The following is a 59,211-nucleotide window of genomic DNA, read 5'->3' as shown; positions in this document are numbered from 1 at the left end:
GAAAGCTCGACCGAGATGTTTTGGTCGAGAATGTAAGGGTCTCTGAAGAATATGTCCGCTCCCGCGCCTCGCACCGGGATCCAGTTCTGCGGGTACTCGAACGAGTACCCGTCAAAGCTGTCTATGTACTCTCTGAACCCCACAGAAAGCTCGCCCGCCGATGATGACGTGTCGCGAGAGCCGAGTCGCGATACGAAACAGCCCGACAAGATCAAAGCCATCGCGTTCCTCCTGGGAACTGCAAACTCTTTAGTCTGGTTGCGTATTAGAGGGTTGCGATTAATTGATTGGAGTTATGATGAGATTGCTATGAACTCTGGGAAGGAATCGTGGTTTCGTTTTTGTACCTGATTCTCATTTGAAGCTGTGACGTGTAATGCTTCTTTTCGCTTCCATGCTTTTCTCTTGCACTGAAACCATTTAAAATTTCGTTCAACCAACATCAATTCCCTCACAAGCAAAGACATGTTCTTTACATTCCTTTTTCACATCCCCAATCATGTACTCTATAATTCAATCTAAATCTCCACTGAGTAAAACAAAAAAATTAGTTCTGATAGAATCGTCATCTATATGAGGTTAATTTAAGCATCACAGCAAAACAATTCCAAAGAGATAATGTACGAGAGAGAGAGAGAGAGAGAGAGAGAACCTGTGGCCGAGAGTGAAACTTGGTAACATTGAAGTTTGAGAGGAAATAAGGAATAGGAGAGAGGGATGGATGTTTTTGTAGAACGCCCAAGTCCAACTTTGACATTTTCAGAATTCAGAGCCTTATTTGCACTTGGTCCAATTGTAATCCAAGCTTGTCGGAAAGTGAACCCCACGCGCCGTTCCTGGTTCGGTGAAGAGTTTGAGTAGAGAGTTGAGAAAAGTGAAGGACGGAGAGCCAAGGGAGGAGTTGGTGATGTTTTCGAAAGGATAAGGAATCGAATGAGATTCTCTCATCTCGTCCAAATTATGAAACTAGACCTTTAATTGTAATTGTTTACATCCAGACCCTTTAAATTTCATCAATGTCCCATTTATGGTAAAATCTCTCTCTCTCTCTCTCTCTCTCTCTCTCTCTCTCTCTCTCTCTCTCTCTTATAGGGTCTATTATGTATATAGCCATATTTAAGGTTTTATATTGCTATATAACCAACGCTTTATAAATCTTAGATAAATGTCCAAGTTCATGTATTTACATGCGTAAAATTAATTGAAATATCCAATTAAAATTCTCGCTAAAAAATTCCGCATATTTAAAATTAAATAAAATTTAATCTGAATATAAATTAGTAATTGTGATAAACATGGAAACAAAATCCACCACACACGTTATCAGTAGAATTTTTTTTTCATAACTTAAAGAATCAATTGAAATTTCAGTTATTAGATTTATTTAGGATTATTTTCTTATTCATATAATTATCTAAAACGATTTTATAACATTCTGAGATAATTTGACGTTGAATATTAACTACTATTTACAATTATTGATTTTTATTATTGTATATTAATGATTATTTAAAATTATTAACTTGTATTTTACGAATATTTTTGCTGTTGATATTTGAATATGTTGATTATTTACGATATACTGATTTTTTATTGCAAAATGAACAATATTTACATAATTACATACAACTATTTACGACTTCTTGCAACTATTTGCAAAATTTACAAATATTTACAACTGATTTGAACGAAGCGAAAACTCTCTAGAGAGACTATTTTGGTAGTTAACTCAAAAAAATTTTGTTTTCTATTTTCTAATTTTTGTAGTTGTACTGAAAAATTATTTTGCAGTTGTTTTCAAAAAGCTGTTTGGTACAGTTTTTATTTTTGTTTTTGAGAAAGTGAAAAAACTGAAAAAAAAAAAAAAAAAAAAAAAAAAAGTGTTTGGTATAGTTTTCATTTTTGTTTTTGAAAGTATGAAAAGAGAAGATGAGGAGAAGGAGAAGAGAAGAGAAGAAAAAATTTCCAAAAACACATTTTATTTGTTTTCAGTTTTCTTTACTTTTTTAAAAAACAACTTCAAAATTTTTTGAAAATTTTTTCCGAAAAATTATAACAAACATATTTTCACTTTTTGTTTTCAATTTTTTCAACTCAAAAAGTGAAAAACAGTTTTTGGAATGAAAACCAAACACTATAATCCTCAAATTCATAGCCTTTTCAACTTCCTCAATAGTGCTCATCGTCACAAACTCAAATCCTCTACTCCGGTCAGTAACCTATTGTTGATAATCTAGCAAACACCGACACAAACACACACAAAGATACAAAATCGAAATCTAAATCAAATATCGTAAATTCAATTGTGAAAATCAGGAAACCTAGAAATGGAAGAACAAAAATATTGTGTACCTCATCCATTTTTTCGAATCCCGCAGTCCTCGCCCTCCACCTTGGCCTCATCAGAACCCGCAGTCCTCCGCCTCAGCCCTCAGCCTCGTCGGATCATGCAGTCCTTGCCTCAGTCATATATGCCAGGAAGACCGCAATCGACATCATCGGATCCCGCAGTCCTCGTCTTCTGCCTCAGCCACAATTATACTGAAACAAGAAAATCTACTCATGGTAATGGAAAAATCAATAAATAATAGAACAGATGCAAGACGAAGAAGAAAGAACAAAAAGAACACACCCGATTTTATAAGAGAAAATCCAGCTTTTGTGAACCTACAACAACGAAATGTTAGAGATATACTAAAAAACAATGAAATTCAACAATGGCGCTTAAAAAAAACAAAACAAATGTACATCAACAACGTGCTTAAAATTTGAATATGGATACAGAAAATATCCGACCGATACAAATAAGAACGCCTAATATGGATACAGAATAATATCCCACATAATCCCCAAATTTATTGCAAAATAATAGGGATGTATTTGAAAAATTAGTAACCGAATATCATGTTTAAAGTTTGAAATTAAACGAAAAAATTCAAATTTTAAATGAAATTCTACATTTAAAACAAGGGGAAAATTACCAGGAATGCATAAAAATATCCTGATAAGGTCACATCATATTTATGGTCATTTATTTATATTTACAAAACGTTGATTATATAACAATTTCAAACATTTTAATTAGTTAGTTATCTAATTTTTTGTTTCTTATATCCTATAGTTTTACTCAAGTTTGGCCATCATATCATACGACTTTCAAATGTATCACAATCCTATAGTTATTTGTTTATCATTAAACTGTCAATTATATTTAATTAATCTTATATATTTATCTTAACATATATTTTTATTGATTTTTTTTTTACTTATTTTAATCAAAATCGACATAATAACAATAATTTGTTTCAGAGGAAACTGGAAAACATTTTTAAAAAGAGAGGGGAAAAAGAGAAATCTTCAACTAGTTTGAAGCAAAATACAACCTCAACAAACAATAGGAATGAACGTCTGAAATAAGAGAAAGAAATCCAAATCTCAAATATACCTAAAAGTTTTATCCCAAAGAATGTCTGAAAAGAGATGTTCACCATCAAAACTACGTACACGTATAATTAATAACAATAAATGTTGTTGCAACTGTATATAAAAATTATCTATTAATTTTTGCTAACGTTTACTTGTTAATTTATCAAAATGAGTATGATAAAACAGATATTATTATCTTAATATAATATATTTTTGATCACTTTGACTTCTTGTTCCTGCACATGGTAATATCACATTATATATTTTTACTTTGCACATTTTAATTAATTAACACACACAAAATTCAATTAAATATTAATAAGAGATAAATTTTCAACATAAATAAAATACAGGGGATAATTTAATAAGACAAAGATAACTTGGGTGCTAAGCGAAAAAAAAATAAAACACGTAGTATGGGAACAACACGACTAACTCTCACGTGATATGAATGATCTTTATATTTTTTTTTAATCAACCATAATTTTTTTTTAGAAACTGCATTAGGTTTTTGAGCCAAACTCTCTTCTTGTAATTAGTCAAGATCAAGGAGGGTAGAATTCCAAAATATATCATCATTAAAAAAAGAAAAAAAGACTCTTCAATAAGTTTATGAGCCAACATATTTTAAAGTCTTAGTATAAATAAAATATCACACTACACAATAATGCTAGTAATATCCGCGATAATAAGGTTCACATCGATCGCCAAAATTGTCTCCGTTTTGACGAGGTTAACTATCACTTTTCAAATTCGATTGCACCACCATTTTCTTAAAGCCACCGACAAGGGCTTTTGTCAACACCAATATATATATATATATATATATATATATATATATATATATATATATATATATATATATATATATATATATATATATATATATCAGAGGCACATACCACCTCCTCCTTTTTACACCACATCACTGAGTCTCTATAGTGTCTAAGCCTTAATTATACTTATTTTATTTTTAATTCAACCCCTTGTATAATATCATTGACATCTTTCTTGTGTGAAACTGTCAATGATAAACATAAATAATAATTATCACAAACCATCGCCAATTTTTTTGAAAAAATAATATCACAAACCATCACAAATGACTGAAAATCAATCAAGAAATAAAAAAAGGCTAGTGAATTCTTTGGTAGTCCAAATTAGTCATAGAAAATATGATAATTCTCTAAAAATACAAAATACACTATTACTAAGAAAATGAACAAAAATATTAGTTTAACTCTAAGTCTTGAATTTTAAAAACATTGATTGAAAATGACATTGGCAATGGTCGACGAAAGCGATGAGGTACGGCTGAGTTGCAATAGTTTTATGCTAATGGTGGACGATGTCACAACTTTTTGGTGAGAGAAGAAGAGGTTTTGTACAAAATAAAATTTGTGTAAAATTTTCTAATTTGTATATAAAAAAAATTATAATGTAAGTATTTAGTGTAACCAAAAAAATTCCCATCCGATTCTTGGAAACTCACAATTCCATAAAGACGAAATTGTACAGCTGCATGTACTTATCTAAAATGCAGTAGCTATCTTGTACTTCAAAAATGTAGTTAATTTACATAATACAAAGAGTATTTTATCTCCAATTTAATATTCAATTTAATAATAAAAAAAATGTGTACCTCGTTCATCTATTATTGTAATAATTGTAACTACTTTCTAGTTAGTATATTTTAGTCTGCATGCATTTAACTTGTATCTTATCATATTTTTCCATACATTCACATAAATTTGAAATGATTATGTAGATTTTTAATATAAATGAACTCTTAAATATTATATTTTAAATTTATGTATTGTATGATTATTTTTATCACATGATAAAAATTAATTTTCATATTGCGAATTCTAATAAGAATAATATAAAATAATTTTAAATATTTTATTTTGTGATAGATAAAAGAGATTTGTAAACAACTAGTCACTTGAGGAGAGAAGTTTTAAAATAATAGCCAAACTATTAGTTTATTAGGGAAATAGCCCAAGTTATTTTGAGTTTCCAAAATTGTCCTTTACCCCCAATTTCGTACGTTTTATTCCTCCAGACTCACCTCTTCTTCTTCTTCTTCGTCTCTGTGGTTCTTCTTCTTCTTCGTCTTCTGTGGAGCGAGTTCTACAAGCCTAGCACACCATTCCCGGACCGTGAAGCTCGAAAATATAATCTCTGCCATGAAGAATCACACTCCGACCAGCGATTTCCTTTTGGACTCTCTCCCCGCCGCCGAGCCTCCGGCGATCAAAGATCCAACGGCGAGTCGACGGGATCGCCCACGCGCCGCTGCTTCGGAGAAGGGGAAATGGCTTCTCCAGGCGTTTGCCGTCGTTCCCGGTGCCGGAGTCGAGCTCCGCGACGGCGATTGCGTCAAGATCGGCGAGGCGACCTCGATCTTGGCCAAATCTGAGACAGGTATGTTGTTTTTCAAATGGTAAATATTATTTACTATCGAACGGCGATTTGTAAATATTATTTACTATCAAGGTTATGATTTGGACAAATTGGAACAAGCCGACGAGTATGTATAACATTACTGCAGTTATTTTTCATTTTGCACGTTTTACTATGAAAGATGAAGAGAAGAGATCACACTATAAACGACATTGACTTTCTCGCTTCAAGATGTTGGTTTTTTCAAATGGTAAATATTATTTACTATCGAACGGCGATTTGTAAATATTATTTACTATCGAACGGCGATTTGTAAATATTATTTACTATCGAACGGCGATTTGTAAATAATATTTACTTATCATTTTTATGAATAATCTAACCCAAAATCGTTCGGAGATGACGTCTAGGGTTCAGTTAATAATATTTACTTACAATATAATGGTTAATCTAACACAAAATTGAGCGGGGATGAGGTCTAGGGTTTCAGTTTGGGTGTTTTATGAGATCGCAAAGAATTGTTAATAATATTAACTAACCAATTTACTTCGTCGGCGCCGGAAGTGGAGAGATTGAAGGATTTGAAATTACCAGAGATTGAAGGTTGAGATACTCACCATTTTTTCTTCGTCGGCTTCGGAAGTGGAGAGATCGTCGGTTTCGTGTTCGCGAATGAGGGTAAAAGAAATTCGTTTGGCGGAGAGGTTTGTTTCGAATGAGGGAATTGTGTTTTGCGCTCTATTATTTGAACTAAGGGTAATATAGGAATATTAAATTATTTGGTAGTGGATTGAGCTACTTACTTAAATTTTGTGATAGTTGGGCTATAATTTTAATAGAGGGGGTCAATTTGGGCTAGATACCTACCCGCCCCATAAATAAAGCTATAGATAAAAGATAGAAAATGAAATAAGTTTTAGGGTTGTTTAGAAGTTATACAGACTAATTAAATATTATAAATATTTATTTAGTTATAGAATTTAATGAATAATAAAATTATATGTCTAGAATTTTACTACATACATTCTATAAACTCTATAATATTTTGAGAAAAATAAACTCTGTAATGTAGTAGTGAGATATACAACTCCAATCCCTCAAAAAAAAAAAAAAATAGAACTTCCAAGAACAACTCTTTTTTTTTTCTTCTTAACATTGAACGAGTCAATTCAAATTTCTATATATAATCCCATCTACTTATATGGAATGAGGATTTCGCAAAATGATAGTTATTCCTAATTTCTTCTGCACGGCATTGCATGAATAAATAAGCAAAGCAAAATTACGTGGCAAAAAGCTCTGTGGAATGCCTATATCCGGTCAAATACTTTAAACGACAAATAAAGAGACTACTTCCTGATCGACTCTTTCAACCGAAGTAACTTGTCACGAATCTCAACAAAAAGGAGTTTCTTTTTTTTTTTTGACAAAACAAAAAGGAGTTTCTTTCAAGTATTTGTCTATTTAGGCATATCTATATATTATAGTTTATTGTCTATACTTATATCTCCAATTATGGAAATGCGTGCCATATCATCGTATATAAATTTATGTTCGGGTACCCATCGATGCAACTTCCTGGAAAGACAGTTCTGAAGTGGCTCTCATTGAAAAGATCGATAACATACACACACAGCTGGAAAAACAATATTATTAGGCAACCCAACAAACAATTAAATTCTCTCTTCCTCAGGAAGCAATGCGAGTTTCCTTATTATGATATGTTCTCATAACTTTTGTTCTCATCCCTCTTCAAAGTTCAAACACCTCTTTCCACGAAATTAATAAACAAGCTTCCTCTGAGACACATCCATTCAATAATGAATGATACGATGCGTAGACTTATAGCATGTGTGCGTATATATATATATATTAGAGCCTCATGAAGTTCTCTCTCCACAGCACAGAACACAATTATATAATGGCGTGCAACAATATCAATAACAATGGCGTGGTGTTCGAGGACTACTTTCCGGCGATGGTGGAGCGATTAGGTGCGGAGGGGTTCATGAAGGAGCTGTGCAACGGGTTCCGATTGTTGATGGACAAAGAGAAAGGTGTGATCACTTTCGAGAGCTTGAAAAGAAGCTCGTATTTGTTGGGTCTCAGAGGCTCGAGCGACGAGGAAATCGCGTGCATGCTCAGAGAGGGCGATTTGGACGGCAACGGAAACTTGAATCAGATGGAATTCTGTACCCTCATGTTTAGGCTGAGCCCGGATTTGATGCGAAGCTCTAGTCAACTCTTGGAAGAAGCTTTAGACGTCGCGGATTGTTGATTACTTTTATATATATAATATATACACCGTGTTATGAGTTTTTTTTTTTTAATACCTTTCGTATGATTTATTTTCTTTCCTTTCCCTATAGTTTTTGTGGCTAGATGCTTCGTGTTGTGACACTGCATTGTTATGTATTTATTTTTTCTTCATGAGTTTCTGACCATTCTAGCTTCTTTATTATGTATATTTTTGAAATTATTGTTGCGTGCCTTACTTTCCCCTACTTTATCATTTAATTATAGCCGTATTAAAATGATTTGGGTTTATAATATTTATTATGCCACGAAATAAAAGTATCGAATCGTCAAAGCGGCATTAATTGAGGAAGAATATATTCCTAACTACTGATTCGTGCCAGCTAATACTTACATTTATGTGCTTTTTTCTTTATTGAGAAATAGTCGAAATAACCGTTTTTGTAATTTTTTTTTAATACTAGCCGCTAACTTTCTAATTTTGATAAATAATTGTTTTCAATAACAATTAATAAGATTTCAATGGTTGTTAACCATATTTCAATAATAGTTAATCAGATTTATTCAATAGTTGGTGATCATATTTTAATAACTATATCGACCAAATTTCAATAATTTTTAATCAGATTTCAATAACAATTAACCAGATTTCAATAACATTTAACTAGATTTCAATAGTTGTTGACCAGATTTCAATAATTGGTGATCAAATTTTAATAATTGTTGACTAAATTTATGAAACATGAGCGTTAGTCCAAAAAAAAGAGAAACGGTTATTGATGAAATGTTTTGAAAATATGAATAAAATATAAATAGTGATACATATTTTATGTTAGTTATGAAATTTGTCCTTCTTTTTTTGAAGGGATTTATGGATAATATTGCTCGAGGGCTCTATTTACTTATACGAATAATATTCTATTTTGGTATACATTTGTAATTTAATTTATCAATCATAGCCGAATTTTTATTTATTTTAGATTGGTGGCCAAATGAGATTAAATTTTGGGTTAGCTGATTGAAATATAAAAGATTTGACTAAAATTTTATAAAATAATTCAAGTAATAAGTGTCAATAATTTTTTTTTATCATGTACATTATTTTTTTTTTTGCTCAAAATTAAATTTATATATGAGTGAATATCTTATATGCATATGTCAAAAATTTATTGAAATTATTGAATTAACCTCGAGTTCTTTGTTATTATAAAGTTTTATACGATTTTTGTGTTCAATATAATATATACATATGCTATTTATTATATTTAAAAAAACTATATTCATCAACTCTCACCATCTATACACAGAACCTAAGATAAATAATATAACATAAATAACTAGTTTCAAGATATCGAAAGAAGGGAAATTATACAAAAACCATGAATCAAAGAATAACTGATTGTCATTTTCATAGGATTGGGAAACTTTCCTAATCTTCTATTCATTTAATTTATGTAGTCATCTTTTAGGGGAATACAATGTCATATTGCAACTAGGGTGATGTAATAAATTTTGGGACGACAACCAATTATCCGGTTTTGTTAAGCCGTTTTTTGGACTTAACGTTCATGGATACGCGGCGTGCTTGGATTAGTTGCGCGCCTAGTATCGGATAGGCCCAAATCGCTTGTCAAGAGTCCAAAAGGCTCAAGGAAGTTCGGGACAAGGCCTAAAGCATCCGAAAGTTTTAGAGTATCTTAGAATCGCAAAGAGAGAAATAATGTTTCGCCTTGTTCTTCGTCGGGAATGCGTTCTTCGTCCTTGATTTCTAAGAAAATAAGAAAAAACGTGAACTAAAGAGACGCGGAGAGTTTCCCATCGACGTGTGCTCTAACGCTCAACATTAGTCTTAGTGATGTTTGTGTGAGTAAAGATGACCTTGATTCTCTTGATTTAGTTTCAAATGTGTATAAGTGAGAGAATTTTGTTAAGTAAAATTTTTGCCGTAGTTTGGCTAGTGAGAGAAACTTATAGGGGTTTGGAGGTTGTGTTGGTGTTGATTAAATGTTTACTCGTGGGTCCCACTTGGATTTGGCCCAAAAGTCCTTCAAATTTGTGTCTTGGACGGATAGAAAAGCATACCAAAGGAGAGAGACTTGGTCAAAGCAAGCAAATGAGATCTCTCATTGGCGGATGACGTGGCAAGCTAAAGACTGGCAAATAACCTTTTTTTTTCTTCTATGTGGAATGGATTTATCATTGGTATAGGCTTTGGATTTTTTTTATTTTTGGGGTCCATTTGACTACTCCAAATTCTATATCCCCATTAACAGGTTTCGTTTGCAATACTTTCCGTATCGAGGTCTACCTAGGGAGGTCTGTTAGGTTGCTAGCAATAACAAATTGGATATCTAATAGATTCATATGAATTCATATTCTAAACTCTATTTATTTGAAAAAAAAATTCCTCGAATATCACTTTGTATTTCCACTTATAAGCGTGGTATAACTGTCGATATCAATATTTTGTATCTCTCTGAAATATTCATGATCCGTAAACAATAAAATAATTAAATTGGTAATACCAATATGTATCGGTATTTCAATTATAGGTAGGTTCTGGTTCAAGTTCAACTATGTTTTCAAGTGTAGGCCCATGCATATATTTAGTTTGTTATTTGAAGAAAATCATAGAACTTTCCATCAGAATAATTCATGTAAAAATATTCAAGGATATACATATTTTGAACATCTTATAACACTACATTTATTCGTCCATTGTGTTCAAACATGCGATGTGTGGAAGACTTCACACTTGGAATTAGCCTTATTTGACCTTAATTAAAAATATTCTTCAAAGAGTTAATTGTAGATATAAATCCACGTTCTCCGTCAGCCGTCAAGAAGATCGTTGTTCTTCGACATGCGAGGACAAATTAAAATCCACATGTTTCTATCTATCTATCTATCTATTCTATTATTATTATACTTATACTAAAAGAAGGAAGGCTTATAAAATTTGAAACGTTTCGTCATATTTTCTAGCTGACACGTGGCACCGCTTTACATCATATATATGCCTCGTTCCTTATTACCAGTCTTCGATCGCGCCGGAAAAAACACCGGCAGGAAAAAGCAGAGCAAAAGCGTAAATAGAGGACCAAACAGAGAGCGTCCATTTCCAGCGCCGTACGAGGTCTCTGTGCCACGGAAGCTTCGATGCAACGACCACCGCGGCCTCGTAGATCTGCGGCAGAAAAGCCGTCCGGAGCAAGGAATCACCGCCACTCTCACCGCCTCAGTCCTCTGATGCCCTTCTTTGTCCCGTCAACTCTGATCTTCTGGGTTTCTCCGGCCAGCCCTAGAACCGGACCGGACCGGACCGGCCAACTTCTGAAGCGTAACATGCACGGCAAGCTTGACTTTCCCATCACGTAGCCGTTTTTAAATTGGGACTATTATACTAATTAATTTCACGCAAACTTGGACAATTTTACAAAAAATTAGTTTCAAGTTAAACTATCAATGAAGTACTATATAGCGCCTTAAAATTAACTACATTCTGAAACACTCCGACGTGTGTATTGAAATCAGATTCGGGCACCAAAAGCTCAACGGACACAGCAAAAGTGTGACCAGTCGGGATTTTCTTGTGACCGAACCAGAACATAGCTCTCGGATTAGCCTCAGGGTCGCCAAAGTTCAGATTTTGCTTCACCAACACCGGCTCGTCGACAAACATCCTCACAAACCCTACTCCCAAAACGACAATCAACATCGTGCAGGCGTAGGCGGCGCCGAACACCCCGAGAGCCAACCGCTTCGCTATCGCCGCCGTGGCCTACGGAGCTCAGATTATTTCCGACTGTTCGGACTCTGCGGTAGGACTGGGAAAGAAGGATGGCTGGGGAGAAGAGAAGAGAAACGACAACGGGTCGCAGACGAGGTTTGTAAACCAGTCTGCTTTGGGTCTTTGAAAACGAGGCTCGTTTTCATAGTAATAGCTGTACGGATAATATTGTTTTTCTTGCTCTTTTTCTTCTGCTTCTTCGATGTGGTCCATTTTACTTCTTGTTCTTGTGTTGTGGTTGTGGAAACGATGGTCTATGACTTTTTATGTGAGAGAGAGAGAGAGAGAGAGAAAGAGAGACTGTGTGTGTACACGTGTGTGCATTGCATGTAAAGGGATGTGAGACGTGGACAAGTAGCGTGGAACTCAGATGATTGTCGTTTTCTTCGTATGTATCATTTAAGAGTAAAATATTTTAAGACTTCGTGAACTGAAAATCATTAAATGATTTAAAATTATTTAGCCTAAGCCTAATGTTTAAATTTGGAATTTATAATAAGTAAATATATGCGTCTTTATCAATTCTAAATTAGTTATTAAGAAATAAGAACAAATATTATATATATTATTCATTGATTATAGATATATATATATATATATATATATATATATATATATATATATATATATATAAAGTTGTCTGATCATTTGTACACTTAACTAAAATTGAAATGATATCATATTTTTTAATGTTTAACTGAAAACCGTTAAAATAGAATTACAAGCTAATTCTTATGTATGGCTAAAAGAAAACTGTTAATTATGTAACGACCAAAAAACTAAATACTATGGAAAGAATTTTGTTAAAAACTGTGAGAATATTCAAAGTTTATAATTAATTTTTAGTTTTAAAATTATTATATTGATTAAATGTAAATTTACATATATACCCTTAATATTGAGTCAACGTGATATATACACATGTTTATAAGGTTTTGATGTAACTTGATATATTTTAAAAGTTGATGACTTTATTAATCATATAAAAGTATAAGGAAAATTTATATAATTAATCTTAATTTTAAAACAAATAGAGTGAAAAGAAAAGCAAAGAATAGTCTACTTTAAGCATAGGTTCAATAGTTAACTACCCTATTTGAAATTTGAGTTTTCAAAAATAGTCATTGTTAATTTTTTATTCTAGCTATTAAGCACGAATTAATAATGATGAAATGACAAAAATAACCTTACTTCATATTACGAATTTAATAATTGACTGAATAAAAAATTTAAAAAGGAGTATTTTGTGTGTTGATCAAATCCAATGTAATTGTGTGAAATAAACAATGAAACTTAATACAAAATATACTAGGTAAGCGTGGTATAACAAGTGACACACATGAAGAATACCTCATACAGATCTTCGACGTGAAGAATACCATTGACGAGCCGAACCAGAAATTTGGTAGTGCAGTTAATGTTCGTAAAATTCAATAAATAATAGTTAATTTCAGTAGATACAAAATACTATGTGTCAAATTAACCAAAATAAACAAATGATAAGTTATGAGAGATCTCGGATTCAACAATAATTAACCGTTATTCACAAAAATTAACGAAAATTTACAGTAAATAACCGTATCGTAAGTGTACATAACAAAATAAGAACAAATGAAACTCAGATTTAATCTAAAAGATATTGAGAAAAAATCAAACAATTAAAAATCGAGCATATCATTGCAATCACCACCACAAACCCTGAACGAATCTAATTTAAATGATATTGAACAAAGTAAAACAAATAAAAAATATAACTGATTCGTAAGAGGAGCTAAAGTCGGAGCGATAGAGGTCATCAGGGCAGCATCGGGTTTGGATACTAAAAGAGAATCGATGGGAGTCTTCTCCGGAGCAGGAGTAGTCGCTAGAGGGGGAGACGACACGGGCGGTGATCCGGCGCGTGATTGGAGCTTGAGCTAAGGCTGAAGCAGTGACCACAACGAAAAGAGCGAAGATCATGAGAAAGAAAGCTTCAAAGAACACAACTCTCCGTTTTCGTGGATAGAGGAAATCGGCGACCTCAGCAAAGAAGTAGACGCTCGCCTTCTGGCGATCAAAGGCTCATTCAGCGCGTCGTCAGCGGAGGTCACCGCCGACGGGATAGACCGCTATCCTTAAACCTAACCCTCACCATTACCACCCGAGAGAGAGAGAGAGTAATTTATTTGGATGTCAAATAATTAATCACCTTAAATGAGGGATTCAAATAACAAAACACACGCACGAGCAAAAGAAAGAAAAAGTCAACTCAAGAGACAATTTTATTGGTTTTTATAAATAACCGAATTTCTTATTTGATTCTCAAAGGATAATTTAAGAAAAGAAAAATAAAAAACTGCTTATGTGGACAAAATTTGGCTAATTTTTGCTAATTTTTAAAAACCTCGACTACTTTACAATATTGGAGTTTCAAGTGCCTTACCAATTACCTCATCTAATTTTTCTTAATACCAGTACGCTCTAAATAAAGGTTGAGTGAGTTCTTTATTCTTCTTCATATGTCGTGCATACATGAATAAATATCTCTCTCTCGTAAATATTTTGACTTATGAACGGATCGTTCTTTAACTTTTGATAGTCATCAGGCCTATTTGACTCGAACTACTTAGTATTGAATTCTTTTTGTTCTCGGACCATCCGAGTAGCTTCTCATAGTGTGTAAATTATACGAGTAACACCAACTGTCTCAATAAATCCGACACATTGCCAAATCATGCATCATATATATTGATAAAAAGTATGGTTAAGCATACATGATAATTGGAGGACTATGACTAGGCAAAACGAACTAATTAAAATTATTAGTGGCATTACTACTAGTGAAATGAGTGGAACTAGGGGGCGGGATATTCTTGCAATATTCGATACACGTGTCACGGTAATGAACGCAAGCGTTGTCGACGATGCACACCCATCCGTAATAGTTGGAGCACGGACCAGGTCTGCATATAATTCTTATGTCGCTCCCACGGGTATCGTCGTTTGACTCCGTGCCGTTAATATCCTTGCTTATTTCTCTGCCTGTAACCCCTTGTGTTAGAATTAAATTGTAAAAATGAAATTAAAATGTTTATACATATGCGGATTGTACTTACATTCGGAGATAACAAAAAGGGTCAAGACGACGAAGCAAGAGAGAGTCGTCAAATTAACAAGATTTTGTTTTGAAGCCGCCATGGTATTTCTGGTTAGGTGGTTCAAATGCTTTGCTGGAAGAATAATCCCGTAAACATTTTGTAAGAGAACTAGTTTACATCAATACAGTAGTTATATCCACGGAAAAAATTAAATGAAAACATTTTCAAATTTAATTAGGGCTCCGATCGAAGTGTAAAAGCTCAGGGGAAAAAAACGTTTTGAGAGCTGAGTTAAAAAAAATGTAGGACGAACAATCTAATCATCAATCCGTTGTAATGACCGCCCAATCACTATACTTCCAACTTCTTAATTTTAACGGTAAAAGCCATGGTTTGACTATCCGCTACAAAGGATTTAAAGAAGATGACCCAGAGTTAAAGAAGAAAAAAAAAACAATATATATATATATATATATATATATATATATATATCCATCGTTACTTTTATAGTATTATACAGCTTAATGGTATATATATATATGTATATATATATATACAATATATTTCTTGTATATAAATTTATAACTCTCAACTACATGTACGGTGGATCTAGTTTTATGATATGGTGGATTGAAAGTTTAGAGGAAAGTTCAATGCATGTTTATATTTGGAATTTATGCAAGTTAATTCCCGTATTTGATATCATCAAGACAAGTGCTAAGATTCAAACTCGAAGAGAAAGACACAGAAAACGGAAGAAGAAGGAAAATGAACTGAGCGGAAAAATCAATCATCTCAGACATTTTATTGAACACGTTATGAACCGTAACGATACAAGCAAAAGTCTTAAGTGGCTCGTTCGGAAGCATTTTCGAACAAGAGAAAGATAGGGAAAAAGAGACACATACTTGGCGTGGAGAGGGAAGCGGCGAATGGCGGCGACTGAGGAGGCTTGAGCAACCTTTGTTTTTTTTTTTTTTTTTTTTTTTGTGGCGGTACAGATTTTTTTTTTTGTTCACCTCTCCACACTCGGTTCTTATATAGCCAGTGTAATATCTGACTGTCAAAATAGCTATGATGTGTGTTTGATACTTTCTTCGAACTTTCTGGTAGTTGCAACTAATAAAATCTATACATAGACTTATTATTGCGACAGCCACAGTATATGTATTGATCAGTAGGATATGTAGTTTTTATAAACTAAATGATAGTATGTACGTCCTTATAGATTCAAAAAGATTCTCCTGTAATTGTGTAACTATCTACTACGCCGTATAATAACCTAGATATATATTTTTTTTTTTTGAGGAAATAACCTAGATATTAAAGCAAAATAATTTTTGTTATTTTTTTTTCTTTTTAAGAAATATTAAATCAAATTCGGAACACAAATATCTCTGTTATGCCGTATTTTCGTGAGGTAAAAACGACACCCCAAGAGCAAAAGATGATACATCGAGTCCATACACAAGGCCCAAGCCCACATGCAAATTCACACGCCAAGCTCCGAGTCAACACTAAAATGTCTTTCAAAAGAGACTCTCAAAGAATGATTTCAAGCGAGACTTCTTGACAAATCTTCACTCGGCCAGGACCACCCGGTCATTTTCACTCGGCCAGGACCACCCGGTCATTTTTACTCGGCCAGGACCACCCGGTCATTTTCATTCGGCCAAGACCACCCGGTCATTTTCACTCGGTCAGGACCACCCGGTCATTTTCACTCGGTCAGGACCACCCGGTTATCTTCGCTCGGCCAAGACCACCCGGTCATTTTCACTCGGCCAAAGACCACCCGGCCATTTTCACTCGGCCAAAGACCACCCGGTCATTTTCACTCGGCCAAAGACCACCCGGTCATTTTCACTCGGCCAAAGACCACCCGGTCATTTTCACTCGGCCAAGACCACCCGGTCATTTTTCACTCGGCCAGGACCACCCGGTTATCTCCACCACTCAACCAAGCACTCTCCACCAAACTTCTTGGTCCCTATAAATACCCCATTCATTCACAACACAAGGTAAGTTTCTCTCAACTTGTCAAAACTCTACAAAAATCACACCACCACTTTCTCTCTCTAGAAAACATAGAGACAAGTACAAATCGTTTACCAAAAACGCAATACAACACGACTAATGTTGAGCGTCGGAGAGCGCGCCGAGGGAAAACCCTCCGCGTCCCTCTAGATTCACGTTTCATTTGTGGTTAGGTGAAGGTGCAAGGATTCAAAGACCCGGCGAAGAGCACGGAAAACATAGACGATCCAAAGACCCGGAGACTCGAAGATCCGAAGACCCGGCCACTCGAAGACCCGAAGATCCGAATAGCATGAATACGACAAGAAGAGAAGAACTTCACCAAACCCAACCTACGTGCGGTCATAGGGTCCGGCCCTAGATCGAACCACGGACGGTTCTTAGTGTAAACCCAAAAACGCGGTTAACATTTTGGCGCTAGAAGGAGGGGTTCCCGAGAACAACCACGGGCTCTCCACCAGTAAACTCTTTTCCTCCGCGGAAAACTTTCAATACGACGAAGATTTACTCCAAAGCTTTCTCCATGGAAGCTTTCCACCACGACCTCCGGTCTTACCTCAAAAGTCTTTGCCTTGGTGACCGGAGACTTTTTCGTAAACAAAATTCAATGGCCCCAGAACGGATGCGACCGAGACGATCCGATCGGGCAAAAAAAAAAAAAAAAAAAAAAAAAACTCCAAGTTGGCGACGACCGAGACGTCCCAGTGAGATATGAAATCAAGACCCGAAAATGGATACGACCGAGACGATCCGATCGGACACGAAAAAAAAAAAAAAAAAAAGAGACTCCAAGTCGGCCACGACTGAGACGTCCCGGTGAGATATGATATCAAGACTCCGGAATGGATCCGACCGGGTACAAACAAAGAAACATTTGGCAAAGTCATCAGCTTGACTCCTTAATCAAGCCCCGAAAGCAAGGTCCACGACATCGACCACTGTAGCTAAACACCTCATTGGCTTCACGACCATTTTCGCTCAAAGCCACCTTGGCTCCGACCCTTGTCGCTCAAATGCCTATCTGGCTCGTAGCCCTAGTCGCTCAATGCCTCACTGGCAATTCGGACATTTTTACCCCAGGTAGTTAAGGTGGGATCGGATCCGAGTGGCATGATGACTCCGACCCGATATGGCTCGGGTAGTCCCAAGGGCGAAGCCCCGACCTCAAGGGGTACGAGCGTGCCTAGCCCAAAGAGGCACCGACCCCGGCCGTAAATGGTTGAGTCGTCATGCTACTCGGAGTTCGTTTCACTTAAACTCTTGGCGGTTCGGAAAAGAGTCAATCCTAAGAGAGACCCTCATAAAATCTACATTGAGGAGTACAATGCCCCACACCACTAGTGACTCGAGTCGGTCCCAAGCAAAGCTCGCCTTACGAGGCATGGTTTCCCGAGACCATGATCTTCCGAGATCGAGCACAGCCACGAAAGGGACTTACTCAGCCACAAGAAGTTTGGGTCGTTGCACTACTCAACATAGATTTTGTTTGGGTCCCTCAGTTTTCCAAAGCGCAATCTTAGCCCCCGTGGCTCCGAAAATCCCGACCCCCGTGGTTTAGGGTCGCTCGATTCCCGTGATCGAGTCGCTTACGGCCCCCGTGGCTCCGAAAATTCCGACCTCCGTGGTTATGTGTTATAAATACCTCACTCATTCACAACACAAAGTAAGTTTCTCTCCACTTGTCAAAACTCTACAAAAATCACACCACCACTTTCTCTCTCTAGAAAACATAGAGACAAGTACAAATCGTTTACCAAAAACGCAATACAACACGACTAATGTTGAGCGTCGGAGAACGCGCCGAGGGAAAACCCTCCGCGTCCCTCTAGATTCACGTTTCATTTGTGGTTAGGTGAAGGTGCAAGGATTCAAAGACCCGGCGAAGAACACGGAAAACATAGACGATCCAAAGACCCGGAGACTCGAAGATCCGAAGACCCGGAGACTCGAAGACCCGAAGACCCGGATAGCATGAATACGACAAGAAGAGAAGAACTTCACCAAACCCAACCTACGTGCGGTCATAGGGTCCGGCCCTAGATCGAACCACGGACGGTTCTTAGTGTAAATCCAAAAACGCGGTTAACAATCTCTATATTAAACAGCTATACATTAAATGATAGTTTGTACGTGCTTATCGATTATGAAACGGATTCTCCTAAAATTGTGCAACTATCGATTATAGATTTAAAGCAAATTAGCTACACAGACTCTTTATTAATATAAATAGTTATTACGTTTATAAATAGTAAATTAATTGATTCTTAAACGTATACACACTAGTTTAAAAAGTGAATAACTATTGCACTTCTATAAAATTTACTCTCGGTATACACAGCGAAATGTATTTAATAATTATACTCTGTTATTCAAATTATCCGTACAAGTTTGAAACACTAGAGCATTATTGCCACTTGACAAATTGTATTTTTATTTATTCATTTATTACTTTACTAGAAGTATTTAGCAAAATAGTAACGACATAAATAAACGAGGTATATGTTATGCCGTCGTTTTAACAATGTAAAAACGACACCCCGAGAGCAAAAACAACAAGAATTGACAAAGTTCAAGACCTAACTATCGACGTGTTGAAACCATCGTCATGCAAACCATCGGCAACCTTGCAAAGCAAGACTATCGGCGAAAGGAAGAATCATTGAATTATCGGCGGCCATACTATCGGCGAAGTTCAAGACCAAACTATCGGCGTCCTAAAATCTTCGGCAAAGTAAGACTATCGGCAAAGACAAGAATCTTTGAACTATCGGCGGAAAAGACTATCGAAACAAAACAATCAGCGTTAGACCATCGGCGAACTTCATGGCCGAGACTTTCGGCATAAAACTATCGGCGACCTTCATGGCCGATACTATCGGCATGAAACTATTGGCGAGCTTCATGGCCGAGACTATCGTCATGAAACTATCGGCGTGGAACTATCGGCATCCAAGGAACACCACGGCCAAAAACGACCTCCAAGGCTCAATTGCCTCCAAAACCAACTCAAACTCCAACATGAAAAACTATAAATACCCCATCTTCATCCACTCTCAAGGTAAGTCTTTCTCGACTTAGAAATCTCTGTTTCACTCCCGACTCACTATATTTTTCTCTCTCGACACTCGAGACGAGAGATAAGCCCCCTACCTCGACTAATGTTGAGCGTCGGAGCGCGCGCCAGGGGAAAACCCTCCGCGTCCCTCTAGTTCACGTTTCTTGTCTTTTCAGGCGAAGAACACGACGAACACAAAAAACGTGTAGAACCAGAAGATCGTGAAGAACCTGAAGTACACGACGGACTAGAAGGACTCGTTGAACCCGAAGAACGCGAAGAACCCGAAGATCGTGAAGAACCCGAAGAACACGACGGACTCGAAGGACTCGTCGAACACGAAGAATGCGAAGAACTCGACGAATCCGAAGATCGCGAAGAACCCGACGAGCTCGACGAACACGAAGGTGAACTAATCACGGAGTAACGGGAAACCGGAAACCTCTTTCCGGCGAGGCAAAGACTACGAGACGAGAAGATTTCACCACACCCAACCTACGTGCGGTCATAGTGTCCGGCCCTAGACCGAACCACAGACGGTTCTAAGTGTTGACCAAAAAACGGCGTTAACAGTATATATTTTTTTTTGTTCGAATAATTATCAGGGCTAAACTTCTTTTGGCTCAATAGCGAGGTCGCGTCGGAATTCGATGACTCGATGCTTAGGGTTAGACATTCGATGTTTTATTTGAATTGTTTGTTGATAAATTGTTAGAGCATCTCCAATGCAAACAATTACAATTAAAGTTATTTTACACATCATAAAAAACAATATTGTTTATTTATTTTTATCCACATCAACATTCGTGTTATCTTACATAAAAATACTCCAACGGTGATAGCATCAAAAGTTGCTAAAAGTGAGTCACACTCTATTCAAGACATTGATGTGTTTAGTATTTTATTATTTTTTTATATTAAAAAATAGTTGGCATTGGTGCTAGAATTGACTACTTTGACATAATTATTACAACTCATAATATTAATATGCAAAAATGAAAATGACATGGTATTGCCAAATAAGCAATAAAACAACTTTAGTTGTTTGCATGAGAGATCTTAATGTGCTTTTGGGTGTTTTGATTCCAATATGTTCGTAGTTGATATCACTTTTTTACATTGTTTTTCTGTTAATTTTTACATTGGAGAAGAGTATAAGCGCTTCTATTGGTATTCCGTAAAGACATTCCTTGAAGTAAGGGCAGTCATGTAGAAATTATATGTATTTTTGGAAGAAAGTAGAGAGCATATTTGGGCATCATCACGCACTAAGCCAGTTTGTTCCGAGGTGGGCTATAACCCCCCTTAAAAAATTGTTCCAGGGTGGGCTATAAAACCAATTTTCAATTTTTTTTTTTTTATTTTACCCTAAAAAATTATAAACCAGTCTTCTTGAACTCGTTTTCTTTTTCATATTAACACCCCTAATTTAAATTTATGACTCTGACATAGATATACAATAAGAGAACAGTTAATTGGAAAATTTTACCAAACTTTCTTGACACAACAAAAACAATTTAGAAATAGTACTTTCAAGTTGCAATATATATATACACACAAATCCATCCATTTTCTCAAATAAATGTCAATTATGTCCACACTTTTCTTGCATCATCTCCAATGACACATACTATTGTCAACATTTGAATATATAAAATTCCAACATTATACAGACCACCAATATTCTTTACTATTAATAAATACTAACTAATTAGCAGAGACCAATATATTATCATAATTTCCGCGTGATATGAGTGTGGTTTGTCCTTTATATAAACCCCGCGAAACACACGCGACAACGGCAAAAGGCCGAGAGAGAGATGGGAGAGAGAAAGAAGTGCGAGCTGTGCTCAGCGGAGGCGAGGACGTACTGCGAGTCGGACGGCGCGAGGCTGTGCTGGGATTGCGACGAGCGAGTCCACAGCGCCAACTTCCTCGTCGCCAAACACCGCCGATCGCTCCTCTGCCGCCTCTGCCTCTCTCCGACACCCTGGTCCTCCTCCGGCCCCTCCCTCACCCCCTCCCTCTCCCTTTGTGCCCCTTGTTCTCAACTTAATTACAACCACTGCCACCGCCACCACCATTCTGACGTGGAAAACGAAGACGAGTCATCCGATGAAGAACAAGAAGAAGAAGAAGAAGAAGAGATCCAGGTCGTTCCGTGGTCCAAGCCGTCTCATTCCGTCTCCTCTTCTCTTAGAACCTAAGCTAATTAATTGACCATCGATCACAGCTTCGCAATTCAACGCCACTTCTACTGGATTAGCACTGACAAATTACAGATTTCTTAGCTTTGTTTATTTATATCTCCTCTCTGTTTTTCTTCTTTATATTGTATTTGTAAATTGTAACTGAGGTTTCTTATTGTGAAATGACGATTTGCTTGATTAATTATGAATTGTTGCTGAGTCAGTGAAGATTAGACATAAAAGAATCTGCAACACATAAAACAAAGATTGCCTCCAAGCTCCATCTACATTTTCCTTTTTCGTCTTTTTTTTGTCAATTTGTTTTTAAAATTATTGTACCAACTTCGTCCCTCTTATGGGGAGGTGGGACCCGTGAGAGAAAGAAGAAGGAAACTATAGAGGGAGACTCCAAACAAAAAGCAATATCGGGAATTTAAAAAATAATAATAATAATAAATAAAAGCAATATCCAAGTACCAACTCCAAGTAGCACAACTTGTTTTGAGCAAAAAAAAAAAAAAAAAGTAGCACAACTTGTAAAGAAAAAAAATACAAATTGGACACAAAGTTGCCAAGTAGCACAAGGCGAGAGGTGATTGAAAGATATTTAGTACGTTGTATTTAGACTAAATTTTTGAGAGAGCAAACTCATAGAAGATTTACACAATAAAAGTTGTAAGAAATTGAAATATGGCGCACACATGCACCAGGGACGAAGCTAGGAATTTAAGTTAGGAGAGGCTAATATGCAAAAAAAAAAAAATTGAGGGAAACTAATTTGTAAATTTTTAAAGTATAAAAATATAAAAAAAAAATTCAAAAATAGACAAAAAATGCAAAAGAAAATAAGAAGTTGAAGGGGGCTATAGCCCCGGCACTTTACTGACTTCGTGCTTGCACACATTTAATAGTTTCTTTTAAAAACTAGATGTGTTTTTTGTTTTTATGAAGAAGAATACATTTTTTTAATATACTCGCTTAGATTTTATCTACATAGACTTTAGGTATTTTCATGAGCTCTCTCAATTTGCGATTCATTGGATTTGTCCATCCATAATAAAAGTTACTGTAAAAAAATTCATTAAGACACTAAATTTCTTAAAAAAAAATTGGGCAATTAAAAAATTATACAAATAAATTTTTAACCTATTTTCGAACAAAAAAATGAGTCCAAATTTATTCATGTAACCTTTGAAATACCCGATCTTTATAAGTAATTATGCCTTTTAATAGGTCTAATTACTGATAATTTTCTTTTGCTACAAGAGTGACAAGCCTGAAAATCAATTATGTCCTTATTCAAAGGATTTCAAACTAGTGGTTGTATTTCTTCCTATAAGATTATTTTTTTTATTATTATCTTAAACTCAAAACTTAAAATAATGAAGAAAATGAAACAATACTAAATTAAAGAGAGCCTCGTGGGACCTCTGCTTAAATAGACCTCTACAATGTGGGTAGTGTTCTTTTGTTTAAATATTGGTTACATACCTTGCACAAATTGACCAAATCTAAAACCATGCACGGTTTTAAAGGCGGTTTTGTAAATACATTGTCTGAATATACTCCACAAGCTCGACATGTATGCAAAAAATCTCACATTCTTTCGTTATCTAAGCAATTTGCTCCTTGTTGTTTAACAATTCTCTAACGCTATTTAAGCAATCTGCTCCTAGTTCCTACACCTAAAAATGTCGTCTTTTTGAATAATAATTTAGTATGAGAATTGTTATTAATTTAATTTGAGATTTGTTATTGCATCATTATTTTATTGAGACGACACCCTTACTCAAAACACGACACATAAGTTGTGGGTCAACCCACAAGTCAAATATTCAAAGCCTAAGTCCAAAAATCAATCCATGACTTAGCCGAAAATCCAATTCAAGCCTTTGGTTTAAAACAAGCCCGTGACAACACAAGAAGAAAGAGAAGGCCCGGCCCCACAAGGCGCTTTGCCATGTCTTGACGTCTCGCATCTGGCGCATCTACCCCTGCCTTGCGCCTTGTGTCTCGGCCCCGTCTCACGCGTCGCACCTCAACAACAGATTCACGCCTCGTCCCAAACTCGCACCTTGGCCTCGACTTTGCACCTTGTGCGTTGGCTCTACCTTCTCGCCTCGTCCCTCGCCTGAGCAACCCTCACCTCACCAAGTGGCCTCTCGCCGAGCTTTCGCCTTTTCCAAAGGCCCTCGTCCACCCGAAGGCCTCCTCGTCTCGTCAAACCCAACCTCTAAGGTCCATCTCGGGTCTCAATCTCACCGGCCTCTAGAAATACCTCCATCAACCAAGCTTGAGGTAAGTCATTATGACTAAAGTAAACTATGCCAAAATTATCTCCCTCTTTCTACTCACTATCTCTCTCTAAAGAAATGACAAAACATTCCCCGAACTAATGTTGAACATCTAGGCAGGCGTCAGAACAAATTTCTTTGCGCCTCTTATCTCATTTTCTTGTCTTATTTTAAGTGACGATGACCGGAAATCAATTTTCTACAATGAAAATACCAAGACCTACAACCAACCCTCTTGCTTTGTTGACTTTCCCATGAATCTTTAGATGTCGTAACATACCAGGTCCTTCTTTTCATAGTTTTGGTCCTCTCGAGTACGGCGGAGAAGCGACAAAAATAAAAATTTTAGTGCAAAAATGAGTGAAACTTTGAGGATCGATGATCGTGTAATGACTATGTTAATGAAAACTGAATCATTGGGTAAACTATAATCTAATAACATCAAGAGTGCGATTCCAGATTTATAGTGGAATAAAAATATAATTATTAAAGCATTTAAAAGTAGAAAGAGCTTTGGTCTTTTATTCTTGTTTATTGGAGCTTTAGTAATTAGGTTCATAGTCCCCAAGTCGCCTCTAACTCGATGAATTAGAATACTCTATAATAATGTTGATCTATTAGTATTGTATAAGCCAAAATATAGTATTGTGTCAAAACGGTATACGGTCTCGTAAAGCTCACAGAGCCTAAAAGAAGAGATAAAATGCCAAGATAAGTTTAGAGTAGACACAACTGAAACAAGTTAATTAGTGTCACTTATGGGTAAAGAAAGAATTTATTCAAATTTATCTTCTTAAGTGATTATTTATGCAAAAAACTTGCCTAGCAAGGTACGTACTCACTTACAAATCTAGCTTAAGTACACGTTTCGTATTAGTATAAGTGTAAAGAAGCTAATTAATTACTACGTAAATTAATTAAATATCCTTTTATAGTATTGCTTAGAGCTTATCTCAAAGAGGTTCAGGAAGTTGAAAACCCATATATGGGTGAGTAAGGAGATGTGCAACTTTGTCGCTAGTCAAGGTTTTTGAGAAAATATTTATACTAATGAATAAGATTAGGCCGTTGAAAACTTTCTCTAACCAAATGAGGAAACATCTTAACCATATGGATAAGATTTGTGGTTGAGAGAATCTCTTTAACCGAATGAGAAATTTCTTTCTTAATGAGAAAAATTTGGTGGGTACGAGAATTTATCAACCAAATGAGAGATTATCTCTCAAAAAGAGGGCATCACAAGGAAAACCCAACCGACAATGAACACTAGATGGGAAAAAAGGATCGAGATCTATCGTTGGATATTGAGCGATATTGAGTGGTCCAGTAGTGAAAGTATAGAGAGGGGGATGGAAATTACCCTCTTCCCTATGTTGGAGTTCAAATTCACCACTATTTCGAATCGAGATCGATGTGTGTCACAAGCTGGTGAGCAGATGACCAACACAAATATGATATGTCCCCTGCACATTTAGGAGCTCGCCGATAATTCTTATAGCGTAAATACTCCTATGTTACGTCAAAATTGACATTCAAATGATTCCTATTCGCGCATACACTTTTCACTTATATTTCTACTAATATGAAATTTTCATAAATAAAATATAATCGATCATTCGTTCTTGCAATCTTTATATATTACTTGATTTTGTATATTATTCCCATTATATATCTCAGTCGGGTTGAATCTCTTCGATGAGAATTTAAGGCCCATTAATTATAAATTTAAATCAGACTATTGGTAGTTAAAAGTTCGTGACTGTTTGACAAGTGAATTTTCACGCCAACCTTCGTCAATTTGTTTTTACTGAATTTAATGATAATAACAATAATGTTGAGTAATGTACATATTACTAATTTTAATTTATTTATTTTAATATTAAGTAATATATATATTAAGAGCATCCTTTTTTTTTTTTTTTTTTTTTTTTTTTTTTAATATCTTGCGGTTTATTCTTTATTTTACTTTTTACACCTATAATAACAAATATGTGTACTTTATGCGGTTTATTAGCAACATAAGTTTTAAAAGGCTACTTTGCAACGGTGTTTCAACTTGAGGTAATTCGCTTAAAATATCCGTGCGAAAACGAACCATAATCGATTCAGCCAAAAGAGAAAATCCCAAATTGATTGCAATCGATCTCGACTCGACCTACCCTTCTTCTTCTTCGCAATCTAGATTGAACTAGGGTTTATCCCAGTGCTGGTCAAAGATGCCTCAGAGGCACTCAAAGAACAACAACGACCTCGCGTTTTTCACTTACGACGAGAAACGGAAGCTCGGGTTCGGGACTCAGAAGGAGAGACTTGGCAAGGACTCGATCAAGCCATTCGACGCTTGTTGTCTCTGCTTGAAGCCCCTAATCGATCCCCTGGCTTGTCAGAAAGGTCATGTCTTTTGCAAGGAATGTATTTACGAGTGCTTGCTCTCACAGAAGAAAGACATTCAGAGGTCAATCCCTCTTTCTCTTTCTCTTTCTCTTTCTCGCTCTCTTCTTATAAACTGGTTAATTTGAATCAAGTTTTTTTTTTCTTTTCCCAATTTACGATTTGATATACTTACGATTATCTAGTTTCTATATGATTTTCATTGTATTTCAATAGTTTTTAGGAAGAATGATAGCTTGGTCGACTTGCAGAACTAGCATGAACTGATATAAGCTATCAATTTACAGAGCAGTTCGACATGGGTTCTTTGTTTGGAACTAAATTCATGAACTATGTGTGCAATTACGTACAAGTTTTCAGGGACGAGTTTGCATTGAGACACTATGTGTTGAATTTGTTTAGGATAATACTTAAGGAAATTTCTCTATCAAACTCCAGATAGAATTATAGGATGATAAAACTGTGGAACTTATAGGATGTAGTTGAGTAAAGAAAATATACCCATGCTTACATTACATACCTGTGAAATCTAACTAGAGGTCATAAGCTTGCTTCTGGGGATTTTAAACACGCCACAATTTCACCTGAGCTTGATATATATATACGCTGATGCTTGTTTATATACTCTTCCAGGAAGCTAGCAGCGCATGCTGCGCAGAAAAAGCAAGACAGAGACGATGAAGAAGAGAATTTAAGGCTACAGAAAGCTCGAGAGCTCGATGCATTTGACCAGCAAAACCACGGAGCGGTACCGCAGTACAGCGACCGAAATCACAGCCACGACAAAACCGGATTCCACGGGGCAAACAGCGTGAAAGTCACTTCCTATGAAGAAGAAGCGCTTCGGACTATGAAAGCCTTTTGGCTTCCTTCGGCTACTCCCGAAGCTCCGGTCAAAGTTGACCTGCCCTCGACATGCACCGTCTGCCCCGAAGGCAGTGAAAAACTCAAGCTCAAAACTCTGTTTCCTATTATTTTCAAGGAGGACAATAGTGAGACGAAGAAATCTACATCGCTCGATAAGTCTTACATTTGTCCTAGCTGCAAAGTCACTTTGACCAACACGTCATCGCTCGTGGCCCTTAGCTCTTGCGGACATGTCTTCTGCAAGAAGTGTGCTGATAAGTTCATGGCTGTGGACAAGGTTTGTCTTTTTTGTAGTAAGGCGTGTAAAGAGAGGAATTTGGTGAACTTGGCGAAAGGTGGGACCGGTTTCGCGGGCCATGGAGACCATCTTGAGGCAACTGACTTTAAGCATCTGGGTAGTGGTAGCGGTCTGGGCTTGGTTCGACCTCCTATGAAGACATGAAGTTCTATTGCTGTCCTGGTTGGTTTCTCTTTTACATATATCCTTAGAACCCGAAATATTATCTAACCTGAATTTCGTTTGTAAGATCGCTATCGTGTTGTTTTTTTTGGTGGAAAGTAAGATGTTGTTTGTGTCTGCTCTGAATCAGACCTGTAATGGATATTGGTTAGAAAAGTGGTTCTCTAATTCATCTGGTTTTTATGAGAATATTGTACCAAAATTTTAATTAGTTCAAAGTTCCTCTTTCCTACTCATTTAAGTCATTTTAGGTCAAGTATAACATTCTATTTGGCATTGTTAACAAAATACAAAAAAATTGTAAACTGACTTGGAAAAAGGTACACTCTTGACTCTTTAAATAAATAAATAAAAAATAGTAAAAACGTCCTGATGTATTCCATGTCCGCCTTCAAGTTTCCGAAGCCCGTTGGATTCCTAGACATTTTTCTGGTGGACATCTGACACTTTTTGACAGTTACACCTTCATGGATATTACGGGATTATGTTGCTAATAAAGTACACATATTGATTCTGATGTGTGTGGAAGAATTCATTGAGTGAAGGGATACAAGTGATATTTTTCAGGTGCACAGGTATGAATCCACTTGCACCATCGTAAGAACTCTGTTTTAAAATTTTCAAATTTGATGGACTAATGACGTACATATGGGATGGAGAGAGAGCCACTAGTTTCTTCAACAATGAAGTTACTAGAAGCATCTTACAGCTTTGGCTGAGCCTGTTTATTTATGTGGAAGGTTGAAAAATAGTTGCTTGGTCGCCCTAGTCGGTTTGAGCTTCACAATAGACATATTAGAAGTGATTAAAAACGTCTGCGTTGTTCTGATGAAGCGAAAATGACTTACGATCACATGTTTGGGTGCTTTTCACGAGAGTCGTTTGGTTTGGTTTCAGCCAGGGACTTCCGAATTAGAACTATTCAGCCTTTGCGTGTATAATTCATTGTTGTTTTGTTGGAACTTCGTTGACATTCACGTCAATGAGTAAAATGTGTCTAGGACTGTAAAGTCAAACTATTCTAGCATTGATGGTTCAGAGATTCCACGCAGATTAATAATGATGCTCGGTTTAGAGATGGGAACCTCTATTATTATCGTAAGAGATTCAAGACGTGTGTTTTTGCTGAATATTCAAGACGTGTGTTGGTTCACCTTTGGAATTTTCACATTTGGAACTCCATAACTATCTCGGGCTAGACACAGTTTTTTTAATTTTTCACATTTGGAATCATTTCCTAGAATACCTCACAAACTTAGTTTTGTTTTGCGCGAATTTTATTTTTTCTCTTCGGGCAAATATGTTAGGCTCAGCCCAAGAAGTTGTAGCCTTCGTAAAGTCCAACTGCCAAATTCTCTCTATCATGAACGTTATTAGAGGAATTTGAAAAGGAAAAAAAATTGGCAACTTTATGCACGTGGGACGGTTGGGAATGAGTCATTGAGATAACCCATTGCGTCAAAATTAGAAAGCTTATCACAAACACAAACACAAACACAAACACAAACACCAACTGAGCCCACCATACATTATTGTCCATAAGTTAGGTCAACCTCATTAGAAAATTGCTGATTAAATAAAGAGAAAAAGAAACATGCAAATTGAATGGTATATTAGTTAGTACACTGTACAACACACAACTCATAATGGGTTGGCTTTTCGGACGCTACGCAAGCAGTTCTTAGCCTAATATTCCATCCTCTTCTCCAAATCTATATAAGGTCCCACGCAATCAATATATCCTTTTTTTTCTTCTTCTTCTGAGAAACCAATATATCCTTTTTTTTTTTTTTTTTTTTTTTTTTTTTTTTTTTGTACAAAGCAGAGGAAGAAATGTTCTTGATAACTCTAGTTAATGTCTCGCTTTCATAACGGCCAGTAATGAGACTCCACAATCCCTTGACTCAATTATTATCATCCACAAGATCAAAAGAGAGATTCATTTTTTAATGAGTTGTTGCGGGTTCCATTAAGTTTGTTTTTAATTGATTAGACAAGAAATTGAGTCTATAAAATATAATTTATATGTGAATTGGAATCCTATCATACACCTCCCAACTCCCAAATTAGACTATATATATCTATATCAATATTTTCTATAGATTTCTTTCTTGAAATGTTTGTGTATTGTGTTGTATGTTGAATTACTAAAGAGAACTTTCTGAAACTACACTTAATACTTAAAAGAAATATCGCGAAACTGTTGTTTAAGAAATATATCAAAAGAGATTTTGTTCTTCTTTCGGACAAAAATGTCATTCATTCTATTTAAACTTAGTTTTTAAACTCTATCATTGAAAAAATATTGATTTCATCGAAACTTATCGAAAATTATAGAAATTAATCAAAACTAAGGTAAATTAAAGCAACAACGACTCTTTTTCGACAATATAGACCAAAAAATAGTCGATGTTGCTTTCAATTTTGATTAATTACAATAATTTCCAATGATATTCAAAGGTCACCGGAAATCATCGAAAATGAATTTAAAAACTAGTTTCAAATGTATTATGAATTTTAAGAGTTGGATAACCAGTATAAAAAATTGGATAGCCGGTTTCCATAAACATATTTTAAAATTGGATCCAAAATTTAAAAAATCGAATATCCAAATTTTGAAAGAAAAAAAAACACGATATTGAATTTAAGAAATTAAATAGCTGAATATTTGATTTAAGTGTATACTAGACTAAATTGGACCAATTTGTTAGACGAATGATATAAACCGAAAATCGCATTCAAACATAAAATATGACAATAACCGAACAAAATCGATTTAATTTCATCTCAAACAAAATCTCGATCTAATTTCATCTTAAGCAAAACCTCATTAAAATTGTCCGATCGAATTTATAAATTGATTTAAGAGGAGACGGGACAAGCACACGCCACTTACTCAACCCCTCTATTCTTTCCCTTTTATTTTGTTAATTTTTTTTTTAAAAGTTGCTAAATTCCCTTTCTTTTATTGTTTATGAACAAGGAAAACATACAAAAACTTGTATACATTGGATACAGAAAGGATACAGATATATCCTTAAATAATATATATATATATATATATATATATATATATATATAGAGAGAGAGAGAGAGAGAGAGAGAAGAGAAGAAAAAAGGGAAAACCCCAACTTTTTTATTTGTGGCTTGTGGTACAAAGTTGAACAATGACGGAAACAGAGAGGCAAGAGACGGCGGCGGCGGAGGAAGAGAGCTATCTGGAAGGAATGGCGGTGGTGGACTTCGATATGCTTTGCTCCACGGTGGCCATGCAAACTCACGGCAAGTGGACCAAGCTCCACACCTCCGACGACCACCACCACGCCGCCGCCGACGCCGGCGTCCTCAGGATGTGGGAGGGCGACCTTCTCGATTGCTTCGAAGACCGCCGTATCGCCATTGAATCCGCTTGGTACCTCCCAATCGCTTTCGAATTATTTATTTATTATTATTTTTTTTATATATTATTCTTTGAAGATTAGGTTCTTTGCTAAACAATATTCCCAAGGTGAAAAGAGAATCGAAAAAGGAAGGAAAAAATTTGCAATTTTCTTTATAATTATTATTTGAAGAAAAAATTGCAGTCTGTTATATTTCTTCTTCTATTGTTTTGCAGTTGTCCGTGTTATAGATATGGCAAAAACATGAGACGAGCTGGTTTTGGTTCCTGCTTTTTGCAGGTACATGAAATTAATATGCAATTTGAACTTTTGCTCTTGTGCCTTTCGGACTAATCAAACCAAGCTTTAGCTTTGTGCTTTTTCGTAAATTTTCTACTAAATAAGCTTTTTTTTTTGGGTGCAGGGAAGTTTGCACTTCATAATTGTGTTTAGTGCTCTTCTGAGCTGCATTGCGTTCATCGTCACGAAGCGGAATTGCTTCTTGTATATGTCGATCGCTTTCACGATTTCTGTGGGTTTGTATTTAGGATTCTTCCGTACACAGATGAGAAAGAAATTCAACATCATGGTATATAACTTCAACCCAGTGTTTAATCTGGAAAAAAAATGTTCTATCTTTGTATTACGTTGATAAGCTGTGTATCATTTAACTATAAAGGCCAAGCCTTCTCCGGCTTTATCAAAGCTACATCTGAATTCTAGTAACGGAGTCGTTTTTTGGTTTCAGGGCAACGATAGTTCTTTGGACGATTGCATTTACCATCTCATCTGCCCGTGCTGCACGTTATGCCAGGTCATTTTCTCTTGCATTCATACTCATATTTAGCAGATTGTCACTACAGAATGAAAAAAAAAGAAAGAGAGTTACGAATTCGAAACTATTAAAATTGTCGCATTCTCGAAAGATAATCCTTTTGGTTGTTTAGTTGGTACTATTATGCCAGGTCATGTTCTTATCTCTTGTACCAATCATTAACTGATTGACACTAAGAAAATAGATAAGAGAGTTATGAATTTGGGACCTCTAAAAGTGTCGCTATCTTGAAAGCTAATCATGCCAGGTCTTTGATTACAAGCGTGTTGCTCTTATGAAAAACTGATCGATGGTTAGTTGTGATCGAGCAGGAATCGAGAACTCTGGAGATGAACAACATCCAAGACGGAACTTGGCACGGCCGCGGAGACACGATATGCATCGAAGGAACAAAAGCGTTCTTCGAGTTACAGCCACCACATCCCGTCCCGCCCATGGATTGCACCGTCCAAATATCTATAAACACTCACTCCTGAGCTTTTTCCCAAATTGTTTCGAAAAAGCGAAGCTAAAACGAACGCCTTGGATTCATGCTCAAGTGTCACTGAGAGAGAGGTAACGGAATGCTTTCGAGTCCGATTGGATTGGCGTCTTCTCGGAAGAGAAATATTTCGGGTCGATGTGCATAAAGTGTTTAGAGTGATCTCTGTCCTCTTACCCGGCTATTTTTTTTCCCTTGAATTTCCAATCAGCGTGATGTATATGTTCGTATTATCCTAATTAATCAGTACACTAACTCGTCATTCATGTGTGTAATGCTATTTGCTTAGGTCTGAGAGGTTCGCTTTATTTAGTTTATAATCGTGTGATTGCACAAGCTTCCTTAATCCACATTGAGCAAACTTACAATCTTAATTCTCTTAATATGTGAAAACATAGTGTTTTAAAAACTATGATTTTTTTTTTTTAATGAATTACGCGCAATGTAGAATCATTTTTACAAACACACTGATCAGCAAGTTTAGTTGGAAAAGGTAAAACTAACATTCATAAAGTTATTCGTGTCTGTCTATTTCTGTTGTAACGTTCTGTCCTTTATCTTAATGGAATTTATTAATCCCGTAGGAGTCCTCGTGAACATGTTGTGTAACATCAGACGAAGTGGCTTTCATTGGATTATCCTCAACCTGAAACTGCGATGTTGACTGTTTGTAGTAACTAAGAAATAAGAATTTTTGTGTAAAACTTTAGAAGAAAAATTACACAATATTGTTGTTATTTATATATATAACCAAATTGACTAAAATACCTTAAAAAAATTATACCTTAACATAATATTTTCTTTTTGTTAGATTGTTTGTAGGAGTTGCAAAAGAAGGGTGCAGATAGTTTAGTATTGCTGAGCCTTGAACCAAGAAAATAGAAGTAATAAAAGTAAAATACAAAGACCAATGGGCCGCAATTCGAAAATAAGCAAACAATGAAACGGTAAACCATTAAGAAAAAAAAAAAAGTCAAGTAAAACGGTAGACTACGTGGAAAACAATGTAAAAGTAAGTATTTATTATAAAATAACTGCAGTTTCTGATGTATTTGAGAAATTAAGTTTCAAAAAAAGGTATAAGAGGTAAAACATTCATAAGATCAACCATTTAAAAGTCCCGCCTCTAGCAAAATTTAACTCTAACGTCTGTGTTGCTCAATAAACAATTACATAATAGATCTCAACTGCTGGAAAATAAATATGGTTCTAGACCAAGATTCTATACGTGAAATGCACTGTTGGGTTTTAAGACTTGATTATGATTTCATTTCAAGCATATATCGTGTCCTCAATATAGGACAAATAAAATAAAGCATGGGCAATTAACGCTTATTATCTTAATTTATTCTTATAAAAACTCGTGATATATATATATATATATATATATATATATATATATTTTAAATTCACATTTGCAATTCTTTCCTTAAGTATTAAATATAATGTCGAGGTCGACTGAAAAAACAAGCCTCGCTCTATATGAAAGTAAAATACGCTGGGTTTGAAATTCCTGTAACGCAAACCTATAATTTGTCAACCTGCATGACGAAGCTGAATATTGACCCCGAATGAATGTTCGTTTATTCATAAGACCAGTAATTTACGAAGAATAGTCATTTACGCATTTATAATGTGATCATGTATTAGCATATGTTTCACACTGTAGATACCCCACTTGCTATATATATATTTTGTAAGACAATCCGTCTCTCTTACTCCATTGAAATCTCGCAAGTCTATTCGAATATATGGAAATATAATTCGTTTATTATGTATTGAACGATGCGCTTGATGACAACTTGCTAGTTTAATTAGTCCTTTTAAACTAGTAGCGGAAAAGCGAAGACTTAGTCCGTATAATTTCTACTAGGGTGTTGACGAACGGACGAACCAAACAACCCGATCACTCAAATCAAACCGCACTCTTTTTTAACCCGCCTCATTACAACCCGAAAAAATTTGGGTTGAAAATCAACCCAACCCGCAAGTGTTTCAGGTTGGTTTAGTTTTTGATCGTCATGAGATTGTGTTGAACCAAACCAACCCGATCCCGTTAAAATAAAAATAAAAAAATTTCTCTAAAAAAATGAAAAATGTTGTCAAGGTAAAATAAAAAAAATACACCATATGCTTTATGGTTTTAAAATAAGAATATAAATGCATTTTTAAATTAATTAATTATTTTATAGGTGTATTTTTATGCTAACGACAGTGACAAATAGATAATATAAGTAGACTCAATATGATCATAAAGACTTACTTATATTAGTTTCAACAACTCTTTTTTTTTTTTTTTGTTAATTTACAGATTTTTCACGAGATCTAGATTTTTATGGAGTATGAAATTTGAGATGAGACATAATTTATTTATTCTTAGTATTTGCATGATTTTTTTTTATGAATCTGATTAAACGATTCTATTTTGTACCTTGTTGTGACAGATTAACCCGAACAACCCGACTTAAACCAACTCAAATAAATCAAACCAAACCAACCCGATTAATATCGGTTCGGGTTGATTAGGTTTCAGTACCATAAATGGTTTGGGTTGGGATATAAAAATGACAAACCGAAGATTTCGGGTCGGGTTCATGAAATGTACAAACCCGAATAACCCAACCCGATGTACATGCCTAATTTCTACAATGGTACTGCAATGATGATCAAAGCTGTCTTTTTGTGCGCTTGCAAATTTTTTTTTTTTTTTTTTTTTTTTAATTGTAAGTGTAATACATTGAGAACATACGTATTCGTCCTTACATATACAAATTGTTTCTAAATTTCCTAGACATTCAAACTTGATGTCTACGGAGAAGTACATATAGATGCTATTACTATTATTTCTTCTAATAAAGTAGATTAATTAATCTCATCACTCTGCTTACCTTAGGATACCATCAGCAACCAATATATATTATTTTAAAGGATCCTCCTATATAGAAAGATAAATTAAAAATCTAGAATATTCATATTATCATGATTTTTTTCAGGGTACAGTAGCTATCTATCCATATGAAACATATAAAATATCAAGAGTATCCATCGTGTTTAATCGAAATGCGAGATTTATCCCTTCGATTTCTAGAAATATCAGACATATCCCTTCAGTTTAATATAAATGACATATATCTCCCCTAAAAAAATGTTATATTACAAATATCACAATTTTCGTTTATTTTTTACAAAAAAATAATTTGAACTCTCCAAAATACCCTTAATGAAATAATTCAATATTTTCTATTCTATATACAAAAATATCAAGAAAGATTTTTTTTTATAAAGAGAGATTTTGATTTTTTTTAATAAAATAGTAAATAAATATTTATTCTATATTAAGGGTATTTTTGGGAGTTCAAATTATAATTTTGTAAAATATAAACAAAACGAGTGATATTTGTAATATAACATTTTTTTTTGGAGCTATATGTCATTTATATTCAACTGATGAATGGATATGTTTGATATTTCTAGAAATCGAATGGATAAATCTCGCATTTCGATTAAATACGAGGGATACTCTTGATATTTTCTCATTTCTAAATAGTCAACGCTTCATTAATTTTTGGTAAATCACCACGTAAATCTATTTACGCATAGTAAATTTCTAGTAAATATGTGTAAATAACGTTGGTTGCGTCATATTTTTGGTTATTTACATAAAATTTACAAAACGTTGGCTAAAATGCAAATGCTTATGTTTTGGTGGCTTATATCTCTAAATATTTGTTTTTTTTTTTATTGTATTGTCAATCGGTTTTAGTATAGAATCTCATAAATTATAACATGTTATGATAATTTAATCTGCTTACTACATCAATAGAAAAAAAAATTGGCTGATGAGTTTAAACGCCCCTCTAAACTAATGAGGTTTAAAATCCCACTAAACCACAAGCAATCGAAAGCGCCATTCGTTCGATACCACGTGGTTTTTCAGAAATCAGATAATAACGCGGTATTGGGTGAGATTCTGCGCTCGGATACTAGCCCGACCCCAAGATTATTTTAGTTGAAAACTCATTTACCTCAAGTTTTCCGTAGAGAAAATAAGATAAAAGTTTTGACAAAGATTAAAACCAGCTAAGCTCCTCTGAATCTTCCTGAAAGTCGCTAAAATACCGTAAGATCCATTCAATATTCGGCAATAGAATGTTGTAATCCTTGCCGTTTTTAAGAGAAACCAAAGAAGAGAGTTTCTTACTTTTCATACCAATCAGGGTTTAAAGAGCTTTTTATTTCTTATGTAATTTCGTTAAGTTTAATTTTGAGTTTATTGACCTGATTAATCATAGTAAAATATTATTTTGTACAAATTTATTTGGTATTTGTTTTATTTTTTATAATAAGCTTTGTTTTCATAAGCATGTTAGCAAATTCAGTTCTCGTTTGGGGATACGAGGTCTTGTTCATAAATATGATCACCCCCCAAAAAGATGACAATCCATGCTTTAGACAAACGTTTTTCTTTTGTATCGAGTTTGGGTCTAATTTGTCACATGTATCTAGTTTTTTTTGTCTATCTTCCAGGAGTAAGGTAGTTATATACTTATGGACGGGCCACTTTGAATCGGCCATAATATATTACACATTTTATTCTTTTCATGGGCAATTAACTTATTTGATTGGTGGAACATCTCCCATTGATAAAGTCTGTATTCTTCTATATTATCATTTATACACAGATTCTATTTCTCAAAAATTAAATGAAGCTTTGTTTTCATGTTAATATATATAACAACTATGAATAGCGCGGAATCAGTTCAATACTTTTCAGCCATAGAATGTTGTAATCTTTCTCAATATATACCGCTTTTTCTAAGAGAAATTAAAGGACAGTTTCTTACTTTTTTAATACTAAATTAGGGTTTAGAGTTTTTTTTTTTTAATTTATTATGGAATCATGCTTTCAAGCTTGTTTTGAGTTTATTGAGCTGATTATTTAGTGTATAATATTTGATTTTCATAGTTATTTTCCGATATTTGATTTTATCAAAATTTATTAGGTATTTGTTTGAATTTTATGACTGGTTTTTAATAATAATATTTGTTTTCGTGTTTTATTGCTGATTTAGCTTAATTTATGGGAAGCATTTATTTTGTATTTGAAAAAGGTAGTCGGTCCCAACAAGAAAGTTTTTTTTAACCATCGAGGGAAAGTCTAATGCTCATGTTTGCAATTTCTATGGATTGTGAAAGCGTTAATAGAGTGAAGAACTACCTTGCCGTAGATGAAAAACGTACAAGCATGAAAATGTGTGATTAGTTGTGCCCTCCTGAAGGGAGATTCGAGCGGACTTGCATAGAGAATTAAAATAAGAAATAGAGAACAACATTGAGTAAAATTATGGGCACTATAGCGAAGTAGCCAAATGAAACTATGAAATTTGTTTTTAGTCTATGTTTCACAACTTTTTAAGAAAATAGCCAACAGACTTATGTGGCAATAATTAAGGTCTGATTTACCCTTATTTATTAACAAATTCGTCACTTTCTCTCTCCTACTTTTTTCCTACACTTTTTTTTTACATAAAAACTTCAAAAAACCATATCTATCTCATATGAACTCGAAATTGAGTGATTCCAAATCCTACGGATTCGTGACGCCGAGATCTTCAAAAATAGATCCATTGTCTTTGATGAAAAATCATGTTTAATACCATAGATGTAGAAAAATCATGTTACTACCTTAAATATGGAAATAACTGGAAATTTTTGAAATTATCAAAAAAATAAATGGAAACGTAACTATGATGCATTAAACATAATTTTTCATCAAACACAATGTGTCTATTTTTGAAGATCTCGACGCCACGAATTTGTAGGATCTGAAATCACTCAATTTCGAGTTCGTATGAGAAAGATACGAATTTTTGAAGTTTTGATGCAAAAAAATTATTTGAAAATAAATAGGAGAGAGAAAGTGACGAATTTGTTAATAAATAATGGCAAATCAGACTTTAATTATTGCCACATAAGCCATTTGGTTATATCCCTAAAAATTGTCAAACATAGGCTAGATCCAAAATCACATGTTTAAAGTGACCTAGTTACTTACAAATCTCTAAAATTATTGGTGCGGATTTCTTAGAGGACTTGATAGAGGAGATTATTCATGTGTACTAGAAGCTGATCACGAGACCATTCTTCGTTAAACGTTGAAAGAGATCACAACAAGAAGCCATTGTTGAAGCATAGATCCTGCAGAAGAGGAACATGATCATGATCATGATCATGTCCACGTCGGTTCACAAGTACGTTATCAACCAAGTTTTTAGCGCTACTATATTTTTGTTGGGATAGTTTTTACCTTATGATATATGCTCATTCGATGATTTGACCTCGTATATTTCAACCATCATATATTTCAACCATCGCGCCACTCAAATTTTTGCTAGACAACTATTTTTTTTTTTTAATGTTGATGTAATTATTAAAGCAAAAAAATTGGCTACGTAAGTCACCTAAACTATAGGAATTGTAAATTAGCCAACCTTTGGTAAATAAGTTGTAAATAACCAACTTGCATACGTGGCAGCCTATTAACTACCTAAAATATATGTTTGGTTGTGTTAAATAAGGTTTTTATTAATCTGTTAATAAGTTTACTTGGCTATTTACAAGAAATTAATCAAAGGTGGGCTATATCTCAATCCACTATATCCGTGTGGCTAGAAAAACTTAATAACCCTTATTAAAGAGAAACTATTTTTTTTATTGGTATAGTAGAAGTTAAGTAGGTAAGGAGACTGAGAATTTCTAGAAGTTCTTGGAGAACGCGTAGATTACATATAATAATGCCATGATCGTTTTTTTTGTACGTTGATTCTGTTCCACTGTGTGAAAATAGAATTAATAGACCGCTTCATCAAGAATCATAACTCATCTGAATAATCCATGATATAGAAAATTAATACTTTTGTCTCTTATCTTTACGATCATTTCCACAAGATTATATATAATATTCTAAGTATGAGCTAGCTTCGAATATTTATTCCCGAGCTTAGATTATAACTGATGTTTCGAAGTTTGAACCACAGTGACGCGTGGACGGGCGACGCAAAAATTAGACCGAAATTTTTTATAAGAAAATTATGTATGAAAACTATATAATAAAAACAAATATGTGAGAAGATATTATGAGAATTTGAGTAATGGGAGAGAGTAGGAGAAGATTGTATTGAGATGTGAGGAGATGTTGTAAATGAGGATTGTATTTATAGAAAAATGAAAAAGATGGATTAAAAAAATGAAATAAAATCAATATTCTAATATTCACATTTATTTGCAACGTTATAATGTGCAATGTTCACTTCTTCATTGAACCACATGGTAATGTTCACTAACGTTCACTTCACATTTTTTTTACAGCCGTTGGATTTGCAACGGTAACAAATTCAACAACTGTTTTTTAAAAAAAGAAAAATTAAAACATGCTAACAACTCACAGAAGTAGCGGAATTTCTTTTTCCGTGGGCTTCTACTTCCTTCCACTGGCCGATGTGTTCCTGAAGATTCAAAGCTCGTCCATTACCCCCTACAACTATAAATATAAGATCCAGAAGCATATTTCCGCACGATTTTTCAGCCTATCAATTCTTTACGCTTATAATACTATTGAGCTTGCCTGATCTTGTTGTTTTACCACTTTTATTAGTCATTTTCATTTGTTCATTATTTGATTCCGTCATTTTCATTCAATAAAAGGCTCAAAGCTATATTTCGTCTTTTCAATTTACATTATTTCTGTATTTCATCTATTCTTAATTTCAGAATTGGATTTAATCTCGTTACATAATCCTGAGACTCATATGTATAAATTCAAATCGATCTTTTTTATCGCGAATAAAGACTTCTCTAAAGTGATTTTTCACGCCTTTTAATAATCTGTGGAAATCTAAGGGATATATTTGTAGCTATCACTAAATATATTAAAAATTCATTTAAAAAAAACTAAATATATTAGAAATTCCTTACAGACTTTACGTCTTTTTCATAAATTCGTACGTGCATGCTAACTAAATTCCCGTGACCAGGAACTAGCCAAATTTGACTTTATATATTGTAGACCAATCATTAAAAAAAAACATTTATGTACTTCTGAATAAACGTGTGTTTTTTTATTATTTTAAATTAGTTACTCTCATACAAGGGAAAGAGCAAGGAAATTCTTTCTCTCACATATATTTTCTTTTCTGAATTTAGTGAGTATAGAAATTTATTTGACCAGACTTTCATAAACTTGGTCTATAATATATATAAAAATTACGTTTTCACATTGGATAATGAATTTCAAATGGCTGTTACGTACGTATACAACCGTATATATATGTAGTCTCTGAAAAACTAAAGGTGAGATACAGAAGACTAGGAAAATTGAGTGAATAGATATGGTGAAAAATTCCGAGTCCAGTAGCGATAGATCGCCTCTTAAGAAAGGTGCGTGGAGTTCAGATGAAGATCGGAAATTGATTAATTACATCAAGAAATACAAAATATGGAATTGGAGTGAGATGTCAAAAGCTGCTGGTACGTTGATTCGTCATAAATGTTCTGAACAAATTAAATAGAGGCTAACTTGTGATGTAATTTATCAAAATGAAAAGAAAATAAAAAATCTGGATGATTTTCTTGATCGATATATATTCTGATTTAAATGAATTTATTTCAGGCTTGGCGCGATCGGGAAAAAGTTGCAGACTTAGGTGGGTGAATTACTTGAGGCCTGACATTAAGCATGGAAACTTTAGCCATGAAGAAGTTCAAACCATAATGACATTGCATGAGAGCCTTGGAAACAGGTACTTAATGCCCGTAAAATTAATATATTTTCAGGTAATATATTAATCTGCAAGAGTATATACTAATTTATGTATTATATATAATATAGATGGGCTTCTATAGCATCAAAACTCCCCGGGAGAACAGACAACGAAGTGAAGAACTACTGGCACACGCACTTGAAAAAGCGCTTGAACAAGCCTTTTAGCCCTAAAGCAATCGAAGAGACGTTGAACGATCAAAACGCCTCTTCAAACATAGTCCCTGAACTCGAAAAACACGAAGAAGAAGAAGAAGAAGAAGAAGAAGAAGAAGAATCACCGGAAAAGTTGGACGACGAAGCCACGGATAAGAAATCCGCCATTAATATCACCGAGTCGCCACAGCCAATGTCCATTGACGATATTTATATCTCCCCAACGGCCAATAAACAAGTTCTAGAAGCTGATCACAACGGAAATGAAGAAGTGTTGAATCTAATGACACAGGATAATTATTCGATGTTCTTCGAACCAGACTCTGTTATGTCTAACTTGTGGACATATGATCAGTACTACTACGAGGAAGCACTGTGCAATGACTGGCTAAACTATACGGATCAAATATTCTGACGTGACGTACGGGAAGATTGTGTTAATTTTTTTTTCCAGTTGCGATATAGATATATACTGAATATATACAACTGTTGTTATTAATTGTCTGTGGTTTTTTGTGGTTTTCTCAGTTCATGTCGTGTAGAGGGAGAAAAAAAAGGAAAGAGATTGCAGTAAATTATAGGGGATTGATTTTCTCCCATTTATTTGAACCTTTGAAAGAAATAAGAAGTACATGGAAGTTCAACATAATGTCTTCATTTTTACGCTTTAGATATCTTAAACTAATATGCATATTGCTTTAAAGTAATGAGATTATATACATAAAATGAATATATATTCAAAAGGTGAAATAGAAAACATGTGTACTTTTTTTTAAGTCAACGTAAAGTAACATGCATAAGCATATGGCTTAAGAGTATAACGAGATTCAAAAAATCATTCCAAAGTTAAAAAAAATAAATGACTAAGCATATGGCTTAAGAGTATTAACGAGATTCAAAAAATCATTCCAAAGTTAGAAAAAAGAAATGACTGCTTTCATTGAGAGTTGAACTCAAGACCTCCCGTTTACTAAACGGGTGCTCTAACCAACTGAGCTATGAAAGCTGTATGCAATTATATTTATCATTTATTATTTACTTATTTTCTTTTTTATCTTTCATTTACTATCTCGTGTAATTTTTGGCGAAATCCATTAGTTAGTTAAGACTTACGACAGACATTAATACATTTTATTTTACACCCTTTGATTATTATGTAACATTAATATTTCTATTTAAAAAAAAGTAATTTAACATTAATTCCATATATATATATACATATATCGAAGTAATATATACTTACCTTTTTTTTTTATAATAAATTATCTTTTGAGGGAATTTTACCGTATAAAACTGATGATGCACTTTCGATGTAATCCATTCATGTCATGTCTGATATATAACATATATATATATATATATATATATATATATATATATATAATTGATGATGCACTTTCGATAGAAACTTCCAGAAAATATATATACACACACTTGCAGATTAATTACTGAAATGTCTCTATTATTATAACTGTATTAACAGGTATCGTAGTTATTTTCTTAATAAAAACAAGTTTAGGTTTAAAGGTGGCATAATTGACTCACACTTTTTGATAGCCGACGAGAGAGAACTACAACGTCACCAGCCATTTATTTTTCCTTTCCTAGTGTCTATTTTTATATATGTTTTGAGAGGGCGGGGAATAAATAATTCAATTGGACTAATCGAATGTAAACGAATATGTTTTTAAATTGGCCTTAAATGCTCAATCAAAGAGTTACTTATAAAAAAAAATGACCAGTTTACCAAGACCACATATGATTTTTCTTTTTACCATGTATCTTATATTGCCTTGAAACGTGTCAAACTGAGATGCTGATTTTCTTTTTGTTGATATATATCCTTTTTAAGTTTGCTTTGAACTGAGACACGGACATGTAGTCTCAAATGTGGTTTCTGAAACATTATTTCCGATTTTTTTTACATAATATATTATTACAGTAATATAATAACACAGTTTTCTTGATTATTGATGCGTTTAATCGCTAGTAAACTAATGGCAAACTCTATGGACTATTTAAAAACACTCCAATCCCTCTCCAGTTATTGTTTGTCAAGTGTAAGGTATTTCGTGCCTAGCAAGGAATCACTCTTAATACTTGGTAAACAAAAGTAGTTACTACACTTGTTGAATAAAAAAAACTCACGGACCCTTGCAAAACTGTTATGGCTTGATAAAGATTCTGACCAAAATTTATTTTGTAGACCAAGTAGCAAAATATTAAAGATTTGACTTATTATGTGCATTTTATCGGCAGTTGGATTTTTATCATATTTTTTTGACAAAAATACTCTTTTAAGCAATTTTCTCATTTTTTTAGAAAATCATCGGGGATCGTCGGAGGTCTTTGGAAGAGTGAGAATCGAGAGAGTAAGAGAAATAGAGAAGTGATATTTTTTTAAAAAAAATTTAGAGGAGTGCTTTTATCTAAAAATGTGACAAAAATCAGATAACAAGACTAAATTTGATCTTTTGATATTCGGTTTACAAAATAAAATTTCTCTTTTCTTTTAATGCGACAGTCTCCCTTTTCAATTTTGGTTTGCATTTCTAATAGCGAGTTATAGAAGTTCCTGTTTTTTTTTTTCAACTCAAACGTAAGTATCTAGAATAGCGAGTTTTAGTGAGTGTCTCCATGTCCACGCTCTTTCGGTTTCTGAAATCTTAATTTTCTATTGGTCACGTTTCCTTTATGTATTGACTAATCTTAATTGACCACCAGCTTCTCCAATATTATTATTGTCTTGTACGCTAGGTGTTTCTCTTAGTTTCATGGTCCTCTCTAGCTAGTGCTCTAACCTTTTGTGCAAGAACTTTATATTTCGAGTTGGACTATTAGCTATACAAGTATAACCCTCTAATTTTCAGTATTTTGTAAAAATAATGAGAAATTTTGTTTTATTTGTATTTTTGGTTATCTTCATTTGGACTTTTATGAGCGTTTTTGTTTTTTGTTTGTTTGTTTTTTTTTTTTTTTTTTTTTTTTTTGTAAAAGGACTTTAGGCATTTCAATAAAATGGAAGAAACCACGACTACAACTAAAAAAAATACATTGAATTTGGGATAAACAAGGGACCCCAATAAAAGAATTGAAAATATTGTAATAAACAGTATTTATTTACAATTATGGGGCTGATTTTTGGCTAAAATTTGAGTGGCGATCACCAACCAAAATTAGATAATTTATGCATATTCGTAAATGAGAAATTGAAAATATTGTAATAAACAGTATTTATTCTTACTGAGATTCTAGTTCGCCGAAGTCGAGTCTTGTGGTGCATAGTTTGTCTTGTTCCGTCGTTGTACCCTGGGAGGCTGTCGATTAAGTAATCCCGCACCCGTGGAAGGACGATAAAAACCTTCAAGGAAACCGTCCAGTGGGCCTGTCGCTTTCTCTTTTTTTTCAAATCTCCTTCTCGTGTTCTTATCGGTTAAGGTTTATCCAGTTTTTCATTTTATTTCATTTAGTCTAATTATTTTTCCATTTATTTTTTAAAATTAATTTTATTAGTGTTATGGTTTATCCCAAGGGTGGCCCAGTTTTGTAGAGGTCCAATGACTTAGACAAGCTCAAGTCCACCACATATGCGCGCTGTTGCCGCCATTCGTCCGGGCAAGTCGGGTTGGAATGAGCTTGGCCCTTCCCTCTATTTTTTTCCTTCCAAATTTTAATTTTTATTTAAAATAAAATAAAATCATTTAATTAATTGGTGTTGTAACTGTGCACTTACTGCAGCGGTTAATTGTTTGTAACCGAGATTTAATGGTTCGTATGAAGGCTGAATGGTATAAACCGTGATCTTTATGTCAAAACGGTTTTTTATTTGAATGTCATTAAGGTGCCTTCATGGAGCATTAGTGAGCAACAAGTTTTGTTCAAATCCGTTCATCGAAAAGCCTAAAAAAGGCAGTGTCCATCTCTCATTATGAACACACCAACACATACTGAAACTAAGTGTTCTTTCTCTCCTCTCTCCCTCCAGAAATTTGAGTACCTTTTTCTTTTTGTAGTCCGGTGGTAGCATTCAGACCGAGGTTCTAGTTCGCCGAAGTCGAGTCTTTTAGTGTATAGCTCGTCTTTTTCCGTCATTGTATCATGGGAGGCTTTCGCTCAAGTATTCTGACACCTGTGGAAGGGCGATAAAAAGCTTCAACGAAATCGTCCAGCAAGCCTCGACGCTTTCTCCCTTTTCGATTCTCCTTCTTGTTTTCATATCGGTTAAGGTTTATCCGGTTTTGCATTTTATTTCGTTTTGTGTAATTGATTTTCCATTTATTTTCTAAAATTAATTTTATTAGTGTTTTGGGATTGTTTTATTTAATTTCTTGCAATTTATCTTTATATCTCGCCAAGGTTATTCTAATATTTCTAACAAACTTTACGCAAACTAATACGACAACCTCGACATCAAATATAGAGCCAAAGCTTGCTACAAGGCAGCGACTCACTCCCTTAACAAATATAAAACACGAGAAAGCATTGAAATTAATGGACACTCGTTATTTTAGTAGAATATATATCACTGAGATTTGGAGAAACGAAAGTTAGAGAGGTAGCAGTGTCTATGCTCTTATTTGTGTTCATCTATGCTTTAAGCTATTAGGTTCACAGTCCTTGAGTCAACTATGGTAAAATGAGTTAGAATACTCTTGTAGTAAATTTGTGCATTTAACTACAAGCTCACAATCCCAGTTAGACTGTGACATCTTTCGGATTCCAAAAAACTTATGAACAGTTGAGTGATTAAATTAAAAATACAACGTGGATTTAGATGGCCGCAAACCGAATTTTCTTCCACCACCACTTTACCCGGCCATACACACGGTGATAGAAGATAAGAGGAGAAACTTTGCTTGGTGGTGGCACGGCGAAATCTGGCCGAACTCTAATTGGAATGGTGCCTAAGTTTATGGCCCGCGACTAGTACATAGCCGTGGTGCTACCCAAACTCTAAACCACCGTGTTGGGCGGCTCCGGCCACCATATCCAATTTGTTTGAGCCATTCTCTTTAAATTGTTTAACATAAACATTAGTGAAAGAAAAATGAATTTTGGATTCGTACTTTCTTCTAAAAATGATTTTGAATCTCCGGTCCATGGTCACTTTGAAAAAAATCAAATTTAAAACTTTGTACTTTGCTTATTTTCAAACTTGTCTTCCAAAATTATGATCATACCACTTCGCAAAGGTATAAACATATCATATCACCTATTTTGAAATCAAATGGCTCTTGGATTGTTTGAGTGGGACGGTAAAAAGTCGAGTGACAACTGAATATTTCCAAGGTCGATTGTGCTTAGCGCAGCATTCATATAATTCTCATCCACTATATAGCGTATGTTAAGGTAAATTCTAGAACTCAAAGTCTTATACAATTGAAATACATGAAACTTGGTTTCTATGATTCAATGCATATAATCTACGTTACAAAAACTAAGCGATGACCCCAACACCAATTCAATGACTAGGGACGAAAGACTAAGAGTCACCCTGGTGCCTTCTCCTAAACAAGAATACTCTGAATTCACCAAGTCTAAGGAATTGCTTTTAGCTAGTTCATAAAGAGATGTTATTGTGTCAAGGCTTTCCTTAGGGTGATTGGCATTAAAGTACTCTCATATGAAGACTGAAGAGTTGGTTGAACACTAAGGCTCTATCTCAAGTAACCCTCTATACAGGCTATGCAAAAGAACTAGAGTGATCAAATCAAATGGTGATTAGCCAAGCTATATGTTCTTAAAATATAAATATAGCTAAGCTGAATAACGTGTTGTGTCACTCCTATGAAAGGAGATTAAACATGGTCACGCCCCTAGGTAAAATTGCTTAATCATTTTTACTCATAACACCATGAAATTGAAATGCCTGTAAGATTTTAACATTTCAATTATACTCTCTAATTGTTTTTTCAAAAGTAAAAGACTTAATCATTGATTTGTTTCAACTTATTGTTTAAATCAAAATGTCTCTTTCTCCACTTGCTACCATTCTCTCCCCTAACAAACTTTTATGAGAAAATCATATAGACTAGAAATGTAACCTTGTAATCGTCTTAACTTACAAGCACAAATGGGCTGCCCTCCCAAGCCGAATGTTGATTCGACGCAAGAGGTCAAAGATACCGACTTTGCATGGATAGGTTCAACGAAGTTGCTCGTTGCTACATTTTAGCATCGATGAGTAATGTGTTACAACAACAACTTAATTAAGGGGCGTTTAAACTATTGAGGATATGCTCTTCAACCTCCATGAGATGTTTGGAGCACAAATGGCGTCAGGCTAGGCAACAAGCTGTGAGGCGGTTCATGAACTGTCTCATGAAACCTTGAGTTCTTGTTCGTGACCATATCATGCTAATCATAAGTCACTTGAGCGACATGTAGATCATGGGTTTCCGAATTGATGGAGATTCTAAAATAGATATATGATCATAGAGACTCTGCCCGACACATTTGATTGCCACAAGCTTAACCACTCCATGAACATAGAAGACTTTTTGAGCTTAAGCATGAAAAAATAGTTGTTAATTTCACACCACCTCCAAAGTGGAGGTCGTGGGTTCAATCCACACAAGCAGCAAAGCTGCCTTAATTTTTTTTTTCTTTCAAATTTTGGAAAAAGATGACAAAAAATATAAATTAAATATATATATATATATATATATATATATATATATATATATATAAACATCTATTATTTACGATGACGAACCCAAATTAGCATGTTTCAATATCTTTAAAAAAAAATTAGGATCGTTCCGGTCTCGTCTAAACCACGATCTCAATTTGGAAACTAAATTTGGTTATTTTAAATTGGTGACAAAATCAGACCAACGTCCTAAATTAGATCTAAAAAACAAACCATTTTATCCAATCAGATTTATGTGTTTTTCACAGCCTGCTGACTGAGTGGTAAAGAAAGAAAGAGCATCTATATATCAAAATATTGGGTTCCTTCAAAGTCAAGACTCTTTACATACTTTCCTCTTTTAAAAAAAAAAAAAAAAAAAAAAAAAAAAAAAAAAAACCCTATAATTATAACACAAGCATATAACACAAAATCCAAGCCCCCCAACATGTAAGAAAAGAAAAAGGGGACAAAAGGGTCTGTTCAGCATTGAAGCCCCACTGTTTTTCCCATCACCAAATCCCATAATGAAAATACAACTTTTATTTATTTAATTACCTAATATCTTCTTTTATATGTCATCTTAACGGGGAAAAAAACAGAGATTCGATTGCTCGTGAAATTTCCAAATCTATTGAACTAACATAATCAATATGGACTAAACTGTGAAATCTCGAACCCACCGTTATTAGTACTATTACCACTGCCACTACACACACCACTCAATCTACGTCGTTTATTCTCTTCCGTCGACGATTTTATTGTCGTTTCCGTACAAGTCTCACTCATCTCCGAGACCATGGATTTCGGTGATATTACATTACTCTCCATGTTCAACAACATTTCTTGCATCACACTACAGCATTTCCGCAAACTCTCCTGTAAAGTAAAAGAGAAAAAAAATAATCAGTTAACAGTATATTAATTATTAATTTGACAATAATCTTTTACTATTAAATTTTGACTAATTACATTATTCACGTAATGGCAAGCCGAGAAGTAGGCTTCAAAGCAAGCGAACCGAGTCGGGAAGAGCTGGCGAGACGCAGAGAGAATCGCCGATGCCGCGATAATCGATGGCTTGAATTCCAAAAACTTCACATCTTTCGAAGCACAAATAGCAAAAATCCACATCATTAATTATTAACTATTATTATAGCTACTATTATTTCTATTTTTATTAGCAGAGTATATAGAGAGTTACCTGTTTGGGATGCGAAGACTATGTCGGAAGCTCGGTCTCGGAGCAGCGCAGACTCGGCGTGAGTGAGCTCGAACGCCGAGAGAAAGAATGAGAAGAACGAGAATGGCGTGACCGATCTCATTCGCCAGCTCAGCACGTCGAGAACCAGACTCTCCATCTTCCGAACCGTCTGAGGCTCGAACGCCGAACCTTCTTCTCTCTGCTTTTAATCACTTAATTAGTATCCCAATTTACTTCAATTATTACACATTGCGTCTCAACTTCAATAATAACTACTTTACCTGGATTTGGGAGAGAGACAAATGAGTGTTCTTCATCTTCGCGGCCAGAGATAAGCAAGCCATTACGAGCAATCTTGAAATCCACGGCTTCCCTTGCTTTTATCAGAGTATAGATATGAGAAAAATTGCGAAGGAAAAAACTGTATATATATATATAAATAGACATATATAGATATGAGAGAAGCGTTTTCAGTTACCGGAATTTCTCGCTTGGATACGTACCGATCCAGGTAATTCACGGCGAGGTACGATATAAAAGGCTCAAAGTTGCAGGAAAATTGTGCCTGAAACCATATATATATGTAGGATTACACGTCTATAGTATTGGATTATTTTTGTTTTCTTTTGAATCTAGTTTACCTGCAAAATGAGAGATGTGGCTTCGGTGCGAAAGGAAATGTAAGAGTCTCTGTTTCTGTTTCTGAGCGAGTCCTTCGATGGCATGTGATCGGATTCGGAGTCGAAAAGATCCGGTACTGTTTCGGTGTTCTGTTCTTCGAAGGTTGTTGTAATAAGAGGGTCTTCACGGTGGTCAAACTCCATATCTTGAGCTTGGTCTAGGTTATGGTTTTTGTGGCGACACAGATAATCATATAATATAGAGAAATGAGAAAGACACAGATATAGAATAGTACTCGAAGAAAGTTTGGAGAGTGTAATAATGAAGGAAAAGAGAAGGTTCGTTTTCTGTGCAGAGAAGAAATAAAAGAAAAAGGAGAAAGAGACAAATAAAGTTAAAGAGAAACTATTACTGTGTCTGTGTCTGTGTCTGTGTGTGCGTGAGAGAGAGAGAGAGAGAGAGAGAGAGAGAGAGAGAGAGAGAGAGGGACTTTTGTTTAAGTCTTCAACTTCAAGTCTCTCTGATTATGAGTCATGAATTATGTTTGCTTCTCAGCAAACTCTTATTATGTTACATGAATGTGGTTTAAAAAGATTTTAAAGGGAAATGGATACTCATACCACCACTCTGTCTCATTATTTATCTTCATGATCTCTGCAATTTTTATATGAAAATATTTTCAATTACTTTAATTTCTAGATTAGTGAAATGTTGAGCATGTTCTGGTTACCGTTTAAAATAACTCAATAAGCATACAGTCGTACTGTGAGTAAGTAACGGATATATTTTTAGAAAATAAAATATTTGTTTAAATATATTAAATTCTGCTCCCCTGATCATGTGAGAAAATGTCAAGTCGTTTACTATACATTGTGTTTCCTAATAATTTTTCATGAAAAATTTAAAGTAATTTTGAGAGCCAGACGCTATGGAAAACAATATTGGTTGAATAGTTTTTTTGTTTATATTTTACTTTTTTTGTAATAGTTTTTATACTTTTGTTGTTTGATGCATTATGAGGACGGGACTTCTTTCTTAATATTTTAAATACTCTGTCGTGAAGGTTAAGGGAAAATGATTTTGCCTCCAAAAGCTTAAATTATATCCTTGTAAATTATCTATGAAAAAGGAAAATGGTGCTGAGATTCTGAAAAAGGAAAGATGCCTCTAGTTTTCTTCTATTTTCATATTAATTATACTATTATATTTAACTCGCTTCACATAAAATCTTCATTCACTAAATTAAATAAATAAAATATGTCGTTGATATTTTTTTTTTACTATTTACCGTAACATATCTAAGTTATCCTTTTACATTTCTTTAGCTTTCTATTGTCTTTTATTCTCTTTGTATTGTATTCTTTTTTTTCTTCAGGTCGGTGTTCACCACACATTCCCTACTTGAACCATATTCGTAGCTTTATCTCTTCATGTCAGATAGACAAAATTTAATTAACTATCACTAAATTAGAGAATGCTCTCAACTAATTTAAAGTACAAATTAGTAAATGTTATTATGTGAATAAATTTTTAGCATTAAAAAGATTATACAAAAAAAAATAAAAATTGCAACTCGTGGAGCAATAAAGAAACCAGCTAGCTAGTGCAAATTTGATAATATATCAAAAAAATTGAAATTATTCTTTTTCATAGAAATTGTGTATCAAAAGCATATTCAAAATTAAAATTTATATTTGCAAAAACTTTGTTTTATTTTTCAATTATATCAAAAACTTATGCAATAAGTATGTCATAAAATTATTATGTCCAATATAATATCTGGCTAAAAATAATCATGGATTTTTCACATCATGTCATCTGAAAAAAAAAAAATATGAAGTACTTCGTGTTAGTTTATTGTTTGTAGCTAACAAACCCTATAAAATTTATATATGTAAATTAACTAAAATTTTAAAAGTGTAACAAAGCAAACTACTACAAGTTACACTATACGAATAATATTTACATTGTCAATAAAGTAAATATCTTATTTACATGAAAAACATGTTAACAGTTATGAGAAATATTTAGCCTAACAAAATATCAAAACTAAAGGAAAACAAAGTTGTAACAAAGAGACTGCGGATTCGACATCATATTAGTAAGAAGTTGTCTAAACAAAGGTAAAATAGTTTAGAGAACTTTTGCATCAGAGTTAAAAACATATCAAAAACTAGTTCATAATTAGTCGATTGATATTTATCATATATATCATGGCTATATAATTAGCCAAAATGTTAGCTAAATATAGCAGCTAGTTCTTAATGATTCTCTCAATTAAACACAAATTACTTCTGTGAAGTACATAAACTTTAAAATTATGGTATGATGTATTTTACATTATCTTAATTAAACTCTGGCTTTATACGTGATGGGAAAAAAAATACCACAACTCCATAACCTTCTCTTATATTAGCTTCTTTAATAGTTTCATGCATATATCAGTCGGATTTTCTCGAGTCTATTTGAATAGCACATTAAGTATGATACTCTCAGTATCATATTTTCCCTGGCTAAACCTTAATGCCTCGCTTATATAATATCAAAATAGTGAGTTAACTTTGGAGACTTATAACTGAAACTAATAGACTGTTTTCGTTAATAAAGTAGTATTATATATGTCGGTAAAATAATTGGATTATCATATGAAGCATATACACTAGCAGACTCAGGTATTGAAATACTCAATAAATTTTTATATTATCAATGAGCTAGCTAGAGTTTAACCCTGGTGGTCCCTTGCGATATATATTATTATCACGCCCACAAATATTTATTATTATTGTTATTAGCTAGAAACAGGTGTGGTATATATTCTCCCAAATGTCCGGGATAAGCGCTGGGTTGATTTAGCAATATAGATATTTCACTAAATCTATACATATATATAAATATATTGATAAATGTAACAGTGCTATTGTACTGCTATACTACCTAGCTGGCACTCCATCTTTTTATTTATTGCTACTTTATCACACTTTTGGTTCTTTACTCTCAAGCATCAACCATATGAGTTTTATGTTTGCAGTTTTGTATTACATAGATAACATACAAATTGGTTTACAACATTTATGATATAATTAGCAATAGGTACTTCATACGTTCTTTGCCAAGTACTAATATGAACTACTGAGCATATTTATAAACGTACAATCTAGCTTTTTGTTTATATATATAGTGTGGATATATAGTTTGTGACGACGAGCCAGACATTATTGGCCAATGCAATTATATTATTTGCATTGAATTTGCAAATATTGTAAAAAGAAATTAATATAAAAGAGTCAAGATTTCATTTCTTTGCTTTCATTTCTATAGATTTCCTAGGGTTTTTGTTCCTTCATTTGAAATACACATGATGGTCGTCGGTGTGGCTGATAATTTTATTATGGGGACTAATATGAAAATATTTTGATGCAGACGGTCTTTAATGAGTTTTTTCTAAATTTTCTTTTTGGGGAATCCTGGTATCTTCCATGAATTAGATTTTGACGTGTGACTTATTTGAGGATTAGTTATTTGAGGATTATTATAAGCAACGATTTTTTCTCTCCGTACATTAAATTATGTGTACATATATGCTGAAGTGTCTCTTGATAGATTTATAATAGTATTGATTGTAAGACTTTTATCTATGTTAGAGCCACATAAAATTAATTAATCAAATTGATGTATATGTATGTCTCATTGAGCTTCATCGAGATTCACTAATATCATTTATATTTGTTGAGAATGTCACTGGTCATTTAGGTTATTGTATGAAGATAATAATTGATTTGTGTTCTTATTTTAAATAAAATCTCCCTGAAACTATACATGACAAACAATGCGACACTTTATATGTCTGTATATGTTTATATAAATTGGATTTAGTATATGTATATATAGGAAACAGTTCGGGATTCTACAGTGGATGAAAGCGACATATCAAAACATAGCGCCTTTGTTTGGATACATCGAAAAATTAAAAATCTTGTCTGTGATAAAATTAGTTAGTGCTTTACTTGCCTATTATATTGTGTTGGATCAGCCCTTGCATGTGACTCACGTTTCCGACATCTTACCAAAGCAACCATATTGAATGTGAATTTGCATTCACACAAGTAGGGCTGTAACTATGAATATCGTTCTTACTGTTTTGGGCCTACTCATTATAACATAGGAGTTGATCTTGTGCTGTTGAAACATTATAACTATTATTGCTCGTCTCAACATATAAAAAAAATGATTCATAGAAGTTTCATGATCCATTTAAAACACCCAATCAAGTCACGGTATTATGCATTCGTTATATATATATATATATGCACACACATAGGTGAGGGAGTCCCTTAATGTAGGAATATTATATTAAATTTGCATTTAATGATCATATTAATCTTTTTCTAAAACTTATCCAAGTAAGATTTTTACATGAAATAGGAGGAAAAAGGTTTTTAGAAGCGACGAAAGTCGCTTTTTAAGAAAAATTTCGCTTCTAAAAGCGACTTCTAATAATCCGTTCTTAAAAAGCCCGTCGCTTCTAAAAGTTGCTTCAAAAACATATGTTGGAATAGGCACCAAGTCCAATCGTATTCCTATTCTCCTCGCAAGATGCATAAAATCGGGTAATTGATTTGTTAATTTTGAAGGCAATATGAAAGAGAAATTGATGCTCTAGTATAAACATAGATTTGTGAAGAATATGACGAAAATGTTCCCATATTTGAAAGAGAATCAACGTGAGAATGTTTATATACAAGTCCACGTTTCTAAATGTTAATTTCTTGAACAGAAGAGGTTCTCTTTTGTGTGCCTCAAGCTTGAGAGGTGCGAATTGCAGATCGGAATTGTGATTTCGAATTCATGTGTGTGCCCACAAGAGACATGTAGGCTACGTCAATTCCAAACTAAAATTAATAGATCGTCTATATTTAAGGGGGGTCATTGGCCTATTATATCAATGATATTTCCACAATAGTTTTTTTCGATTTATTCTTAGTCCTTTGTGGCAACATTGTTGGCCGTATCTAGCTTTCATTGACGACCTTTAAAAACAACATCGTCGCTTCGCAGGGAATGTTTCGTCTCTATTCCAATTTGTTGTAGTGTCTGTAGTGCAATGCGCCTCGGTGTTTCCTCTAAATTTTTCTTTTCCGATTAAGGCTTTATTTAGTTATATTTTACGTATTTTGAATTTTCATTTACATTCTGTCTAATATATGTCTTTCTTTAGTTTTCGTCAATATTATGTGGTTCTGTTCCAATCTTTTATTGATAACTTTATTGTTAATAAATCAATAATGTCCGTACGCAGTTAATGATATCATGTGCGGCGATCTAATGTTTGTAAATAAATATATAATATATATTTATATATAATTAAGGACTAGATTAATCTGTTTCAGTAGTTATGTCCTGGTCTCCCACCCCCTAACAAAATCATAATAATATAATTTCTTGAAATATACGTGCTATATACAGTCCATGTGAATCCTACCTAGGAAATCATAAGGACAAAGGCATTTTTCACATTTACCTGCAGCCATAATTAATGTGCTCGCATTGCTAACAACTTTATTTTATAAGAGAAATGACAAGTTTGAAGTACGGATATATATATATATATATATATATATATATATAGTTGACCAATATGAAAGACTATATAACGTTACTCCCACCAAGTGTTTTCTAGTTGGTATAGCTAGATTTGCATGTCCTTCAATATTTAGAAAATACAAATTAGACAGAGGGGTCTCTTACATTTATTAGTCATGGCAGGTGTGTCACACATAGATATATAGCTTTCATTTCTGCATTCTAGATAAAGAAAGAACCACAGTTGTATATCATCCTCATGTTTAGATCTGGCTCATTTATCAATATCCATATACATATACATGTAGAAAGAGAAAAAGGGTGAGACAGACGAAAAAAAATGCTGAATACTTTAAATTTATATTGTGAAGTGCTTAAAAATAATATATAAAAAAAATATAAATAGGTAAGACAAATAAAAGCTAAAGACTAAACTACTCATATAATATAATAATAATAATCTTACTATATATTAACATCATCCTGCAAACTCATGTCGCGACAACTGTAAATATCGAGAGTTTGTCAAACAAAAAGAAAAACGAGCGCAAGCGCGAAGTAGAGTGAGCAAGTCTTTGTGAAATCTATAAATAAATCTCCAAAACCAATGCAAAATTTGTAAGCAATCAATGCGAGAAATCTCCAAACAACCAATCTAAATCTCCAAAAAAAAATGCAAAATTTCAAGCAATCAACGTGAGAAATCCCCAAAATCAATGCGAAATCCTCAAATAATCAATGTGAATCTCCAAAACAACTAAACAACCAATGCAAAATCACCAAACAAACACCTAAACAACCAATGTGAAGTATCCAATTGACCCATGCGAAATCCTCAAATAAATACCCAAAACAGCACAAATACACACCTATCGAATTCAAAATACCAAAAAATCCAAATACCCACTACAAACTAACCAAACACCCACTACAAAATACGCAATATAAAATTATTAAATATATATTATCATAAAGACAAAAGCCATAATTCAAAATCTCCAAATAGCCAAACAACCCCAAATTATACCCTCGAAAAATTGCAACCAAACAACAACCAAAATACCCAATGGAAATAAAATTGCCCAAAATAATTTGCAGCTCTATGATTCATCCGACAAAAAAACTTTAAGAGCTCAAAACTCAAATCTCACCGTTCAAAAAGTACGTCTAATTGTTATGAACATTTGTCCAAAGTTTGTGTTGATCCAACGGTTGACGAATGCGCAAACTCAATTTCGGTTGGCCTGGTCGAAGGTGTTGGGAAAATAAATTTGCAGTTCATCTCTTCACTCAACAGACCAACTTCAACTGCTGAGAACATCATCTCCACCGTTTAAAATGGACGACTATGTGTCACGAACAATGTGTTAAAATTTCGTGATCATCCAACGGTGAACAAAAGCGAAAATTAAATATTCAGGCTCTGATACCATGATAATTTTGTAAAAGAAAGGGTTGAGAGAGAAACGAAAAAGAGATGTTAGATACTTTAAGTTTACGTTGTGAAATGTTTAATAATAATACATAAAAATATATATATATAAATAGGCAAGGCGATAAAAAAGTAAAAACTACTCTTACGATATAATAATAATAATCTTTAATATATATTAACACATATATATAGTGCAATTCTTATCTGTACTCAATGTTGAATATCCTGTGGGACATTAAATGTCCAATATCTATATCCTGCTTTTGAACGCATTAGTGTATGTATATTGTTTAGACTTAATTTGATGAAATTCTTTTATAGTATAGTCATTTGAAATTATAAATTAATTTATTGACGTGTACAGAAAAATTATCCAATTTAAATAGTATTCATTCCTTAAAAAAATTCTAGTATTTCATATATGTTTAATTAGGGGTACAATAAGTTCCAAATTTTCCTCAATTAACATTTTTATCCAATAATTAATGTTAAGTTTTCATTTTACTACAAAGTAAAAAATCACACCTCAATAGTAAAAATGACACAAAAACAGGATCAAAATCGAGACCTAAGTCTAAAGATAAAAGTACTCGAGGACAAGATCTTAAGACCAAGTGCCCAGGCCATCCGCCCCCTTGCCCAAGCGCTCAGGCAGGGCCGGCCCAAACTCACCGGGGGCTCTAGGCGATTCAATATTTTGGGGCCCTATAATACTAATACAAATTTAAATTTTCAGGGTAAAAATGTAAATTTTTTAAAAAATTGGCCAAAAGTGTAAATTTTTAGAGTAAAAAAATGTAAATTTTCTTAAACATAGGCAAAAAGTGTAAATTTTTTGGGACCCATCCACATATGGGGCCCTAGGCCTGGGCCTGGCCTAGCCCGCCTTAGCCCAGGGCCGGCAGTGCGCTCAGGCCAGTCGACCTCCTCACCTAGGCAAGCCGACCTCCCCGCCTTGCTTTCCCATTGGTATACATTTATTTTGTTATTTGCACAATAATGTAATTCATATGTATATAAGAGGAGATGAATCCCCTATCGCTTATGTGCGCAGAGCAATTATTAATCAAAGACAAGATTTCCATTGAGTTATAAATGTCATTATGCACGAACTTGCAAGCAAAATGAGCTTGATTAATCAGTGTGCTTCAAAATATTGTGATCCTATTCATTATTCGTAGCGTTCCAACGTTTAGCTTGTACGCGACAAGAGTTCCACAGTTTTTACTGTAACGCGACAAAACCTAAGAATTCCGTTTTTTTTTTTTTTTTTTTGTATCGTAAAAATTCTTAGTGTGCCACTAAGAAATGTTAAATATAAGCCTTCATTTATTTTTATTTTTTCAAAAGTAAGAAGGAAAAAAAAAAAGCGATATATAATTAGATTAGACCCCACAATTGGAAAGGACCTAAAGAAGTAGTGGGAAACTTCCGAAGCGCGCGCAAAGCATTTCTTTAACTTCACATTTTCTCTCTTTTTGTAACACAGAAATATAATCTTCATTGAATATTCAAACGGGGTCCACTAAAACAATCACGAGGAATAATGTTGCTAATGCGTATATCGACACGCTTAGCTTACTAACTTATTTATATGTACACATGTATACATTATAGATAGTTGTATCTTGTATGTAATACTACGTCTTAAAGAGCAAAGTACGTAACCCATGACTTTATTCCGTTTACTAGTGTATTTTTTTTCTAGGTCAAATTTGACTTCAGTACGTACGCAGTATATCAACATCACCGATTCACCTTTTATTTGTTCTTTGCTTGTGAATGTCATCTTCTTATACAATGAAATGGATTCTCTATGTTG

The 59,211-nt window shown here is 34.1% G+C and overlaps 5 protein-coding genes, 1 long non-coding RNA gene, 1 other non-coding gene and 1 pseudogene across 8 annotated transcripts in view; 4 read left to right on the top strand and 4 right to left on the bottom strand.

Annotated features, from left to right (window-relative positions):
• PPD1 (Photosystem II reaction center PsbP family protein) overlaps positions 1-954 on the bottom strand; it is a 2,159-nt gene extending 1,205 nt beyond the window's left edge. The window contains exons 1-3 of one of the 2 annotated variants that reach the window (XM_089624964.1): positions 653-954; positions 348-410; positions 1-254 (exon numbers count right to left, since the gene is read on the bottom strand). The exon at positions 1-254 is cut by the window's left edge and continues 187 nt beyond it. In XM_089624964.1, coding sequence (XP_089481090.1) covers positions 1-254; positions 348-410; positions 653-757 — 422 coding nt within the window. In that variant the 5' untranslated portion in view covers positions 758-954. The remainder of the gene's footprint in view (positions 255-347; positions 411-652) is intronic. The other variant, XM_089624965.1, reaches the window with a different exon arrangement.
• Positions 955-7,528: 6,574 nt separating this feature from the next.
• On the top strand, positions 7,529-8,276 carry LOC149386089 (calcium-binding protein KRP1 pseudogene; annotated as a pseudogene).
• Positions 8,277-14,621: 6,345 nt separating this feature from the next.
• Positions 14,622-16,179, bottom strand: LOC149386088 (uncharacterized). Its single transcript, XR_016301199.1, has 3 exons — positions 15,864-16,179; positions 14,974-15,087; positions 14,622-14,899 (listed from the first exon to the last, which is right to left on the bottom strand). It is a non-coding gene; the product is annotated as an uncharacterized LOC149386088 (long non-coding RNA).
• Positions 16,180-26,567: 10,388 nt separating this feature from the next.
• Positions 26,568-28,480, top strand: LOC149386087 (phosphoinositide binding protein). The gene is made up of 2 exons (XM_089627575.1): positions 26,568-26,985; positions 27,555-28,480. Exons 1-2 carry the CDS (start codon positions 26,747-26,749, stop codon positions 28,228-28,230), a joined length of 915 nt encoding a protein of 304 aa, XP_089483701.1. The 5' UTR covers positions 26,568-26,746; the 3' UTR covers positions 28,231-28,480.
• Positions 28,481-31,326: 2,846 nt separating this feature from the next.
• Positions 31,327-33,367, top strand: LOC149386086 (PLAC8 family protein). Its single transcript, XM_089624954.1, has 5 exons — positions 31,327-31,660; positions 31,865-31,928; positions 32,053-32,217; positions 32,377-32,442; positions 32,775-33,367. The coding sequence occupies exons 1-5, from the start codon at positions 31,416-31,418 to the stop codon at positions 32,937-32,939; spliced, it is 705 nt and encodes a 234-aa protein (XP_089481080.1). The 5' UTR covers positions 31,327-31,415; the 3' UTR covers positions 32,940-33,367.
• A 7,964-nt stretch (positions 33,368-41,331) lies between these two features.
• Positions 41,332-42,333, top strand: LOC149386085 (transcription factor MYB58-like). The gene is made up of 3 exons (XM_089626464.1): positions 41,332-41,470; positions 41,613-41,742; positions 41,832-42,333. Exons 1-3 carry the CDS (start codon positions 41,332-41,334, stop codon positions 42,331-42,333), a joined length of 771 nt encoding a protein of 256 aa, XP_089482590.1.
• A 517-nt stretch (positions 42,334-42,850) lies between these two features.
• On the bottom strand, positions 42,851-42,924 carry TRNAT-AGU (transfer RNA threonine (anticodon AGU)). The gene has a single exon. It is a non-coding gene; the product is annotated as a tRNA-Thr (tRNA).
• A 6,002-nt stretch (positions 42,925-48,926) lies between these two features.
• Positions 48,927-50,740, bottom strand: LOC149386083 (putative cyclin-D6-1). The gene is made up of 6 exons (XM_089626070.1): positions 50,395-50,740; positions 50,232-50,318; positions 50,035-50,130; positions 49,754-49,952; positions 49,522-49,652; positions 48,927-49,428 (listed from the first exon to the last, which is right to left on the bottom strand). The coding sequence occupies exons 1-6, from the start codon at positions 50,575-50,577 to the stop codon at positions 49,198-49,200; spliced, it is 927 nt and encodes a 308-aa protein (XP_089482196.1). The 5' UTR covers positions 50,578-50,740; the 3' UTR covers positions 48,927-49,197.
• Positions 50,741-59,211: the final 8,471 nt, after the last annotated feature.

Source organism: Urtica dioica, chromosome 9 (genome assembly GCF_054948205.1).
Source record: "Urtica dioica subsp. dioica isolate 48M chromosome 9, U.dioica_male_clone48M_v1_H2, whole genome shotgun sequence".
Lineage (NCBI taxonomy): Eukaryota > Viridiplantae > Streptophyta > Magnoliopsida > Rosales > Urticaceae > Urtica > Urtica dioica.
This window is presented reverse-complemented; position numbering and strand designations above follow the sequence as displayed.

What these genes read in the sequence shown, in the direction of transcription:
- LOC149386087 (XM_089627575.1), top strand. Translation starts at nt 26,747, where the DNA reads ATGCCTCAGAGGCACTCAAAGAACAACAACGACCTCGCGTTTTTCACT. An exon ending in CAGAAGAAAGACATTCAGAG is followed by an intron (nt 26,986 to 27,554) that starts GTCAATCCCTCT and finishes ATACTCTTCCAG; the next exon opens with GAAGCTAGCAGCGCATGCTG.
- LOC149386086 (XM_089624954.1), top strand. Translation starts at nt 31,416, where the DNA reads ATGACGGAAACAGAGAGGCAAGAGACGGCGGCGGCGGAGGAAGAGAGC. An exon ending in TTGGTTCCTGCTTTTTGCAG is followed by an intron (nt 31,929 to 32,052) that starts GTACATGAAATT and finishes TTTTGGGTGCAG; the next exon opens with GGAAGTTTGCACTTCATAAT. An exon ending in CGTGCTGCACGTTATGCCAG is followed by an intron (nt 32,443 to 32,774) that starts GTCATTTTCTCT and finishes GTGATCGAGCAG; the next exon opens with GAATCGAGAACTCTGGAGAT.
- LOC149386083 (XM_089626070.1), bottom strand. Translation starts at nt 50,577, where the DNA reads ATGGAGTTTGACCACCGTGAAGACCCTCTTATTACAACAACCTTCGAA. An exon ending in CCACATCTCTCATTTTGCAG is followed by an intron (nt 50,319 to 50,394) that starts GTAAACTAGATT and finishes ATATGGTTTCAG; the next exon opens with GCACAATTTTCCTGCAACTT. An exon ending in TATCCAAGCGAGAAATTCCG is followed by an intron (nt 50,131 to 50,231) that starts GTAACTGAAAAC and finishes CTCTGATAAAAG; the next exon opens with CAAGGGAAGCCGTGGATTTC.
- LOC149386085 (XM_089626464.1), top strand. Translation starts at nt 41,332, where the DNA reads ATGGTGAAAAATTCCGAGTCCAGTAGCGATAGATCGCCTCTTAAGAAA. An exon ending in TGAGATGTCAAAAGCTGCTG is followed by an intron (nt 41,471 to 41,612) that starts GTACGTTGATTC and finishes AATTTATTTCAG; the next exon opens with GCTTGGCGCGATCGGGAAAA. An exon ending in CATGAGAGCCTTGGAAACAG is followed by an intron (nt 41,743 to 41,831) that starts GTACTTAATGCC and finishes TATATAATATAG; the next exon opens with ATGGGCTTCTATAGCATCAA.